A 68,419-nucleotide genomic window follows, 5' to 3' on the forward strand; every position below is an offset into this window, starting at 1 on the left:
GTAGAGCGTCAGCCTTGTGTGTGGAAGTCCCAGGTTCCATTCCTGGTTAGGGCATACAGGAGAAGTGCCCATCTCCTTCTCCACTCTTCCCCTTCTCCTTCCTCTCTGTCTCTCTCTTCCCCTCCTGCAGCCAAGGCTCCATTGGAGCAAAGTTAGCCCAGGTGCTGAGGGTGGCTCCACCGCCTCTGCTTCAAGGGCTAGAATGGCTCCTGTTGCAGGAGAGCAATGCCTCAGAAGAGCCAAACATCGCCCCCTGGTGGGCATGCTGGGTGGATCCCGGTTGGGTGCATGCAGGAGTCTGTCTGCCGCCCCCAACTTCTCACTTTGAAAAAATGAAAGAAAGAAAGAGAGAGAGAGAGAAAGAGAGAGAGAGAAAGAGAGAGAAAGGAAAGAAGGGAGAGAGGGAAGGAAGGAAGGAAGGAACTAACCGAGGGTAGAGAAGATGGGACCGTCACTTAAGTTAATATGTTAGGATTTCAAAATTATGGTCTTGAGTCCAATGTTTTTATTTTTACATATAAATTTATTTCAACTACAAAAGTTATACATGCTGCTATTATGAAAAGTACAGATGTTTAAATAAGACATGACAAAATAAATATGAAATAAATAAGCTTACTTGTTTTATTAATGGACAGTTGGTAATTCAGTTTCTCACTATTATAAAACAGGCTTTGAGGGACAAATTATATTACCCTCATAGATACATTGTTTGTACTTGCACGTCTGTCCCTTGTATATGTAATCTTGTGCACCTGTGTGAGTATATCTATAAGGTAAAATGCTAGGAGTGAAATTGCTATGTTAAAAGATACTCATCCTTAAATTTTGATAAATATTTTCCTCTAAAACATCAGTATCATTTTTTCTCCCATTGATAATGTATAAATACCTGTTTCCTCATGGCCTTAAGTTATGAACATGGGTAGAAGCAATAGTCATATTGAAGTGCTGCATGGCAAACAGCTTAAAATGGACTCAGACATCAATGTCCTTAAAATATACCTTGGTCAGTCTTACCTGATGCCAGCTAGGTGGCTTCTCTCCTATCTCTCCCTCCACGGTTAAGGTTTGGGTAAGTGGGAGGGAAGGGGAAGTATAAAAATATTTTGTCTACTGAACAGATTCCATGTGTCAGGCTTTGTTTTAGCTGAGTTGTATTTGTTTTGTCTTAATTTTCAATTTTCAAAATACCAACATACCACAGGCAATATTCTTAAAAAATGGATTTGATATAGGTGGCATTATTAGAGATTGAGAAGACATTTTATAATGATAACTATATAACAATCCTAAATTTGCATGCACCAGAAACAAAGCTTGAAACTATATAAAGCAAAAATTGATAGAACTAAAAAAATTAACATATTTACAATCATAATTGAAGATTTTAACACACTTCTCTCTGGAACTGAAAGGATAGATAAAAAATTGGTAAGAATAGAGAAGGTTTGAATCACCTGATTAACAAATTTGGCCTAATATGTATAAAATACTATACGCCCGCCCAGAATACACATTTTCCTCGTGGAACACTTTACCAAAATAAACCTAAGCTGAGGCAAAAAGCAAGTCTCAACAAATTTCAAAGGACTTAGATCTTAGAGTATGTTTGCTGACTATAGTGAAATTAATCTAGAAATCAATAATGGATTAACTAGAGAATCCCCAAATATCTTGAAATTAAGCAATACACTTCTATATAGCCCAAATACTAAAAAACAAACAATCAACTCAAAATTAAAGTTGAAAAATACTTGGAACTAAATAATTAAAATATGGCATATCAAAACTTACATGGTAACCTGACCAGGTGGTGGCACAGTGGATAGAGCGTCAGACTGGGATGCCAAGGACCCAGGTTCAAGACCCTGAGGTTGCCAGCTTGAGCACGGGCTCATCTGGTTTGAGCAAAAAAAAGCTCACCAGCTTGGACCCAAGGTTGCTGGCTCCAGCAAGGGGTTACTCGGTCTGCTGAAGGTCCGCAGTCAAGACACATATGAGAAAGCAATCAATGAACAGTTAAAGTGTCACAATGTGCAACGAAAAACTAATGATTGATGCTTCTCATCTCTCCGTTTCTGTCTGTCTGTCCCTGTCTATTCCTCTCTGTGACTCTCTCTCTGTCTCTAAAAAACAACAACAAAAAACTTACATGGTAAAGGTAAAGCAATAGTTAGAAAGAAACTTAAGGCAGAAGTAATACCAGTTTTAGACAAACTGTTCCAGGGAATAGAAAAAGAGAAACTACATCCCAATTCATTTTATGGGGCCAGATAACATTAATGCTAATAACTGGCAAGGACATTGTAAGACAGGAAAAGTAAGAGCAATCTCTCTCAAGAACACAGGTGCGAAAATCCTAAACAAAATATAAGTAAATTGCAAAAGATACTACATCATGATAAAGTAAGATTTATTCTAGAAATGAAAAGCTGATTTAGTAGTATAGCATCCTACATTACCAAGATAATGAAAAATCACACGATCATCTCTGTAAATACATAAGAGCATTTGATAAAATTCCATACCTATTCCTGATTATAAAAAATGAAACCTCTTAGAAAACTAGGAATAGAAGTTTTTTTGGGGTTTTTTTTGACAGAGACAGAGAAAGGAACTGATGGACAGGAAGGGAGAGAGATGAGAAGCATCAATTCTTCATTGTACCACCTTAGATGTTCATTGATTGCTTTCTCATATGTGCCTTGACATGGGGGCTCCCTCAGAATGAGTGACCCCTTGCTCAAGCCAGCAATCTTGGGCTCAAGTCAGTAACCTTGGTCTTCAAGCCAGCGACCTTTGGGCTCATACGAGAGACCATGGAGTCATGTCTATGATCCCACGCTCAAGCCAGAGATTCTGCACTCAAGCTGGTGAGCCTGCACTCAAGCCGGCAACCTCCAGTTTCGAACCTGGGTCCCCTGCACACCAGTCAGATACTCTATCCACTGCACCACTGCCTGGTCAGGAAGAAGACTTTCTTAATCTGATAAAAGTAGCCACAAAATATCTCTAGATAATAGCATATTTAATGGTAAAATAGAGAATGCTTTTTCACCTGAGATTGAAAACCCAGAAAAAAGATATGTTCTCTACCTGTATGTAGCATTTACAGGAAGGAGGTCATAGCTAACTTAATAAAGGAAGGGGAAAAAATAAAAAATATGAGATTAGAAAGAAAGAAGTAAACAAGTTATTATTCATAAATTACATAATTGTAAACAAAATCTAAGAGTCTCTACAGAATACATACTAGAAATAATAAGTACATCTAGCTGAATATAAGGTCAATATATAAAAATACATAAAAATCTATTATATTTCTGTATACCAGCCATAAACAATTAGAAAATGAAATTTTATAAAAATATCATTTACAATAGCACCAAAAACATCCTTAGAAATAGGTCTAATAAAAGATGAACAACACCTTTACCCTGAAATCTATAAAACACGGTTGAGATCACGTAAATAAAACTTAAAATGAAGAGATATGCTATGCCCATAGATTAAAAGACTCTATTATAGAGAGGTCAATTCAGTACAACCCTATGCAGATTGTATAGATGAAATTTTGGGGGGTAGAATTTATAAGCAGATTCTAAATTTTATATTAAAACAAAAATGATCTAAAATAGCCAAAATAATATTATATAAAAACAAATCTTGAGTGTTTATATTACCAGATATTAAGACTTTACAAAGCAGCAGTAACTAAGATAAGATGGTGCTGAGGTAAGGGTAGTCACACAGACTAATAGAACAAAGTAGGGAGTCAAGAAACAGACTTGAACATTTTTAGTCACATCATTCACAACAAAAACACTACTGCAATTTAGTGGGAGAAGGTATTGTCCTATCAGTACATATCTGGGCCCATTGCTGTCCATCATGAAAACAAAACAAAATTTTTGAATCTTACACAATACACACCCACAAAATAATTTGACATAGATCATGGACCTAAAAGTGAAAGGTAAAACAATAAACCTTCTAGTACAGAATATTATATCATGTTTTCATGAACTTGGGAAAACTATCCTAAATATGACTACAAAAAATTACATAAAAGACAAGATTAAATTGAACTATATTAAAATTAAGAACTTCTGAGCTCCATTTCCACACATGTTGCAGATGGCTTTTCCAGTCTACCTGAATCATTACCAGCTAGAAGCAGTGGTCATTGGGACTCGGACGTGAGCTGCAAAGTATAGATTTGTGACAATTCCAGTGCCATGCGGACTTTTCCTGGATATGGACTTGTCCTGGACTCCTGCTCCTAGTGACAGCTCCTAACAGACTGAACTGGGGTTGGGTTGCATTTTTCAGGGATTTGGCATGGTGTTGGGGCCAACTTGGACTTGGTGAACATGATAAGGACACTACTCTTTTATGGATTCTTGCTGTATTGGCCAAGAGTTTGCTTAAAGGCTTTAATCACTGTAAAAAAAAAAAAAAAATAGAAGACTGGATAAAATTAAGAACTTCTGTTCATTCAAGGGCACCATTAAGACAAACCACAAACTTCAAAAAGATATTTGTAATACATATACTCAATAAAAGACTTAATGCTCAGAATGTATAAAGAACTACTATAAATAAGATAAAGAAAACCCGATTAAAAATTGGAGCAAAAGACCTGAACAGGCACTTACCAACAGAAGATATCAAAATGAAAATAAGTATATGAAAAGGTGTTTAACATCAATCATAAGGGAAAATGCAAATTAAAATCACAGTACAAAATAATCACACTCCCACCAGAATAGATAAAGTGATAAAGACTGGCAATACCACGTACTGGTAGAAATGTGGAGCAACAAATACAACCACTTAGAAAAGTGTTTGGCAGATCAACTGAAGCTAAACATATATATTGCTTCTGACCCACAATTCTACTCTTGGTAGAATTCAGCTGAAATCAATGCTTGCATCTACAGCAGTTTAATTTATTATAACTTGAACAAGAAATAATACACATGTTATAAACAGGAGTAAATTGTGGTATATATTCACAATGAAATACAATGAAAAAAAAAACTTATTACTGCTACATGAAACAACATGGCTGAATTTCATGTAGAAAATTTTATGTGAAAGTAGCAAGACACAAGAGGACATAATGTATGCTTCTGTTTATAAAATTAAGCTATGTGGCAATGGAGGTTGGAATAGTGGTTGCCATTTGAAGATTTTCACAAGAAAGGAACATAGAGAGACCTGGAATGTTGGGAATATGCTATGTCTTCAGCGAAAGTTTGTCTATCAAGGCATACAGCTCCCTGTTCTTCAAGTTTGTGTCACCTGGCCCCTCTGAGTTGTCTCTGACAAAATCAGATCCCAGGAGCCATGGCAATGCTTTATGTGGGCCAAAGCCTCTGTGAACCTGTTTAGACTGGACTTGGGCACCAGACTGTGCTGCTGCCACCGCAGCCTGCTGGACCAGACTCTCTCCCTGGGGAAACAGAGACAAGCCCGTGGTATTAAGAGATGAGGCAACTGTGGCAGTAGCAAGGACTCTCCAGTGAGCAAGCAGCAAAGGCCCAGCCAGCAGCAAAGGGCAAGCAAAGCTGGGGAGGGACGCAACTGGGTCTGCCACACCAGCTGACCCCTACCCTGAGCGACGGCAGCAGCTACAACCCAACAAGCTTCAGAGCCCTCAGAAACTAAGGTTGGGCTATAGTAACAGGCAAACAAACAACACGGATAAACCAACATCCTGGCTAAAAGAGGGAAACTGATGATGAAGGAAGAAGGTAACAAATATCTACAATGGCCTTGAGATGTGCTGTAGCAGCAGGCACCACAATTCATTTCAATAACTCTTACTTTAGGTATTGCAGGAGCCTGTAGTTGGCCATCACTTAAAAGGAGATTCTATGAAGGGTTGGATCTGTACTTTCAGGAAGAAAGTGAGATAGCTTGTGCTCTCTCTGTCTCACACACACAAATGCAAACTCTACATTATAACACTGGAGCTCGATATGATGAAAGGGCATGAGTGGATCTGAGCAGTTCAAGCAATGAGTTGTATTGCGCTCATCTCACTGAACCTTCCTAGGCTTGGCTTCCTCTGAACTACTGGACCCACAGTCACTTGCTGCACCTCAGTCACTATACACTCCTTACAGGCTTGGGTAGTTCTGCTGCAGGAGATCAACCACTCACCAAATGGAATTCTTGGCTTTTCATATACCACAGGGAATGGGATTTCTCTTCATAAGAGCTGTTTAAAGGGGTTGGATGACACGGCCAGGAACTTCAGGGATGCCGATTACCTGTAGGAGATGAGAAAGAGCAAACCCTTTCCCTATCTTTCTCCAGTGGAGTACCCCAGTCATGGTGTCTTTGTATAGCTTGTCAGGAGACCTCCCAGATGGCAGGGCAGGTGCACCAGCAGGGTGACCTGCTGGGACTTTTCACTGTACCACACGGTAGCCAGCTTAGTAACACTGCATCTTTCATTGCCTCCCTGCCTGCCCTGACTCAGTTCCCCTTTCCCTCATTCTCACTGCTCTGGAATTAAACTCTCACATCATTAGCACGTAAGCTGCTGTATGTTCTCCAGGGAACCCAGGAAAGATACATATGGTTGGGAGTTGAGATGCTTTAGAATCTAAACATTTAATGTAATATGTTTAATAAATACATACATTTAAGCCTGACCTGTTGTGACACAGTGGATAAAGCATCGACTTGGAATGCTGAGGTCATTAATTAGAAACCCCAGGCTTGCCTGGTCAAGGCATATATGAGAAGCAGCTACTATGAGTTGATGCTTTCTGCTTCTTCTCCCCCAACCCCTTCTCTGTTTCTCTCTCTCTTTCTTTTCTGTCTAAAATAAATGAATAAAGTTAAATGTATGCATTTATTCAATGAGCATTGACTCAATTATTTTTATATTACACATCACATTTGGATTATCTGGGCAACCACTTTAAAATTAAGTATATCTACTCTATAAAATGCTTCACTTTTGATTGCTTAACTATGTAATAGTTAAGAAATAAATATTAATTATATCAGTAGGTGCTATTTTAATTTTTATGAGCCACTGTTAAAAAGGACAGAGAAGTTGAAATTGATGCTTAGTATCATGAGAAGATCAAATAAAGTCAGGAGATGAAGGGATATTTCAAGTAATTTGAATACTACAGAAAAGTAATAAGCCAATTTCAATTTTCATTCGAGGTTTGGCAAACCTAAAAGAATCTATACAGCAGCTGGCAGCCTACATTTAATTGCAGTAAAATAATATAATGTTGTTAATTTGAATTTTATTGAGCAATAGAGGTCTGATGAGGAAATTTGAAAAAAAGTTTGCTTTGCACAGTAAGACATAAATTATTATCTATTCTCTCCAATAAAACATATTCAATAATATCTATGTTGCTTGCTATTGTTCTTGGTGCAAGTGGGTTGTCTAAGGGAGCACCAAGAAGTGCTGAGGTTACATTAAGATTGATAAGGATAGAAATAATGACTGCCTTGAGGGATCATTGGACATATGATTTACACTTAATAAATACAGGGAACAGCCAGGCCTCCACTGGGCAGGCAGGGGTTGCAGTGTGGTTTGTGTGGGCCAGTATCCCTGGTTGGGCAATCATTTGTAAGAAGTAAACATCTTTCAATAGCCAAACGCTTGACACCTGTAAGTCCTTCCAGAAAACCGGATGTGGGCTTCCCACCCTCTTTCCCAGCATCTGGCAAAGGTGAAGTCAAGGCTAATCATCCTTTCAAATAAAACATTTAAAGTACACAGAATTTTAAGTTATATAATTTAAGGTATAGTTATTGTTCCACATATTGGAGACAAATACAAAGTGAAACAATTTTGTGTCAAGGGGTTAAAGTCCTATAATAAACCACCTCTGATAACTTGGAAAACTGTGTGTCTCTATGGTCATATAAATAGGGGTAAGGAAAGGTACTTCTAAAAGCAATATTTTCTGAAGGGAATAATCAAAAGGAGATGTGCAGTAATGGCGTCATCTAAGGATTTTGTTTTCATCTTGGTCCTTCACCTTCTGAAAGGGGTCCTGAGCGATTCACTCATTCAGCTTAATAATAATGGCTATGAGGGTGTTGTCATTGCGATCGACCCTAATGTGCTAGAGGATGAAACACTCATTCAAGGAATAAAGGTAAGTTCAAAGTGGTAATTAGTGATACTTTAAAAAAAATTAAGCATAATGTTGTGATAGGGCAAACATGCGTTCTCTAACTACAGCTGTGTGGCATTGGCAAGTTATTTTTGTCTGAGTCTGTTTCTTCAGATGTAAAATGGAAATAACAGTTAACCATTAGAATTCTTCTGGGGATAAGATAGTAAAAACAATGCACATAAGTAAGAGTTTCATGCACTATTTCATACACTAATAAATAATGTCTACATTTATTGATGTGGATAATTTCATTAAAAATTACTCAGTTCTGCACTAAGGTAGAGCCAGCTATATTTGATAGATACTGTGAGGTGCTCAGAGAATATTGTAATTCCTTTGGCTGTTTACCAATGGCTCATATCAGACTCTCCTTTTATTCTTCTAATTGTAACCTCCTTCTCTGTGATCCTGATAGAGAAGCCCAGGATACACATCTCTAACTTAAGAACCCTGACCCTTTCAATGGGAGAAAACCCTGCATTTTACCAGTCCCAATACAAGGGATCCTTTCTGGTTGCCGAGCGACCACACCTTACTTGTTTCTTCTTCTGTGGGGGAAGGAAAAACTAGGGAGGAAGATGCTTCTTGTTCTAGGCAGAAGTGTCTACCTGTCGTCAGATGGAAAGGTCATGTAGAACAGCAAACAGCTAAGAATAAGAATAAGAGAAATGCCTTATAAGTACATGATTGCTTAAGAAAAAAAAAAAGAAGGAAAGAAAGAAAAACCAATTCCAGATGGTCACCTGGAATCCGGCTGTAGCACATCCAGATGTGCAGTAAAAACTACCTTCCTCATAGGAGTTTGTGAGGATTAAATTTAACAATGCATGCACATACGAGAAGCTTGGTAAAGGGTATATTAAAAATCTGTATAATTTTTGCATGTTTTATTATCTAAAATTATCTTGAAATATTTTTAAAGAACTTTAAAAAATGCATACATGCAATAGTATCTAGCACACAGCAAGAGCTCAATTAATGGTAAACATAACCATCAGTCATCAGTCCCCCCTTTTAATCCTTCTGGTTGGAAAGGGTTCATTGTTTTTAACCAAGCCAAAAGTACTCTGAGGCTTGTTTCTAAAGCAAAGTTCCTAAGTGTGAGCTCAAAAGTTAATAGTGCAAGAGGCCCAATGATTGCCCTCAAATGTTCCGTCCTCTATGCAGAAACAAACCTGCAAAGATGAGGTCTGGAGAGAGAACCATCTCTGCCACCAAGAGAGATTTGGGGCTGGAGAACTGTGTAGTGGAGGAGGGAGTGGAAACTTACCTGTCTAACCCGAAGACTATTAGATATTACTGCCATTGGCGAAAAGGAAATTCATACCTTTTGAAATCTCTTAATAATCCAACACCTTGGATAAGTTTTTTTTTAATTGAATTTATTGTAGTAACATTGGTACACAAATCCATACAGATTTCAACTGTACGACTCAATAAAACATCATCTGCACACTGCGTCATGCACCCATCACCCCAAGCAAAGTATCTTTCTGTCTTCATTTATTCTCCTCTTTCCCTCTGGCTATGTGATATGCATATCACATAGAACACAGACAACAATGTGTATATATATCTTCATGTTCTTTTATCCAGTCCTCTAACCCCCCTTTCTTGACAGCTGTCTGTCTGTTCCATGCATCTACCTCTGTTTCTGTTTTGTTCTTCAGTTTATTATGTTCATTAATGCCACATATAGGTGAGATCATATGATATTTGTTTTTGTCTGATTAATTTCACTTAGCATAATTCTGTCCAGGTTCATCCATGCTGTCACAAAAGGTAAAATGTCCTTCTTTTTTCATGGCTGAGTAGTATTCCATTGAGTAAATGTACCACAGGTTTTTTCACTTATCTTTTTTGATGGGCACTAGGGCTGTTTCCAGATCTTGGCCATTGTAAATAATGCTGCAATGAACATAAGGGTACATATATTCTTTCAAATTAGTGTTTTGGGTTTCTGAGGATATATTGTCAGAAGTAGGATCTCTGAATCAAGGTTTTTGATCATTTCTAAACTTAGAAATGGCATTAGCAAAAATGAAAGTGTCACTGGAGTAAAGAGAAGAAAAGTATGGGAGAAAAATGTAGCCAACATGTATTTCTGGCTAGATAGTCAGGAATGGGCCAGAAGAACATATGTGCCTTGTCTCTAATGAAAATGCTAATTTCGGCTCTGGCTGCTTGGCTCAGTGGTAGAGCATCGGCCTGGCATGCGGGAGTCCCGGGTTCAATTCCCAGCCAGGGCACACAGGAGAAATGCCCATCTGCTTCTCCACCCCTCCCCCTCTCCTTCCTCTCTGTCTCTCTCTTACCCTCCTGCAGCCAAGGCTCCATTGGAGCAAAGTTGGCCAGGGCGCTGAGGATGGCTCTGTGGCCTCTGCCTCAGGCACTAGAGTGGCTCTGGGTGAAGCGGAGTGACACCTTGGATGGGCAGAGCATCGCCCTCTGGTGGGCATGCCAGGTGGATCCCGGTTGGGTGCGTGCAGGAGTCTGTCTGACTGCCTCCCTGTTTCCAACTTCAGAAAAATACAAAAAAAAAAAAAAAAAAAAAAAAAAAAAAGAAAATGCTAATTTCTTACTTATGTGAGCTTTTGGAGTGCTTTCACCTCAGTCTTTGGAGGTTTTCTCCTGAGAAATATACTTCTTACTACAATTATTAAATTGGCTTTCTGCTAAGAGTCCAAAATTAGTTAGGTGTGAGATAAGTTGGCTTCTACACATTGTAAAGTTTGTGATGGCCTAACTGCTAGCTGTACATCTGAAACTATTACAAAATAATATTGAATGTAAACTATAATTTAAAAAGAAAATGATATATTATACGAAGTGAAATAAGTAAATCAGAAAAAACCAGAAACTGCATTATTCTATATGTAGGTGGGACATAAAAGTGAAACTAAGAGACATTGATAAGAGTGTGGTGGTTACGGGGGGAGGGGGAGAGGGAGAGGGAAAGGGGGAGGGGGAGGGGCACAAAGAAAACTAGATAGAAGGTGACAGAGGACAATCTGACTTTGGGTGATGGGTATGCAACATAATTGAACGACAGGATAACCTGGACTTGTTATCTTTGAATATATGTATCCTGATTTATTGATGTCGCCCCATTAAAAAAATAAAATTATTAAAAAAAAAAAAGAAAATGAGATAAAAGAGTTAAGGGCAACAGTGTGTGCAGAGTGTCTAACTGAGAAGTTAATAAAAGTGAGTTCTTCCCCATTGAAGTTCCAGATCTGCAGAATTAAGGGCCTTAATTATGGGCTTTTCTCCTGTCCTGGCCATTCTGCACTCTGTTTTCAGAGGGGAGACCCTCCCCCTGGAGGCCTTGTGAGGATAGAAGCCTTTAAGTCAGCTCTTTTTTTTTTTCTATAGCTGGAAACGGGGAGGCAGTCAGACAGACTCCCGCATGCGCCCGACCAGGATCCACCCGGCACGCCCACCAGGGGGCGATGCTCTGCCCATCCCGGGCTTTGCTCTGTTGCGACCAGAGCCACTCTAGCACCTGAGGCAGAGGCCATGGAGCCATCCCCAGCACCCGGGCCATCTTTGCTCCAATGGAGCCTTGGTTGCGGGAGGGGAAGAGAGAGACAGAGAGGAAGGAGAGGGGGAGGGGTGGAGAAGCAGATGGGCGCTTCTCCTGTGTGCCCTTAGCTGGGAATTGAACCCGGGACTTCTGCACGCCAGGCCGACGCTCTACCACTGAGCCAACCGGCCAGGGCCAAGTCAGCTCTTAAATATTTGTTTCTGTTCAGGGTATTATATTAAGAGAAATAAGCCAGTCAGATAAAGACAAATAGCAGATAATTTTACATATATATATGGAATCTAATGAACAAAATAAACAAACTAGAACAGACTCATAGATATAGAGAACAGACTGACAGCTGTCAGAGGGGAGAGGGGCTGGGGGCTGGGTGAAGTAGGTGAAAGGATTAAGCCAAAAACAAAAATAACTCATGGACACAGACAACAGTATAATGATTGCACACAAAAAATACACAATGGAAGTAGTGTATACTGGAGCTCTCCTCAATGCATGTGAGCCCAGGAACCTACTATTTGGGCACTCCTGTACAGTCTGCCATTCATCACAACCATTTCATTCATTCATTCATTCATTCATTCACCCATTGGTTAATTCATCCAACAAATATTTACAGAGCATCTACAGTATGTCAGGTACCTTAAGTCCAGAGATGAACAAATATCAATCCTATTATTAAGGAATGTCCCACTGATTCTACGAGTTGTCACTCTCGAGCTATCCAAGCCCCAAAAGTATAAATATCTATTTGGATTTGAGGTTGCCATCTCAAAATCAGAAACAGATGTCTAAGGAAATATTCTTTATTAATATTTTTGTTATAACATGAAAGACAAGAGCATTTCATGCTGCTTATTCTTCTACCTGGGAAACACTGAAAATTCACATTTCCCTAGTCAAACTGTAAGATAATATTCTATAGAATATTATATTCCATAGATACTCTATAGAAAATTCTATACCTACTTTTTAACTTTTTGGTGATCTTGACTTGCAACTCCACTGCTCTGTTCCTAGAAGGACTTTCCTCCTGCAATGATACTTCTTTTTCCTGGTGCATTATCAGGTTTCTTTTGATTGGCGTATGTTATAACAGTTCACATTTAAAAAATGAAAAACACAAAGAACAAAATTCTCTTGCCCTGAAGTTCTCCTTCAGCTACGTCATCATTTTGCCATTCCGCTTTAATTTACAGAAAAACTTCTTGAGCCGTTGTCTATACTCACTACCTCCACTTCCTCACCTCTTGCATTCACTCACAGGGAACTGTCGGTTCCATTCCTCTAAAACATCTCATCCAAGTTGCCAAATACTTTGGTCAGTTCTTTCTCTCTCTTTTTTTTTTTTTTTTTTTTTTTCATTTTTTCTGAAGCTGGAAACAGGGAGAGACAGACAGACTCCCGCATGCACCCGACCGGGATCCACCCGGCACGCCCACCATGGGGCGACGCTCTGCCCACCAGGGGGCGATGCTCTGCCCATCCTGGGCGTCGCCATGTTGCGACCAGAGCCACTCTAGCGCCTGAGGCAGAGGCCACAGAGCCATCCCCAGCGCCCGGGCCATCTTTGCTCCAATGGAGCCTTGGCTGCGGGAGGGGAAGAGAGAGACAGAGAGGTAAGCGCGGCGGAGGGGTGGAGAAGCAAATGGGCGCTTCTCCTGTGTGCCCTGGCCGGGAATCGAACCCGGGTCCTCCGCACGCTAGGCCGACGCTCTACCGCTGTCTCTCTTTTTTTAAAATTTAAATTTATTGTGGTCACATTGGTTATTAAGATTGCAAGTGTACATTTCTATGATACATAATATTGCATTGTGTGCCCACTTCCCAAAGTCAAATCACCTTCTGTCACCATATATTTGACCCCCTTCACTCTTTACTATCCCGCATGCCCCTCCCTCTGGTGACCACCATACTATTGTCTGTGGGTATGAGTTTTTGTTTCTTTGTTTTTTATTTCATGATTGCTTTTGACACTGATAGCAGCATTTGACACTGATGGCCACTCTCTTCTTACTGAAACGCCTTCACCCCATCCATGCCTTCCAATTTCCTCCCTGAGCTCCTTCTCTGTCTCCTTGGCTGATTGCCCCTCTTCCTACCTCTAAGTGCTGGTGGCTCCCAGGGCCCAGTCTTTGGCATTCCCCTTTCCTTGGTCTACAGTACACTCACTTTTGAGTGCAATGGTTTTTCAGTCCAAATTGACCCAAGATTTTTTTCAATAATAAATCTCTTGAAATACCCTTTCTACTATATTCATAATGCATCTCAAGGGCATTTATAATTTATCACTACAGCTCTTCCATTTTAAAGAAGTAAAGGAAGGTGTAATTTGAGAATAAATTATATAATTGTGCTATTTGCTTATGCCTGTCACTTAGTACTATACTCAAAATAAATACTCTTATAATATTTAGCTAGTCCCATAATTACTGCAAGAGCCTGCTGGTGAAGTCATATTTATTTTAATTTGAGTTTCTCTCCAAATATGGCTGGTGTGAGACCTTGAGAATTATACTTTCTAATTCTCAGTTTCTCCCTTAAAGGTTTATTGATCCTCAAAGGATCAGATGAGATGACACTAATACGTAATGTTTCATAAGCATTTGTGCTAAGTAAACATGATTCTAAGTGCTTTCTTGACTTTATTTGATCCCCAAAGCATTTCATGAGTTAGTAATCATAATCTTTTTCATTTATAAATGGGGTAACTGAGGCTCAGGAAAGCTCCAGGAAATTGTTAAATGACCCACAAGAAGTGTTGAAGCCAGGATTAGTGCCAGCCACTGAGGTCTGCATTGTCAATCATAACACTGTGACACAAGCATGTGATAAGTGCTCAAAAAAAATGTTAACTAATATTATTAATAAAAAGTATTTCTATATCTACCCTTCCCATCTTGATAAATAACTAGTTTTTGCTAATGTGAATACAGAAATAAGTGGAATGACTGGTAACTTAGTCTATGGTTATAACTGTGCCTGCTACGTATGTTTTCTTCTCCCCAGGACATGGTGACTCAGGCATCTCCGTATCTGTTTGAAGCTACAGAAAAAAGATTCTATTTCAAAAGTGTCACTATTTTGATTCCTGAAAAATGGAAGATAAAACCTGAGTATGTGAGACCAAAACTCGAGACCTACAAAAATGTGAGAATATCAAGTTCTTTTATACAAATTCAATTTCTTCCCGTGATTTAAATTTTTTTCATCATAATAGTCTACAACCAAATGAAATTGTTTCAAAATACTCCAGCGTCAATAAGGTCAATTCATTAGCTAAAACTTGGTAATGATTAAAAAAAAATTTTTTTAAATTTCAGGCTGATGTTCTAATAGCTGAACCTAACCCTCTGGGTAACGATGAACCCTATACTGAGCAGATGGGGAATTGCGGAGAAAAGGGGGAAAGGATTCACTTCACTCCTGACTTCATAGTAGGAAAAAAGTTGCCACAATATGGACCGCAAGGTATGGGTAGAAATGAAACATTCTGCCACTTCTCATAATTTAGTAATTTTGTATTCAGAGTAGGTCAAAATAGCATTATCTTTCTGAGTCAGCAAATATAAGCCAAATGAACTTATAGCATGTGTTTTCACTTAAAACAAGTGTTCAGAACAGTGCATTTCTCAGTTAAAAATTTAATTTCTTCATAGTCCTCATAAATGTGTAAATATAGTGTTTATAATTTTTTTTAATTATTAGTATTAGAAAGTACCTGCGCCTGACCTGTGGTGGCGCAGTGGATAAAGCGTCGACCTGGAAATGCTGAGGTCGCTGGTTCGAAACCCTGGACTTGCCTGGTCAAGGCACATATGGGAGTTGATGCTTCTAGCTCTTCCTCCCCTTCTCTCTCTGTCTCTCCTTTCTCTCTATCTGTCTCTCCCTCTCCTCTCTGAAAAAATGAATAAATAAAAAAAATGTTTTAAAAAAATAAGCTTTTGGCCTGACCTGTGGTGGCGCAGTGGATAAAGTGTCGACCTGGAAATGCTGAGATCGCCGGTTCAAAACCCTGGGCTTGCCTGGTCAAGGCACATATGGGAGTTGATGCTTCCAGCTCTTCCCCCCCTTCTCTCTCTCTGTCTCTCCCTCTCCTCTCTAAAATGAATAAATAAAAATAAATAAATAAAAAAAAAGAAATTAGAACCATCTTTAAAAAAAAAAAGAAAGAAAGAAAGTACCTGCAAAATCGTTTATTAAAGTACTGCTAGGTTTCTATGAATCTGTTAAGGAGACTGCTGAACAAATCAAACCTCCTGTCTTCAATTCACGGAGTAGCCACCAGATGGCGGAGGATTACAGTGCTTTTAGATTTTTACGCGCAAATTGTAAACGGGGATTGTTAACAACCAGATTCTGATTCAGTAGGTGTGGGGTGGGACTCAAGAGTCTGCTTTTTTAACAGGCTCCCAGGTGATGCTGATACTGCTTGACTGTGGACCACACTTTTATTAGCACAGAAAAAAACACAGAAAATGTCCTTGCTGTTCAGCTCTCAAAAAACTGTAACTAAAAAATAAAATCCAATTTTCCTTCACAAAATAAACTATCATTCCCATGAGCTATATAAAACAATCTCCAGAGAAAATATTAAAAGAAACAAGCAATGGAGTATATATAATATGTACTTTCCAAGTATAATCAAATATGACTAGTATTAGCTAATTAGGTTAATTAATAACTAGTATTAGGTATTTTTATTATCTTGAGAATATTAGAACCAGCTTGATTTTTTTTATTTAAACAAAAGAGTCCTGGCACTTCTATGCTCCACCCCACTTCACTACAGCACTAACAGACTTTCGCAGAAAGAAGTGTCAAACATACCTCTTCATACTTCTACAACACTCTATTTCACCTCCATAACAAGAACAGAAAATTCCAAATGTATGGTTCAATAAATGTGTGTTAAATGGATTTGCCTCACTGTCTCATCTCACTCTTGAGTCCACCCAGCCATTACAGTCACCATATGTAATGTCTTCCCTTTATAATCTCTCTCTTCTTGTTCTTAGACTCCACTTCTGCTCCCTCACAATCTTCCTTCATCTTTAAGGGACCACCTGTTGTTTCCCAGCACCTACAGAATAAAAATCTGAATCCTCAGTGTGAGATACTTGAGTTTCCTCTGTTGTACCCCCTCACTCAAAGTCAGCCTATCCAAGAATTTAAATCCCAGAAAAACTGAGCTGTACATAACTCACTAATTTGTCTAAATTTAATACTCACTGAGTACCTATGAAGTTCTAGATACTATGTCCCCAGATATGACAATGAAGAAGTCATGGTGCCTGTCCTCATGGAGACAAGTGTTTAGTGTGAGAGACTGACAAGTAAGAAGCCACTATAATATAACATAAGTGCCATAATGGAATATAATGAAATTGTAAAGGAGGGTCACCTAACCTAGTTTGGGGATGTCAGGGAAGACTTCTAGGTGGATGTGAACTTAATTTTAAAAGAAGAGAAGCAATTATCCAGACAGAGCTAGGGAAAGAGCATCCCAAGCAGAGGAAAAATACATATAAAGGACCAGAGATGAGAAAGAGCCTGGTGTGGCTCTAGAAGGTAAAGGAAGTTCAGGAATTCATTGTGATTATAGAATTTTGGAAGCAGGTGGAGAACAGTGAGAAACATGGCTGCAGAGAGGAGTAGGGCCCGAGTCATCATGGACCTTGTTCACATATCAAGGAGCTGGACTTAATTAACCCTGATACCATAGGGGAGCCATAAGGCTGGAAAAATGGAGGGCAGTGGGGTGGCTACTGCAGGAATTCAGGAGTAAGTCACAATAAGACTGGAAAGATGGGAACAGAGCAAAGATGGAGCAGTCAGGCCTTGAGGTTTTGATCAGCTATGAGCCGTTGGGGATGCTGCCCTGTCAATGCCTCCAGCTCCCACAGTAGCATGTCAACCTCCATCGCTACACTTGCACCACTAAGGATTTTAGTTATCTGATTGTGTGTGTCATCCAGGGGTAGTCAAACTTTTTATAAAAACCACCCGCTTTTGCAGTGCTGGTCAACCTGGTCCCTACCGCCCACTAGTGGGAGTTTCAGTTTTCATGGTGGGCGGTAGCAGAGCAACCAAATGGCGCCGTGATTGGCCCACCATGAAAGCTGAAACACCCACTAGTGGGCGGTAGGGACCAGGTTGACCAGCACTGCAAAAGTGCGTGGTTTTATAAAAAGTTTGACTACCCCTGCCAGTTGTTTCATCTTTGTATAAACAACTTCCTGGCACTTACTATGTGCTTAATAAGCATTTGGTGAGCCAAAAAAAAGTAGTTATATTTTTCTGAAATATGCAGTTGTCATATTAGATTTTTCTTTCTAAGAAAATCAAAACTTTAAAAAATTAACATAGCAAATCATAATAAAAGTTCAGAAGAATCATTTTCTTCCAGTGTGAAAAGGTCATTTTACCATTCTTATTATAATCAAGTATTTAAAATATTTTCTCACAGGAAGGGTATTTGTCCATGAATGGGCTCATCTACGATGGGGAATATTTGATGAGTACAATAACGACCAGAAATTTTACTTATCTAAGGGAAGAAGACAAGCAGTAAGGTATAGATATTTTGACTTAACTTTTTTCCAAACTATTTTTAATCACAACCAATTTTTCTTGATTACTTCAAAAATGTCAGTCTTTTGCCTTGTTTTCTACCTCTCATTTTCTCTTAGTGTTTCCTATTTCAAATTTCCACAAAACTGCCACTTTGCCCACGCACTTCAGTTAGTTGAATTCTCTACTCTGCAACTACAATCATTTGCCTGTGTATGTGTGTTTGTGTGTACAACTATAAGAAACCCACAGGTGCTATGTTCAGTGACTCTATCTTCCTATATCACAATGAGAGATATGAATAAAGCTAATGGGGCTTTTTAATGATTTGACTGCAGAATGTTATCTGTGTGGACTTTGTATGAACGGACCTGGGAGGGATTGTGTCTGAAAGACAATCCAAATATTAAAACAAAACAAAAAACATTTCCCAATTTGAATGAATTATGTGATGTCAGCAGAAGGCACTGAACACTTGGAAAGTACTCTTGGCTGCCAAGATGTTATGCATGAGTTCTTGTAATCAGCAGCTGCAGTGAGTATAAATAGTTTTAGTACAGACATAAAAGACAGGGAATTTCCCAGTTTATTTTAAAGAGCTAGCACAATTCAGATACTAAAACCTGAAAGGTGGCATGAAAAAGAATTCTGTAGATACAGCTTTCTTTTAGAAAGGTTTTAAGTAAAAGAACAGTAGTTGCATCTGGCAGAATTAAGAGATTAACAAACACATTAAGGCCAAATAAGATGCTTTTCAGAGATCCAAAAGTGCTGTGATATTAGGTAAGTAATTAATATAGAATATTGAATCCAGAATAAAAATAATTATTCCATTATCCTCTTAAAAGAAATTTGAAAATCTTACACACTTATGCCTGAGTTAGAAAACAACAACCTCTTTTTTAAAGACTTGAAGTTGGTACATGCCTCTTCACTTTTACTTCCAGTTCTGTTTGCCTGATGACTCCTTAAGGGGATGGGCTCAATTTTGGTTTAGTTATTCTCTATTTGGTCCTCATTTCCAAGGGGAGCTGCACTGTGCGGGAGCTCAGCCTTGGCTTCCCATTTCTCCCACAGGGACATTCCTAGTCTCTACCTTTCCCCTTCTTCATTATATTCACTCAGTCAACTTGGTTCATTTCCATTGTATTTTCTTTCATTGTTATATTAATTCAGGCATAGACACTAAGTTCTTCCTAGAGCCATAATTAGTGTACCAGATTCCTTTAGCTGTTCCCTCTGCTCTATATAAACTACAACCCCCCACCCCCGCCACTTCCTCGATGTGAACATATGATGGGTTGACCTCTCAAATCTCAGCCAATGGATGCCATTCTGCATGTGACATTTAGCTTTCCTACTTCTTTTTTCTAAGCTTCCATACAGTTAGATACTATTTCCTCAAGAGAAAAGCTGACTAATACTTACTCCTTTCTAGAAGTGTTCCAGAAATACCTACATATACAGCATGTTTTTCCTTCTACAAAAACATTAGCAAATCTGGCTAATTACTGTGTCCTCTTAAAAATAAATTTCATTACCACATATTAATAATTTATTGCTTATTATATTCCAGCTTTAAACATTATTTTCAGGCCTAGAAACAATCACAAAATGACAGTACTGCCCTCAACAGAAGGTTATTTCCTTAACAAGATACAGAACGTTAATTAAAAGCTGACAGCCTACATCATATTTAATAGCAAAATCCTAGAGACATTACCAGGAATTAAATGAGGCCACTATTACCACAGTTATCCAACCTTGTTTAGATAGTTGTAGGCAATGCAATAACACATGAAACAAAAGAAGAGAGAAAATTGCTTTTACATAGATGAAATGTGGTCCACTTGGGAAACTCAAGGGAACAAATGGAAATTAAAATTTACAGGGGAAGTCAATAAGGTGACCAGATAAAAAATGAATATTCAAATTGCCTTTCCAACATTAAATAACCAGTTCAAAATTATAATAGAAAGAACATAACATTAAAGATAGGTATAACAAAATATAAAACCCTAAGAAAAGTGGATGTCATATTTGAAGAGAACTCTAAAATTCCTCTAAAGCAGTGGTCCCCAACCTTTTTTGGGCCACAGACCAGTTTAATGTCAGAAAATATTTAACGGACTGGCCTTTAGGGTGGGATGGATGAATGTATTATGTGACAGAAACAAGCTTCAAGAGTGAGCCTTAGACGGATGTAACAGAGGGAATCTGGTCATTTTTTAAAAAATAAAACATTGTTCAGACTTAAATATAAATAAAACGGAAATAATGTAAGTTATTCTTTCTCTGCGAACCAGTACCAAATGGCCCATGGACCGGTACTGGTCCATGACCGGGGGTTGGGACCAGTTCTAAAGTATTTTTTTTAAAAAGCAAGGTAAGTTAAGAGATTTTTCAATTGTTGAAAGATTTAAATTCAACTCAAATTAATATATGGGTTTTACAAAACTCTAGCAAAAAGTGTATGCATTTTTAATTCATTTTTAAAATCTTAGAGTTCATTCAATGAATAGTAGCTAAGAACATTTTTGAAAAACAATAGTAATAAAGGGAACTTTTAATTACTGAATTTTAAATATACACAATAAACCTATATTAATTAAAACAATATGAATTGACAGACACATATATAATAATTTATTATTTATAGAATAATTTACTATTTAATACAGCTAGGATTATAGATCTATGAGAAAATATAAAAACCAAAATTATAATCATAATGGCAACTAGAAGAATGAATAAAAATTGCTCTTCTATATGGTGAAGGTCTTTCTATGAATTCAAGAATTATAGAATGTTTATTACTTATAAAAGAATAATATGTCCATATATTTTTTTATAAATTTTTATTAATGTTAATGGGGTTACATCAATAAATCAGGGTACATATATTCAAAGAAAACATGTCCAGATTATCTTGTCATTCAATTATGTTGCATACCCATCACCCAAAGTCAGATTGTCCTCCGTCACCTTTTATCTAGTTTTCTCTGTGCCATTCCCCCTCCCCTTCCCCCTCTCCTCCTTCCCTCCTGCACCCCCCCTCCACCCCACCCTCAGTAACCACCACACTCTTGTCCATGTCTCTTAGTCTCGTTTTTATGTCCCACCAATGGAATTATGTAGTTCTTGTTTTTTTCTGATTTACTAATTTCACTCCGTATAATGTTATCAGGATCCGACCATTTTGTTGTAAATGATCCAATGTCATCATTTCTTATGGCTGAGTAGTATTCCATAGTGTATATGTGCCACATCTTCTTTATCCAGTCTTCTATTGAAGGGCTTTTTGGTTGTTTCCATGTCTTGGCCACTGTGAACAATGCTGCAATGAACACAAGGCTACATATGTCTTTATGTATCAATGTTTCTGAGTTTTTCGGGTATATACCCAGTAGAGGGATTGCTGGGTCATAAGGTAGTTCTATTTTCAGTTTTTTGAGGAACCACCATACTTTCTTCCATAATGGTTGCACTACTTTACAGTCCCACCAACAGTGAATGAGGGTTCCTTTTTCTCCACAGCCTCTCCAACATTTGCTATTACCTGTCTTGTTGATAATAGCTAATCTAACAGGTGTGAGGTGGTATCACAGTTTTGATTTGCATTTCTCTAATAACTAATGAAGATGAGCATCTCTTCATATATCTGTTGGCCATTTGTATTTCTTCCTAGGAGAAGTGTCTATTCATGTCCTCTTCCCATTTTTTTATTGGATTGTTTGTTTGTTTGTTGTTGAGTTTTATGAGTTCTTTGTATATTTTGGATATTAGGCCCTTATCTGAGCTGTTGTTTGAAAATATCATTTCCCATTTAGTTGGCTGTTTATTTTGTTGTCAGTTTCTCTTGCTGAGCAAAAACTTTTTAGTCTGATGTAGTCCCATTCATTTATCTTTGCCTTCATTTCTCTTGCCTTTGGAGTCAAATTCATAAAATGCTCTTTAAAACCCAGGTCCATGAGTTGAGTACCTATGTCTTCTTCTATGTACTTTATTGTTTCAGGTCTTATATTTAGGTCTTTGATCCATTTTGTATTAATTTTCATACAAGGGGACAAGCTGTAGTCGAGTTTCATTCTTTTGCATGTGGCTTTCCAGTTTTCCCAGCACCATTTGTTGAAGAGGCTTTCTTTTCTCCATTGTGTGTTGTTGGCCCCTTTATCAAAAATTATTTGACCATATATATGTGGTTTTATTTCTGGACTTTCTATTCTGTTCCATTGGTCTGAGTGTCTATTTTTCTGCCAGTACCATGCTGTTTTATTGTCGTGGCCCTATAATATAGTTTGAAGTCAGTTATTGTAATGCCCCCAGCTTCATTCTTTTTCCTTAGGATTGCTTTGGCTAATCGGGATTTTTTATAGTTCCATATAAATCTAATGATTTTTTTTGTTCCATTTTTTTAAAGAATGTCATAGGAATTTTGATGGGAATTGCATTAAATTTATATATTACTTTGGGTAATATGGCCATTTTGATTCCACGAACAAGGAATATTTTTTCATCTCATTGTATCTTTTTCGATTTCCCTTAACAATGCTTTGTAGTTTTCATTATATAGGTCCTTTACATTCTTTGTTATGTTTATTCCTAGGTATTTTTGTTGTTGTTGTTGCAATCGTGAAGGGGATTATTTTTTTGAGTTCATTTTTTAATATTTCATTGTTGGCATATAGAAAGGCTATGGACCTTTGTATGTTAATTTTGTATCCTGTGACCTTATTGTATTGGTTTATTGTTCTAGCAATCTTTTTGTGGAGTCTTTGGGGTTTTCGATGTATAGGATCATATCATACCGATCTAGAGACTTCAGCGGTGTATTGAGGTCTCCAAGTGTGATTGTATTTTTGTCAGTTTTTGTTTTTAGGTCAATAAGTAGCTGTCTTATATATTTTGGTGCTCCTTGGTTTGGTGCATATATATTAAGGATTGTTATGTCTTCTTGATTCAGCATCCCCTTAGTCATTATGAAATGACCATTTTTGTCTCTGAGTACTTTTGCTGTCTTGTAGTCAGCATTATTAGATATGAGTATTGCTACGCCTGCTTTTTTTTGGATGTTATTTGCTTGGAGTATTGTTTTCCAGCCTTTCACTTTGAATTTGTTTTTATCCTTGTTGCTTAGATGTGTTTCTTGTAGGCAGCATACAGTTGGATTTTCTGTTTAATCCATTCTGCTACTCTGTGTCTTTTTATTGGTGAGTTTAATCCATTTACATTTAGTGTAATTATTGACACTTGTGGATTCCTTATTGCCATTTTATAAGTTGCTTTCTGTTAGTTTTGTATCTTGTTTGATTCTTCTCTTTGTTTTTCTATCATTTGTTTTTGTTTGTTTGTATTCCATACTTCTTTCCTCTGTTGCTACCTTTTTTTATCTCATGTGCTTCTGTGGTGGTTTTTTCAAGGGTGGTTACCATTAAGTAATAAAAAGGTACCTACCATATTCATTGTAGTACCCTATCTTGTGAGTGTTTCTGCTCTTCATCATCTTTTGCTACTGTTAATCTCTGTCCTCTCCCCCCCCATTTTTTTTTGCTTTTGTTGTCACATTTTAAATTTGGTTTTATTGTGTTCTTGGTGGAGCTTTTACTTGTGGTTTTGTTTTGTTTTGTTCTTTGGATCTTGTTGGAAAACCCCCTTTAGTATTTCCTGGAGTGAGGGTTTTCTGATGATAAATTCCGTCATCTTTTCTGTATTTGTGAATGTTTTTATTTCTCCTTCATACTTGAAGGATAACTTTGATGGATATAGTATTCTTGGTGGAAAGTTCCTCTCTTTCAGGACTTTAAATATTGAGGTCCACTCTCTTCTAGCTTGTAGAGTTTTTGCTGAAAAATCTGATGATAATCTAATAGGCCTTCCTTTATATGTTGTATTCTTCTTTTCCCTGGCTGCCTTGAGAATTTTTTCTTTGTCATTGGTTTGTGCCATTTTCATTATGATGTGCCTTGGAGTAGGTTTGTTGTGGTTAAGGAAATTCGGTGTTCTGTTTGCTTCTTCAATTTGAGGCTTTAGTTCTTTCCACAGGCTTGGGATGTTCTCGTCTGTTAATAGTTTGAATATATTCTCCATTCCATTTTCTCTCTCTTCTTCCTCTGATATACCTATTATTCTTATGTTATTCTTTTTGATGGTGTCAGACAATTCCTGTAGTGCTTTTTAATTTTTTTAAATTTTTGAGTCTCTCTCTTCTTCTCTCTGTTGTGCCTCAAGTTGCCTGTCTTCTATGTCACTAACTCTACCTTCTATCTGGCCTGTTCTATTAGTTAAGCTTGTTAACTCATTTTTCAGTTCATGAATTGAGTTTTTCATCACTGTTTGATTTGTTTTTATAGTTTCAATTTCCTTGGTAATATATTCTTTGTGTTCATTGAGTTGTTTTCTGAGCTCCCTAAATTGCCTTTCTGTGTTTTCTTGTATATCTCTGAGTATTTTTAGGATTTCTATCTTAAATTCTCTGTCATTTAGCTCCAAGGTTTCTAATATATTAAATTTTTTCTCCATAGATTTTTCCACATCTATCTGTGTTACTTCTTTCTTTTGTATCCATGATATTTGATTTTCTTTTTCTTAATGGCATCTGAGGGTGGTTTTGTTGATAGCACTTCATCTTCAGGGTGTGAAATTCTTGGATGCTCCAAGGATAGATTTTTCTGTCTCTGGATGTTGAACTTGTTGAAATTTTGGGGAGATTTTTTGGTCCATGTCCTCACGGCGCCATTTCTATGATGTCACCTCCCTGTCCATATATTAATTAAAATTTTTTTTGCATGCAATTCAAATATAAACTAAATAAAAATGTAAAAAATAAAAAGCTATTTGCAAAATTAAAAAAAAAAAGATTTTTTAAAGCTTAGTATTTGTAAGGCAAGAAGAACTTTTGAAAACCTGTAGGAAAACAGTAACATAATAGAGAAGTAGACACTGGAGAAGAATAAATAATATACAAAAGAAGAAATAAAAATGGCCAATAAACATATAAAAATTTCCAGACTTAATAGTGATCACGTGGTGCAAATTTCACAAAGTTAAGAATCATTTATTTTTCTTTTCTCACCCATTGATGATAACTTTGTCTATGGGTGAGAACTGCCACAGATGATTATGAGAGGCATGAATTGTCACAACTCTGGAAACAATTTGGTCACACATCTCAAATCTCTAAAAATATTTTCTATTTTTTGATCCAGTATTTCATGTTTAAAAATTCATTTTAAGAGAAATAATAGAATAAGTTGTATCAGTAATTTATAAAATATCAAACTTTTGGATCTAATCATTTAGTCTGGGAATCAATCATGTAGCAAACTTGGAAATAGAGTCAAAATATTATGTGAAACTTTATTTATTCATTGAAGTTTTGTTTTTAGTTCTGACAAGTTGGGAGGGGTCAAATTAATTAAATTAAACTTTATTTTATAGTATAAAAACAGGCAATTATTAAAACCAACTTTTGGAAAACTATTTTAAATTATAATAATGTATTTAAAATTTTAATTATACTAACATACTAAGTTTTTAAAAGCATGAAACAAAGCTATATGTGTGTGCCATGTTATGCTGATATATAGAGAAAGAATGACTTCAACATATTAACAGTGGTTTATTTCTGATTGTAGGACATGATTTTTTTTCTTCTTTATACTTTTTTGCAATTTTTCAAATTTTCTATAGTGTTTGTGCATTGTATATGAAAAAAAAAGATGTCAGGGAAAAGCATTCCATCTAAATAGCAACAAGACTCATAAGCATATATGATAATATAAAGAAAAATATAAAATATACTTATGAACATACAAGAACTATGTAAAAACTGTATGACATAAACTAATTAGGAAAAAATGAAACCAGGAAATGTTGGCGGCAAGGCTTCTGAGGGAAACAGAAAAGGCCTCCTGCTGTGCAGGAGTGAGGAGACTAGAGGAGGGGGAGCCTCAGGACTCGGATCCGCATTAGTTCAGACAGCAGCCGTGAACCTGACTTAGCTTTTCTGCTGCATAGAAACAAATTCCGATACCAGTTTGTGGACCCTTCCGATACTTTCTGGCAAAGGAAAATGACTCTAATGAGAATTAAATGTTTTATTTAAGGATGTAGGTACTTGTTTCTTGAATTAATGAGAGGAAATCAGAGACAAGGTTATCTGCAGAACTTGACCACAGACTCTATCCCTTTGAAATGATTACATCACTTAAACTTCTAACCTTAATATATTTTCAGATGTTCGGCAACTATTACTGGTCGAAATGTGGTAAGACAGTGTCAAGGAGGCAGCTGTGTCGATAAAAAATGCAAAATTGACAGAGTGACAGGGCTGTATGAAAAAGCATGTGAGTTCATACCTGATGGTGGGCTGACTGAGAAGGCTTCCATAATGTTTTCACAAAGTATTAATTCTGTAAGTATCATTTTTCCTCAACACTTGTAAATTTAATGAGGTTGTTATCCCAGATGCTGCAAGAGAGGAGAAAATTTTAGGGCATCATCACTGAGCAGCTGATTCCCTGTGGGACAGAATCAAGGCTAAAGGCCGTCTTTCCCTTCTGCATCTTTAAGTCTGTTCTCTCTTCTCCATCATATCCTCCCATTGGCTTTTAGTTTGTGTGCTTAGAATTACTTCAAGTATCCTTAAAGGCAAACAAGCACAAAATTGCTTAGTTAAATAAGAAATTTACCCAGTGGGATCAGGCGCTTCTTTTAATTAGTTAATAAGGACATGATCAATAGCCTTTAATTTAATTTTCAGAGATCTCTTTTCAGCCAACATATTTGCTTTTGGTTGTTAAATGAAATTCTCTCTCTCTCTCTCTCTTTTTTTTTTTTTTTGTATTTTTCTGAAGCTAGAAACAGGGAGAGACAGTCAGACAGACTCCCGCATGCGCCCGACCGGGATCCACCCGGCACGCCCACCCAACAGAGCGAGGCTCTGTTGCGACCAGAGCCACTCTAGTGCCTGGGGCAGAGGCCAAGAAGCCATCCCCAGTGCCCGAGCCATCTTTGCTCCAATGGAGCCTCGGCTGTGAGAGGGGAAGAGAGAGACAGAGTGGAAGGAGAGGGAGAGGGGTGGAGAAGCAGATGGGTGCTTCTCCTGTGTGCCCTGGCCGGGAATCAAACCCGGGACTTCTGCATGCCAGGCCGACGCTCTACCACTGAGCCAACCGGCCAGGGCTGAAATTCTCTTTTTAAGAGTGTCGGTGCCCTTAGGGAGTTTGTACATAGTTTTGATAGTTTTAAAATATTTCTTAACATTTTTTTCCTGGCTAACCGGCCACAAGGTAAATTTGACAAATTATCCTTATTAACGCTAACTAGATACATCAGTGAATTTGCACAAACTAAGAGTAAATGCATCAGTTAATTGACTTTAGTAGGGGATCCATCTTATCTTCCAATATCTTATACAAAATTGCATTTTACTTTTGGAGCAGAGGATGAAGTGACTTGCAAGAGTCTATCAATAACAATGAGTCATAAATTCTAAAACTGCGATGCCCCATGGTTCCCAGGCCTGTCCTTCAGTCTGGTTTCACAGGTCACTTGCAGACTTATCTCAGATTTCGAAGAGGCTCCTAGATTATATGTTTTAAATTAGCCGCAGAGTTCAGTTTGATGCTCAGTGAGGTTTGTGAACCTATTCCTGGGGTTTTAGATAAAAGTTTTTCAGAATCCCTTGCTAAAAAGTGACATACTGAAAATATGGAAACATTACCAAAGCAATCTGAAAAATGCAAAGAGAAAGGTGTTTGTGTTTTATAGCTAGTGATTATTTTCTAAATTATAGAATCCTAGCTATTTAAGATTTTTTAATTGAATGATAATATTGTAAAATCACTCAGAGGAGTACTGAGGTTATACCTACTTTGTATACTATGCCTCTTTTTTTTAATTTTCCAAATGCTAGGGATATGAATGTTTAAGGAAGGGACAAAAAGCTATCATTTATTGGCTGTATTAGTATTAACCTTGTTGTAAATGTTCTTATGTAATTCTTGCACAGTAACTATTGCCATTTTGTAGATTTAAAAAATAATGTGCAGATTAGTTGAGGTTACTTAAAACAAACAAACAAACAAACATATTGAGTTTTTATTGTGTGTCAGACACTGGACTAGGTTTTGAAAAAGCAAAGTTTAATTAGACAGGTTTCTGCTATAGATAGATTCACAGCCCAATAAGTGTACTACAAGATTAAAGGGGCCTTACTACAGTTTCTATAGGGCACTGTGAGGCCAAAGGGTTGAGTAAAAATTCTTTGGGGGAAAGGCAGAAAATTAGAAAATACTTTGAAAATGAACTTTTGGGTGAAACATGAAGGTAAAGTTTGCAATACAGAAGATAGAAAAAGAGGAACTCCTTTACAAAATGGGAATGATGAGTAAAGTCCCGGGGGTATAAAACAGCCTGGCAAGACTACAGTAGGGATACCAAAGACCTGGAATGCCCACCAGAGTGAGGATGAAGAGTGAAGCAAAAATGCATCTTGCAGTAATTGTTATGTGCTATGGGAAGTAGTCCAGATTGTCTCATGAAATCAATTGAGAGCCACCAAAGAGTCTTGACTACAGCAGTAAGAAGGAAGATGCCTTTGGAAGCTAGCTGTGGAATGGACCAATTGGAGGAGGAACAAGATGGAGAAATCCAATAGGAGGCTGCAGCAGTCTGAGGAGGGAACGTGAGGGCTTGAATGATGAATAGTCCATTGGAGAAGGAGAAAAGATGATGACCCAGAGACAATTCCATGTATTCATCTTGGTTATTTTGTAGAGGAATGAAGAAGGTAGTAAAACTCCCAGGTTCCTGAGTCAGGGTACTAGGAAGATAGTGGTGACATCACACTAGGTAGGAAATACATGAGAAGGAGGAGCAGAGTTGGAGGAAAGGTGATGAGTTCATTTATGAACACGTGCAGTTGAGCCTGTGGGACACCCAAGTGGATTTTGGAAAGAGCTGAAATGTTGGGTGTGGAAAGGTGGAATGAAAAGTGTTGTAATGTGATTGGGCAGTAAGGAAGTAAGTGGAAAGTTAAAGGATAGAGAGATAAGACGATACTAAAAGAGAAACGTTGAGACACAGGTGTCTGGAAGATAGTGGTGATAGCTCAAAATGGCAAATTTGAGGAGTAGGAAGGAACTCAAATGTAGGTGAATGACTGCTATGGAGCCCTCAGGTTTCAGCAAGGCTGTCTCTATGTTTTGAGATCGGAGTTCTGAATTATGACTGTGAATTTTCTCCAGCAGTGCTATGTAGTTATGATGGGGCTGAGCCAAGATTATAGGTTAGCAAGGGACACTGGGGAAGAGGGCAAGGGAGCAACATATTTTAAATGATTCAAATTATTAAATATTTTAGCCAGTTGTTTATCTATGTCATTGTATTGACAATTTCAGGTGGTTGAATTCTGTACAGACAAAAACCACAATAAAGAAGCCCCGAATCTGCAAAACCAAAAATGCAATCTCCAAAGCACATGGGAAGTGATTCGTGATTCTGAGGATTTTAAGAAAACCACTCCTATGACAACACAGCCACCCAAACCCACCTTCTCCCTGCTGCAGATTGGACAAAGAATTGTGTGCTTAGTCCTTGATAAATCTGGAAGCATGATGGTATGTACAGTGAGTTTGAATCTTCTGAATGCACACCTCATATTTGTATACAATATAATAGACCACAACTTGGAATTCCTGGGAATAAACACAACCCTGAAAGTCAGATGTTACAATACTAACACTGCAATCAAAAATGCCTACCGTCACTTTATTTGACAAACATTAAGCATCAAGTGTCTCATTTGCCAAATCAAAGTAGCTTTCAATGTATGAGTAAAGGTCCAATGAATTACACAGCCTTACCTTTGTGTTTCACTGACAGCATGTAGGTCTATAGACCTATTACTAAAACACTGAACTAATGACTAAACTAAAACCTAATCTGGCTTTATCTTTTAGGGCCATGTTTATAAAGGCTCTAAAATTCTACTCCAAAATGCTACTAAATATAAAGGAAAAAAATTCTCCCATTAGAAGGATATGTCCCAAGTAAGCTTGTTGCCATTTCCCCTAAGTTGAGACAACTTCCAAACTCCCTTGAACTTGTTCTATCATTAGTCTGCCCAAACAAACTCAACCTGACTGCTGTCCTTCTGCTTCTCTGTTCAGACTGGTGACCGCCTTAAACGACTGAATCAAGCGGGCAAACTTTTCCTGCTGCAGACGGTTGAGCAAGGCTCCTGGGTTGGGATGGTGATGTTTGACAGTGCTGCCTATGTGCAAAATGAACTCCTGCAGATAAACAGTGGAGCAGAAAGGGACGCACTCATCAGAAAGTTACCCACAGTGGCTGCAGGAGGAACGTCCATCTGCACTGGACTTCGATCGGCATTTACTGTGAGACAAGTTCCCCTACTGTAGTTTGCCAGTTTCTAATGTTTAAGCAATTCTCCCTTTCCAAGGTTTCCATAAATGCTGAGTGTCTCATTGAATTAGAAAACCAAGGACAGAGCAGTGGTTCAAATGATACAAAGACATGGGCCCCCATAGCTATTGTTACCCAACTCATTGATGCTTTTGTGTTTACTATACCCCTGCATTCATGCTTTTTCACATATGCCTGCATTCAATATAGTCATGTGTGTCTTCTACATGTGAGGCACTGTGTTTGGGCATTAAGAATACCACGAGGGCCAAAGAGACACCACACCTCCTGTCACAGAGCTTATAATCTTATTGGGGAGATGCATTAACCACATAGTCACACATCTAAGTGTATATTCAGAAATTATAGTGAGTGCAATGAAGAAAGGTACAAAGGAATATCTTCTATGAGAAAAAAAAAATTATCTCTGAGTTATGGTTAAACTTAGTGGTGCTTAATACTTCAAACTTTTGGATATAAAAGGACCTTCTTTTGGGCAAGCAAATGGTTTTTATATTGAAGCAGGAGGCCTTAGGAACTGTAAGTATAATTGTATTGGGAGTATATCTAGTGATCCCATCTGACTAATCTAATAACATCATCCCTCTACTTAGATATCAGTGTCTCATCATTGTCATTAAAATTAAGTAAAACTTTCTCCATAGAATATTTGAGACCTTTATAATATAGCCCCTGCCTACCTTTCCAGGCTTAAGTACCAGCGACTCTCTTCTAGGTATCTATTTTTAAGTGAGTGAGATCACCTGTCCTTCAGAGTGTCTACACCTTTTCCAGGCTAGCTCCCCACTTGGAGTACTTTCTCCTCCCTCTTGTGTACCTCAAATTACTCTTATTTGTCAAAAAACCACCACAGACACCACCTACTTTTTGACATCTTTTCTGATCCCTCTAACTGTATACAATCTCTTTCTGAATTCTATGACTTTTATTTTAAATATATCTTATGACTTTTAGGCTCTTCTCTCTTATTTTCTAATCATGTGCTTCACTCAAGCAAAACTTCTTTAAGAGTAAGACTTGTCTTTTTAGTTTCCAGGCTGTGGGCAAAATATCTTTTATACAGAAGGTTCTTAATAAACAAAACTGAATTGAGGTATTTCATTGCAACTGATGCTTAATTGTTCTAAATACAGAATACAATATTCTATATTTATTTAGAGCAGTGGTAGTCAACCTGGTCCCTACCGCCCACTAATGGGCGTTCCAGCTTTCATGGTGGACGGTAGCGGAGCAACCAAAGTATAAATAAAAAGATAGATTTAACTATAGTAAGTTGTTTTATAAAGATTTATTCTGCCAAACTTAGTGAAAATCCAACATAAAGTACTTGGTAAGTAATTATTATTATATGCTTAAACTTGCTGTAACTCTGCTTTATAAATTTTATAAAGTAAAGTTACTTCCCTACTTTATAAATCACCATTACTGTGGAACCGGTGGGTGGTTAGAAAATTTTACTACGAACAGAGATACAAAAGTGGATGGTAGGTATAAAAAGGTTGACTACCCCTGACTTAGAGGCTCTTTAGCCCCATTAAACAAAGAATAGGAGGCTAGAAGAGGCTGGCAAGGTCTAAGGTGTCAGACATCAGCAATGTCTTGGGCAGGACTGCCGTGTGCCTGCTGTGGGCATGACACAGCAATGGAACTGTTCCAGATTGCCAAGTGGCAGCAGAAACATTGAGTTTCATGCGGAGAATGGACTCAAACATTCCCTCAAATGCAATTGAACCTCTGGCCTTTTTATTCTACCTTGAAGGCCAGTTCCCTGAAAGTGGTTTCTATTGTGTCCACTGTGAGCTGGAAAACGCTTTGCCAGATGCCTGTGTGCATGTGTGCATGTGGGTTCTCCTGCCTCAGCCACTCATTCAAGCTCTCATTAAAGAAGCAAATGAGGGACGGAAACTGGTAGAGAAATCACTGATATGTTCTAAACCCCCGCTGTGTAAAACCATAAGGGGAATGACTAATGCCAGATGGCCTGGTGATGAGGAGATAATGTCTGGTTCTGCATTTTCCACTCAGATGGCAGAGAGAGTATGAGGGATACAGCTGGAACTCAAATGCTCCTTTTACCCAATGGAATCTGGGGGTGGGGGGGGTTAGGAGGAGCTTGTTGGCGACTTCAGGGTGATGAGATAAAGGGCCTTGGATATCACACTGTCCTCAAGATCCCGACTGGTCCTGCTAAAAGACCGTGGTCAGAACTGTCGTGGGCTCTGCTACTGATGTCTGCTGGGGTGTGGCCACTGTACTTTGCTTGTTCTCTTGACTTGTAAGAGCCCAGTGGTCCTCCCCAGCTAACCAGTCCCAGCCTGGCTCTCTGTGTGGGAGCTGAGCCCTGAGCACATGTCCTGCATCCAGCTGCAAGGAAGGCTCGACACCCTCAGCCTCTATGGCAAGATGACCGGTCTCTTGCCTGCCAACTCTCAAGTCAGCTGTCTTCTTTCTCCTCAGTGGTGTTTGTGGGAATGTCTGCATGTTTTTCATGACACATACAAGTGATGGGGAGTGGTGACAAAGGAATCCAAATTAAGTCCTTTCTCTGGTCTCTAAGACCTGCAGCTCTGTCAGACCAAGGCCACAGCCATGGCTGATAGTCTCCTGGATTCTAGGATCCTCCACACTGCAACAGTCAGAGATCTGCTCCCCTCCCCTGCAGGTCCACCGCCTCTCAGAGTGCAGAGTGGGGTGAAAGTCTTTTCTGCTTTCAGTTTTCCTTTCAACCTGCTTAAAAGATGCCTTCCCTTTCTGAGAGTTTGGTTCAGAGAAGGGAGGTTACTTAGCTTCATCGCTTGTTTCCCCTGCTTCTGGGTCTTACTTCCAATCTTTTAGGGGAAGAGTGGACTCTTGCCTTCCTTTTCTTAAATGAATAACACTATTCTTTTATCTAATTTTTCTTCCATCATAATCTTCTTCAACATTGTCCTCTCTACATGATATAAAAACTGTGGTCTGTCTAGCAGTAATAGTTAAAAACGTAGATTTTGTAGGACAAATAGGAACTGGGATTAATAGGAAAAAATGTTTTGCTTAAATCACAAGGGATATTAAAATTCTTAACAACTAATATGGTCTAGGTATTGAGCAATCAGAACCAATGCCAGCCATAAACAGTTGGTATGGTCACACTAGTGAATATCATATAAGCTAAAATCTGCCCTAGGACTAATATTCCCCATTATACTTCCATTCAGTGAGGATGGTTTCTGATGGCTTCTGGGAACCCCTGAAAGCCTCTCAAGGGGAGAATATGTAAAGAAAGCCTCCTTTCCTGCCCCCCAGTGCTGCTCACCCCAGGACGGCCCTGTGTCCCACTTTATAAAGCCCTCTCAGTGGCAGCGTAGCCAAAAGAGAAGACCACACCAAGTTCCATGAATGCGTCTGATTTAAAACTGTATTATTTCCAGAGAGATATTTGACCATTCTTAGACACTTCTGTTCATTCTCTCTGGAATTTCTCTTCTTTTTTCTTCGATAAATGCAGTTTTTACAAATACTTTGGCCACCCTGAGTCTGATAACTCATGCTCTGAATCATGTCCTTAGGTGATTAGGAAGAAATATCCAACAGATGGATCTGAAATCGTGCTACTGACTGATGGGGAGGACAGTTCTATAAGCACATGCTTTAACGAGGTGAAACAGAGTGGAGCCATCATCCACACAATTGCCCTGGGGCCCAGTGCAGCAAAAGAACTAGAGGAACTATCTAAAATGACAGGTGAGGAACAATCTGCTGGGGCCCCCTGTATTGTCGCTTCCACTGGATGGTGAGCTCCAGGAAACTGGAGAATAGGGCACGGGTGGGACTGCCTTACCCCCAAACAGACTTTACAACTTACTCACCCATTTATTTTAAGGCCTTAAGATGGGACCAGCATGGCACCCTACTGAGGACCGAGACTCTCTTCCCAGGAATTTTGTAAGGATTGGAAGGGATCTAATACATTAGCCGAGAACCACTCACTTCCACTTGGCAGCTGACCAAGAGACTCAAGCAAGAGAGATGATAAGCTACTAACTACACAATGCCATGACACAAGCTCTGTGTTGGCAACAGAACGTACAATGAGGCACAGAGAAGGGAAGGCAAAGGGTCCAGAAAGATGACATCTGAGTTGTGACTTTTAACAAGGGGTGGCATGGAGAGAGAAAAGTGTCTGCTAAACCACATGGAAGGCCACTCTGAAAATGTAGACTACAACAGACTTTCTCTGTAGAACATGAATATATTATATTCCTAGCTCCCATATACAACAGGTGGTTAAAATATGTCTCTGGCTTCTTAAGCATAATAGATGAGTACAATTTATTTTTATTTACTTTTTTTTACTTAGGACCAGCATTATGGATATCAATTATTATGATGAGTTGCCTTCTGAGGAAGCTAAAATGACAGGACAGATTGCTCCTAATACTGGCTGTCTTCGGCTGGGTTTCCTAGAAGCAGAGATTGAGACAGGGCTTTGGGTTCATGTGATTTAGAGGGAGAGAACTCTCCGAAGAAAGGGAGGGAGAAAAGTAGGGCAGGGGAGGCAAAGGAGCTCAGCAGGGATCTGACTGAACTTAGAGTCTAGCTGAAGCCTGGCCCCACAGGGGACTCCGGGCCTGGAACTGCATCACAGACTTGGTCCAACTTTAGCAAGAAGGCTGGCCTTTTCTATCATTATGTCCATCAGTCAGAGGCTGTGGACTGTCAGGGCAGGGCAGAGATGAGGGGTCATGTTATTTCTCTAGCTTGGTGTCCCCTCTTGGTAAGGCAGTCCTCTGGAAATGAGGCAGCTAAATGCCATTAACAGCCCCCAGACCCCCAGAGAAAAGATGAACTCCTTAGATAAGGGGATCCGAGTAGAGCACCAACAGTATTATCAAAGTACTGACCTTGGACTTTGGAGAGCATTAATAGTTTAAAAGTACTTTCAGGCCAACTATCTTAATTACACCTGTTCTAAATAGCCCAAGGCTTGCCAGGCTTGATATGTAGTATCATTTTTATTACATATTGTACTTTTCTCTAAGTTTTTCTTATCAGCTGTTATTTCTTGCTTGTGTCACTTGCATATCTTTTCTGATTTAGTAAAAACTCAAAAGTCAACCTTGTTAAGATTATGTCTAAAATAAGAATAAGTCAATAGGCATAGAGTAAGGCTTCGTGGATTATCTCATATGATAGCACCTTGCTTTTAAAAGATGAATTTTATGATATCAGTTAGGGTCTGTCAGAGATTCATGGCTGCTTTGCAGAGTTGACAGAGCCACACGACTGAGATGTTGTTAAAGCTAGAATTTAGTAGGATTAAAAAATTAGTATCAACTTCTGAGTTAATCTGGATACCTATTTGATGTTGATCTATAAATACTTTAATAACACAGTTCAGTATTTATTTTGTGTATTCTGCTATCTCAAGAATAGCAAAAATGGTGCAAATACTTGCTTTCTACAAGATAACTTCTGATAATGCAATTGTTTCTTAGGAGGTTTACAGACATATGCTTCAGATCAGGCCCAGAACAACGGCCTCATTGATGCTTTCGGGGCCCTCTCGTCAGGAAATGGAGCTGTCTCCCAGCGCTCCATCCAGGTCAGACTTCCTCCGTTTTGATTCTTCATGTTACAAATAATCCTAGCCAAGATGAAGAGGTTAATGGTTAAAAGTTTTAAATTCTATATTCTTCTGGTAGTGATTTAAAATTAAAATAAGAGTTTTAGGCTGATATTAAACATTATTCCTAAAATACAACACTACTCATTTGAACAGGCAATAGTGCTTACTTCTTTGGAAATAGTACTAAGTGACTTCCTCATAAAAACCAATAACATAAAGTATAATGGGCTCAAGAACTCTTAACATCTGTTAAGAAACACCCGTAGCAATATAATTGTCTCAGAATTTCTTCAAAGTAGATCATCTCAATACAAATTTTCTGGGACAAGTGTTCAGGGATTACTTGCTCTATTTTTCCATTACTTCACATCTCCGATATTGGCCAACATTTTCATATAATGAATGGAAAGTGCTTTGTACTATGAAAAGCCCATTCTGTCAGTCCAGCCACCTGGATCCTTGCCCTCGGTCTATCATTAACTCTGTGACCTTGCGCAAAGTATTCACTCCTATGGGCCTCAGTTTCTCAGTCAGATGTGAACCAGAAACTTCTGATTCTAAAATTAAAATTTTTTTTTCTTTCAAAAGTCATGGTACTATTAAAAATATAAGACATACATATTTTTAAATGTTCTTCTCTAATAGTTGCAATAATTACTCACATGATTCCTTAAACTAGTGAGAGTAAACAATCAGTACTCACACTTGTGTGAATTGTAGATTTAATTGTGAAAATTTGGATAAAAATAAAGGACTACATGATGTCAAAGCCAAATAATGGTAGGTTTCAAAACAACAGGCTTTCTGGTCTACCAATATAGCATTTAGTACCAAAGAGGAAAGGAATTATACTCATTTCGCTATCTTAGCTCAAATTTTAGAAAATCAAACTCAAAAGCCTGGTTTGGATATGGGAGGAATATGTCGCAGAGGCGGATTTAACAGCGGGCATGCCGGGCGTGCCCTGGGCCCCGACTTCTGAAGGGCCCCGCCAAACCCCAACTTTGCACTTTTTTCTAATGACACCAAGTTTGGTTTCATATGTGCAATTTTAACATTAATAGCACATAATATTTTTTATGTATTTAAAAATATGGTTAACTTGTATTTTTATTTTTCCTGTCTCTCCCTTTTTTTAAGAGGCCCAATATTTGTCTCTGTGCCCGGGGCCTCAACCAACCTTAATCCACCTCTGGTCTTAGAAAATTAATTAAATTGATAAAAGAGCAAGTTCACAATCAGGCAGTTTCTGCTAGTTAGTTTTGTATTTAAGAAACCTAACAGGAAGGGAGGTGGAGAAATTTATACACCTGCCATAGAACTCAGATCTAAGAGCCCTTCACTTTCCTCATACCCAAACTCATAATCTTTCTATGGAACTGGAAAGTCTAGCTCCATGACCTGGCCACCATAGCTTCTAATAGCTTTCAATTTAGGAACAATAAATAATTATCTAGGCCATAATCCTCAAAATCCCACTTTCTTCAAAAGCCTTACTAGCCCTTCCCCACCTCTCCTGTTCTTCTGCTCCTTTATTATACTCCAAACAACAAACTAAACTTGGCCGATGACTCGTGTCATTTATTTTCACTGGGGCTACCGTAATACCCAGCCTAACAGTTATTTGCAATTAAAACAATCCACATATGAGTAAAAATAAGTCTCAGTCAGTACCCTTAAGGGTTTGCAGTCTAGTAAATAAGATAAAATGAGCTCTGTATACCAGTAGATATAAAGCAAAATACAATGTGAAAATGTCAAAGGGCTGATAGAAACAAGATTCCATGGGAGCTCATAGGAGGGAGAGATTACTCTCAGCTGACAGGGGAGATAGACATCAGAGAAAGCCTCACAGAGAAAGTGATTTTTGAGATGAATTTTAAAGGACAGGCAAGGCTTAGACAAGTGGAGAAGAGCATACAGACTTCTAAGAAAAGTGAAAGTGTGATAAAGCTGTAAGAGCCATAGGGGAAGCGGTCTGGTCTTCCCCGTCCAACATTGTGGAAACAAACACTGGAAACGTAATTTAGAATTAGATCGTAATAGGTGCTAATACCAAACCAAAGACTTAGCATCACTAAGGGCATTTTAATGGGGCAACTGAGAAGTGGTGGGGGAAAGGCAGAATGGAAGAGACTGTAATGGGAGCTGTGTTCTCCAGAAAGTAAAGAGTTGTTTTTTCTTAACAGCTTGAGAGTAGGGGGTTAACTCTCCAGAACACCCAGTGGATGAATGGCACAGTAATTGTGGACAGCACTGTGGGAAACGACACTTTGTTTCTCATCACCTGGACAACACAGGCTCCCCAAATCCTACTCTGGGATCCCAGCGGAAAGAGACAAGATGGCTTTTTAGTGGACACACATACCAAAATGGCTTACCTCCAGATCCTGGGCACTGCCAAGGTATGGAGTCAGTTGTTTTTTTCCTTTTCTCATGGCTTTTTAAATATGGGTAGTTGCTAAAAGGAAAGTCAGTATTGGATGAAAGAGAGAACAAGGAAAAATCTTCATCCAAAGGAAATTACTCAGGATGACACAAAAGAAAGGAAATTGGTATTATTTTCTCTGGGTACTAAAAGGATAACCTTCATATTACAGAGCAATCAAGATGCAACATGATCCTTGAAGTTTCAGAATCATGAAAACTATTTCATCTACCTCAGGAACCCATCAATTTGATCCTGCCCTTGGGAAACCAAGGCAATGATAAGAACAAAGATTTCAGACTTCATTTTCCCGCTTAGATTTTCTTGACAATAAGAACCATGCAGTTAGTTCAAACATACCAAAGTTTCCCTTAGCTGAGAGTATCAAAGACCATCTTAGACATGTTAGTCACATGCTTGTATCAGAAAGACTCCTCCTACAGCTGACAGTGAAGTCAGGTCTGTGTCACGTACATACTAACTGGAAATGTCTCCATTTGTTTTGGTCAGGTTGGTGTTTGGAATTATAGTCTGCAAGCAACTTCGCAAACCCTGACTTTGACTGTCACCTCCCGCGCATCAAGTGCTACCTTGCCGCCAGTTATAGTGACCTCTAAAATGAACAAAGACACAGGCAAATTCCCTAGCCCTATGGTAGTTTATGCAAAGATTCACCAAGGAGCCTTGCCGATTCTCAGGGCCAGCGTCACAGCCCTGATAGAATCAACAAATGGAAAAACAGTTACTTTGGAACTATTAGACAATGGAGCAGGTAACAACCCAAGAAAATGGAAAACACATCATTCTTGTCCAAGAAGCAAACAGGGAATAATAGGAGGGTATGGCTTGATGAGGACACTTAGAAGCAGGGAGGTCAGCGGTGGGGGTCTGGTTGGGAGAGCTCTTTGCTTCCCCCCAATTCCTATATTCCAAAATGTTGCAAAGCATGAAAAAGGGCCTCTCATTAGCTTCTGCAAAGCCCAAACATGTTGATGACTGAAACTCAGTAGGCTCAGAAAATTCTAGGGAGCTGTTCAAGGGTATTCCATAATCTCCCAAACATTAATATTTATCCTGTGTTAGGTTTTTGTATGAATTTATATATCCATTTTCATCTTCACCACATACTTTGAGATATTATTATCCCTACCTTACCAATGAAGAAACTAAGGCTTTCACATTAGGAAACAGCAGAAACAGAATCAAGTACAGTTTTATGTGACTTGTACATCTATATAGACACTATAGTATCTTGTTCCCGAAGTGTAAATCCAGCCCATTAGTTTTGTATTTAAGAACTTTAACAGGGAGAAAGAGAAAGAGAATTCTACATTTTTTGTTAGGAGGAACTTGATTGCTTACTGTAATGTAAGTAATCTTATTAGAACAAATTTTGTAGATGAATTTCCTTCCTATATCTACCCTGGGGAGAAGTCATGAAATTTTTGAAAAATAATCATATAATATTTTTTTTCTCCTCAGTAATATACAGCAATTCAATTCAGTTCAACAAATACTTATTGAGTAAACTGTGCTATGTTGGATATAACGGAGACACATAGCATGATCTCCGATTTCAAAAATAAAGACAGTAATTTAGGAAGATAAGGTGTACAAGTAAAACTATACACATACACATAACTCACACACACATACACACACACACACACACGTAAAAGAAGTAGACGTCATCCTTTCCATAGTCAAATTCTAAAGTCTCTTGGAGATAATGCTAGATTCTCTTTGCTTTAAAAATTTTAATCCACATATAATTTGGTAATATATAAATGCCCAGTTACCTTTTGGATATTTATTAATCTCTTCATTTTCCTGTCCAGGTGCTGATGCTACTAAGGATGATGGTGTCTATTCAAGGTATTTTACAGCTTATGATACAAATGGTAGATACAGTGTAAAAGTGCGGGCTCTGGGAGGAGTGAACGCAGCCAGACGGAGACTTGTACCCCAGCAGAAGGGAGCCATGTACATACCTGGCTGGATTGAGAATGGTAAGTACTCTGTAATAACACACCTGACTTGAGTAAAAGGCTTGGGATCAAGAGGAAACCATAAAGCCTGTGGGGAGAATGGTGCAGTATTAAATCAGGGTTTTTTAGCCTTGGCACTATTGATCTTTGGGCCACATAATTATTTGTTGTGGGATCATCCTGTGCTTTGTAGGATGTTTAGCAACATCCCTAGCCTCTACTCACTAGAAAACAAAAACAGCCCTCACAGTCATAGCAATAAAAAATGTCTCCAGACATCATCCACTGTCCTAGAGGCAAAACTGCCCCCAGTTGAAGACACTACTGCCTCTGTTCAAATTCCATCCCTCTATCAAGTAAATTATTATTATCTTTACTTTCTGAAGTTGTATAATAAGGATAATAATGGTTACTATCTCATAGAATGGTTATGAGGAATAAATAAGAAACTATACCTAATAAGTTATTGATGGTAAATAGTAAATTTACTTTTACAAACATTTACAAATAAAAATAAATTTTATAATTATTATTATTATTGTTATTGTTATTATTTTAGCAAGGGAGACTAAGAGAGACAGGAACAGACAGACAGAAAGGGAGAGAGATGAGAAGCATCAACTCATAGTTGCAGCACCTTAGTTGCTCATTGATTGCTTTCTCACATGTACCTTGACTAAGGGGCTCTAGCCCAGCCAGTGACCCCTTGCTCAAGCCAGCAACCTAGGGCTCACACCTGTGAACTTTAAGCTCAAGCCAACAACCATAAACTCATGTCCATGATCCCACGCTCCAGCTTGTAACCCCGCATTCAAGATGGTGAGCCCACACTCCAGCCAGCAACTCAGGGTTTTAAACCTGGGGCCTCAGCATTTCAGGCTGACACTCTATCCACTGTGCCACTGCCTGGTCAGGCTGTTTATTATTATTTTTAATAAATTTAAAAATATTTTGTAATGAAGCTCTTTGTACTAACAGGCAATTCCACAGGACCAAAAATAACAACTGTGGTCTTGTTATCAACACCAATATCACCATAACCCTACCATTTCAGTTTCTTCCTCTCTTCTCCTGCTCAGACCAGGGAGTGCAGTATATGAATCTAATACCAGCCAGCACACTGAGCCCACTTGTAAACAGGTGGAAAATTATGCTTCAAGAAACTGGGAGTTTCACACCACTCTTGATTATGAACACTTGCCCCAGATCAGAGCTGGAATTGGGACCAAGACTGAGTCCTGATGGGTTCCAGGACTTGTTTTTCATCAAGCCACTCAATTCTGGACAGGTCTCTGCCTAGCACTGGTGTGTAGTAAGAACAGCTCCTCCAAGAAGCTTCTCACTGATCTCTTTACATGGGTGCATGATTAGTAAAGGGAGAATTCTGAGACATGTGATGTCGCCTCATGCGAATGTGATTATAGGAAGAAAAGCTTTAAAAGACACACTTTTGTAAATATCTCTGTCAAATATTTTAGCTTATTTTATTCCCATTTGTCTTTTATGAGTTAGAGAAAGAGGGCAGGGGGGGACTGATTTAGTGGCTGTATCTGGCCTGTGTTCCATATTTTAATTCCATTATTACATTTTATTCTCCTAATTATCCCATTTCACATATAGAGAAACAGAGTCTAGAGAAGTTATTGGTTCATAAAACAAATAGTGATAGCACCTGGCTTGGCCTTGGGAAGCCCTGTTCTTCCCTCTATACCTTGATGAGCCTTAAAACCAAGAGAGATGGTCTCTATGGGTTAATCTAATACTAACCCTTAACCTGCCAATGCACCTACTTCGTGTTTGCCCAAGACCAGATTAGTGGGTATGAAGATCAGTATGTCTTTATAGGCAAAAATGTTAAGGACCAAAGAAGTAGAGTTTATGAGAAAGTAAATTTGCAACAAAAACTAGGTTTTCACACATTCATTTAGAAAACCAGAAGTCTTTCAAAAGCATAAAATTTAGAACCTCTAACATAGAACATTTTATGAGAAATTACAGTCTAATAAAAAGATTAAACACAAACATGGAGAAAGAGGAAAATGCACAGAATAAACAATCAAGACAATTCTTAAAGGTCCAGCTGATTAATTACCAAAGAAAAAGAAAAGATAATAGAACCCACAGTCTTGTTTAGGTGGAAGAGATTTCTTGAGGCAGTCTGAAGAGGTTTAAAACAGAATAGTATTTATATCGACCTTGTGGAAGGGTAGATCAGGATAAGCTAAAAGATGAAAAAGGAAACAATTCCAGGACAAATGTGTCAGGAAAATGAAATATGACAGTTATTCAACTAATATCTGTGAGATACAGAACTGATTCTCTCTGCTTTTTTCTCTCTGCTACAAACTGATTTGGTATTTTTACACCAAGTAGTTAATGAATGTTGTGTATGGTAGGAAAGAAGGGGAAGGGAGAAGGCAGAAGAGGGTAATCCAGTAACAGAACAGAGGGAGGTATAGCCATTCTGTGCAGCTTACCAAATACTGAGGAACATTTTCATGCAGGCGAAGTAAAATGGAATCCACCAAGACCTGAATTTAATAAGGATGATCTTCAAGGCAAGCAAGTGTGTTTCAGCAGAACATCTTCTGGAGGTTCGTTTGTGGCCTCCAATGTCCCAAATTCCATACCTGACCTCTTCCCACCTTGTAAAATCACTGACCTGAAGGCAAGACTCCAAGGGAATGAGCTTATTAATCTGACATGGACGGCTCCTGGGGACGATTTTGATCACGGAAGAGGTAAACTGCATGTGGTGTGGACCCTGTAAAGGAGTTCAGCAGCCAAGTGAAGGTCCAGAAGGGAGTGAGGCAGGCAGGCATTTTGTGATGTACGTGGAAGGCAGAAGACAGAAGGGATCTTGAATGTCTTCTGAAATGAAGGGGGCAGGGCAAGAAAAAAGTGGACAAAGGGGATCAGATATATATGATAACGAATGGAAAGTAGACTTTTGGTGGTGAGCATGCAATAGAGTGTACAGATGGAGAATTATAAAGCTGTACCCCTGGAATTTATGTAATGTTATTAACCAATGTTACCTCAATTAAAAAATTATTTTAAAAAAGATTTTAAAATGAGAGGTTTAGAATCTGAAAAATTGGCCTATTTTAGGTGTAAGATGTTTCAACCAGGAAAAGGTAATCCTTGTTTTTTTTCCTGAAATCTTGCCAAAGTGTCCTTTAATAAACCCCAGTTTTAGTAATGACCCCTGGAGAGGATCGAGAATATAACATGGATATCTATGGAGCAGATCTGTCCTTTGAAAGAAACCTCTCAAGAACTGTGCCCTGAGCATCACACAAATGCTCATTAGAGACTATAGAATGTGAGGCCCGCCAGACCTACAGAACCAGAACCTGCATTTTAAGAGCTCAGGGTCATCTGTGCACACATTAAAGTCTGAGAAGCAATAGCACCAAAAACTCCTCTATAAATAATTAAATAATAATTAAATAACCTCCTGTCTTCGCCAGACACTATGCCCAGAAATACTGACCACACCTGATCCAGTTTTATATTTATCAGTCTGTCAAGATACACAAACAACAATGTTAAAAAATACAAATGGTTTTAATAATGAAGCATCAATCACATATTTATTGGAACTTTATGGGATGTTGAGAGTGTCTAACAGCCTTCTAAAACTGAAGAATTGCAAGTCACGTCCTTTTTTTTTTTTCTTTTCCAGCTTACAAGTATATCATTGGAGTAAGCACAAATATTCTTGATCTCAGAGACAAGTTCAATGAATCATTTCAAGTGAACACTACTAACCTTATTCCAAAGGAGGCCAACTCTGAAGAAGTCTTTGTGTTTAAACCAGAAGGCATCACTTTTGAAAATGGCACAGATCTCTTCATTGCTGTTCAGGCCGTTGATAAGGTCAACCTGATGTCAGAAATCTCCAACATTGCACAAGTATCTTTGTTTATTCCCCCACAGGCTCCTCCAGAGACACCTAGTCCTTCTCTTCCTTGTCCTGACATAAATATCAACAGCACCATTCCTGGCATTCACATTTTAAAAATTATGTGGAAATGGCTAGGAGAATTGCAGCTGTCAGTAGCCTTGGGTTGAGTTTTCATTAGATAAATAAATCATCCATTCTTTTGATCATAAAATATTCAAAAATGTATTTTAGACTTCCTGCAGAGGGTAAGTTAATGAAATAAAATGCTAAACAACTGGATATGTATATATAAAAACTATCGATTCAAATCCAAAAGTTTAGTTATCATTTATTAATGATTTTGAATAATAGAAAGAAGGGGTACTTGTATCGATAAATGAAAGTAAATTTTCATTCATTTTAAGGAGCTTTGCTGGTTAAAAAGAACATGTACTTGCATATGAAAGATGCCAGAAATGCCCAACTAGATCAAACTATTTAAATATAAAAAGCACAGCTTGTTATAGAGAAAATTTGAACCATTATCACCAAGAAGCTGTATTGGGCAAGGATGATGCATTTAAAGAAGAAATGATATTGTATAAAGATCAGCATGATGAAGACTTCATGGGCATAAAAGTATATGTTATGCATGAAATTATGAGTCAATGAAGATTAAAGTCACAGTGGTGGAAGATGAGGTAGGAAAAGCAGGTTTATGGCAGGTGTGAAGGGAAAGAGATTGAGAAGTAAGCATTTTTTTGTGCCAAGTGCTCTACCAGTGTTTTCTATGCACTATGTTATGTAATGCAATTCAGTTTAGTCAACAAACATTCATCTGCTGCCTACTATAGTCCTGACCTATGCAAGGTCCTAAGTACAAAAAGAAGAATAAAATCTGGCCTTTTCCCCATAGGCAATAAAAACAATTTGAGCATTTTTTTAAAAATTAAGGGCAGATATAATCAGAACTACCCTTGAGAAAGAGGACTTTGAGGACCACATGAGGGACTGCATAAAGATGGGAGAGGCAAGGGGCATGACAGAAGAAAGAGGAGGGAGAAGAAAAGGAAAAAAGGATACAAACAGACTCTGCAGTACAGCAATCCCATCCAGAACTAATCACAGACATCAGAGCCTCCAACAGGAAGTATTCAGATGAAAGATGTCTCAGATTCTCCATTTCATTAGCATAATGAGTTCAAGCTGTGGGGGGCTCTCTGCCTGAAAACAAAATAGAAGATTGTTTTTACATAGATCCCAAATATATTTCTTTATATATCTTCCTTATTTCAGAACAGGATTTGAGGCACCTTAGAGATACATACAACAAACACAATAAAAACAAGAAAAAAAAAGGAGAGAGGTTAATATGCAATAAAAACTGAAGGAAGGTTAGGCACACCCAGAGCTTAACATAACGTTCTGTACAGTTGCTACAGCCTTGTCACACATTTCATTTTGAGCTTCTTGGCTGGCATAACAAAGGAGACAAAAAGAGTGACAAGGTTAACAGAGAATACAATGAAAACCCAGAGGTTCAGGAGGAGAAGGGCTTTTTCTAGTTGAGCCCCACATAAATTTTCATGTATAGATCCTTAATAAATTAGGGTACTGTGATGTTAATTAAGGACAGTACCTTGAGCTACTTCCATATAATAATCCAAGTTTAATATGGCATGCTGATTACAACATCCATCATTGTAGCCACAGTTCTCTGCACTGTTACAGTGGAGTGACTGACACCCCAGCACTGTTCAGGAAAGACAGTTATACAGATGCCCAAACAATACAAATCGAGCAAGTAGCTCTTGAGTTCGCTCCAAAGATAAAATTTGTAGTAAACAGATTCCATGTCCTTCAGGCCGTTTTCCGTAACTAGTTTTTCTTAGGTACAGATTTGTTATAAATAATCGAAGAGCAGAGAGTTCTGAGGGTCAGATTGAAATCTTTTTCCAAAAGTTATGAAACCAAACTAGAGCACACACCTGACTACAGAGCCATTCACCCGACCCATGTGGACAAATGAGTCTGAGACCCCAAACGCAGCCCTAGAGTATCGCTGCCATGGGTTTTGCCTTAAAAAATTTGTAAGTTGCTAATTGAGATTTTTAATTTCCCACTTGGGTAAACTCAATGGACTGTGCCTTGGTGTGGGGAAAACAGCTGTGTTAGATTTGCTTGCTGGTTTCCCGGCAGCAAGCTCTTTGCACGATTAAGCACTTGGCAGAAAGCCACGTGTGTGTCTCTGTGGAAAGCTCTGGGTGCTTTCCTCGGTGGCAATTCTCCCAGACTGCTCTCCTGCCACTGCTAAGTGCGGTTCCATGATTCCCTCAGCTGCCACCTTGAGGGGCAGTTTTCCTAATCCCTTGCCCTCCACTGCAAAAAGCAGGTTTTCTTTAGTTTATTTGCTTGCCTATCTCTGTGAGCCTTCAATAAAAGGGAATGGCCTGATGCTTTCTGGTTCCACAGTTCCTCTCTGCCCGAATCCATTACGAACCTGCCTGGCCTCAACTACCAGCATTACACTTGGCATATAGTCAGGAACTGCACAGGGATATATAATATTACTCTAGAGAAATGAGATAATTACCAGCATACAGATAGGACAAAAAGTAGGTAACATCAAAGGAAATATTCTTGGGTACATTGGGTTATAGGCCAGCTTCTTATAAAATGAATACAGATTGCCATATGTGATAAAAAATTAAAAAATAAGATTTTGCTTTATGCCATCATCAGCTCACAATGACCTTAGATTTTTTAAGTTTCTGATAAACCAATTAAGTGGATAAATCTGGTGAATAGATTCTAGGCAATGGTAACTTAAAATTTTCAAATAAAAGCCTCTCTCCTTCCTAGACTTTCTCTTCTGGAAACACAGCTTTGTCCTCCTTGCCTCCTCTACTTAACTGAGCCTGAAATTTTATTGGAAGATTTTCTTTCTCCTAGAGGAGGCTGCTGCTGCTCCCAGTACCCAATACCAGGGGTGAGGAGAAGCGTTCTCCAAGCTCCTCTTTGCAACTCTCAACCTAGACCATACCCCTATGCCTCAGGGCTTTGTTGGTGGTGCTTTTAAAGCTTCCATACTATGCCATTGATTTATGCTTTCTTTCATTCTCTCCCTTCACTGTCATCTACCAGACTCACCAGGGTATGCAGCTGAGCCACACACTCCTCTGCACTTAACCTCCAAAAATCACTCTGCCTGGTATCAGGACCTATATGAATGAGTTTATAATATCTTAGCCTCAAAATTCATACTGTTCACCCTATCTATACTAAACTTTAGTGAACTATTATAATGGATCATGTAAGTGCCTTTTATAAATAGAAATGGGAGAATATTCTCAATTCCACGTGGCTTGACTTAATACTTCCAACATTACAATCTAGACATAGTAATAACCTAAAATAGATCTAACAATGAAATCTTAAAATCCAGTATCTTGTACTGGCCACAACCTCCTCTGAGTTGTTCACTTATACCCCACTGAACTGGCTTTGCAATTTCATGATGGCTACTCATCATTTGATTGCCTCTTTTTACCCTGCCTATTATCTCTTCCTCTTAGAGCCCCTATATATCTTCGTATGTCATTTCACATCCCTTAAACTCCCTCATAAACTTGCCTTCTTATTATACCTGTTCAAAAATTCCTAGCTTTGTATGAAACATATTGTCTGTGTGCTTGAGGCATTCATTATCTACTCAGCAAAAATTTTAAGTACCCACATTGTATCGTAAGATCTGTGTTAGATGCCAAGGATACAGTGGGTAAACAAGCCAGGTGTGGGTTCTTCTCTCAAGGAGTTTATAGCCAGTTGACCTATAAACAAGCAAGCAGGCAATTAACAATACACAGTATGTCGGCATTATTTTAGGAGAAGCATTTATTTCAAGAGTCCATGGGTTGGTAGGCTCTTCTACACATAGTATCTGCCAGAGGAAGTGAGGCTTCCACTTTCATGATGTATGGCTGTAAGTATAAAATAAGCAGAGAAAACCAAGTGAAAGTAAAGAAAGAAAATGGCCCTAATCTGAACTCTACCTCTCCAAATATTACTACATCTTACATGTTAAACAAAATCTATTTCCAGAAGCACTAGATATAATTCTTTTCATTCCCTTGATGATAATCTGCTGATATCAACACTAGCAAAAGAACAAGAAAGAGAGAATATAAGCACTGTGTTCATTACTTCCACATACAGGTGAGATCATATGGTACTTGTCTCTCTCTGACTGTCTTATTTCTCTTAGCATAATACTTTCCAGATCCATCCAAGCTGTTGTGAAAGGTAGGATCACTTTTTTTATGGCTGAGTAGTAGTCCACTGCATAAATGTACCACAGCTTTTTTTATCCACTCATCTACTGATGGACACTGGGCTGCTTGCAAATCTTGACTATGGTAAATGATGCTGCAATGAATACAGGGGTGCATATATTCTTCTGAATTAGTGTTTCATGTGTCTTTGGATACGTTCTTAGAAGTGGAATTGCTAGTTCATAAAGCAATCCCATTTTTAATTTTTTTTGAGGCAACTACATACTGCTTTAAACAGTGGCTGTACCAATCTACATTTCCAACAGCACCAGTTTTAAAATTGTACTTTAAAAATCTACCTGACATATGGCCTCAATGAATTCTACCTGGCACCAATGTAAAAAGTGAAACATGATAAATGGTTTTTCATAGCCTATTTTTAACTGTTATAGAGAAAAATTTTGTTCTAACTTTCAAAAGTAGTTCCAAATTCATAAGGAAAAAAGCAAACAAACAAACATGTGAACAGCTGCAGAAAGGACAGCACAATTGAGAAGGCACAGGGCACACCAGGCTCCGGCATGACTCAGGAGGCACAGCACGGCTGCTGCCCTGCTCACAGGGTGTGGCTGTGGGACCCAGGGCAGTGCTTCAGGATCCAGGCAGTCTAGAGCAAGGCCCTAGTATCTGGGGATTGGAAAGCAGAAAACTACCACTACCATTATCACCCCACCACTGAAAGTGAGGAGGAGGTGTAGAGGGAGAGAGAGGTAGGTAGGGTTTCAGGGCCTTGGCCAAGAAGGGACTGGTGCTCCATTATTACCATCGTTATTTGTTATATTATCTGATATTGATAATAGTCAACATTTACTAGGTTTTTGTTAAGTGCTCTATGTACACACATCTAGGCCCTCTCCTAATATTTGAGGAGCCCTGGGGAAAAAGTACAAATGGAGATCTACATATCATGTGTCTAAATGTGATGGACAGTAAGACAGACAGACATGAGCAGAGCAAGGATGATGATCTAAGTACAGAAGGTCATCAAGGCAGAGATCTCTGGGTGCCTGGCAATGGGCAAAACTGGGAAAACAAGGACCTCACCTCCATGGTGACCTTTCCTCCCTTAGCTGGTCATGCAATTTAGACCCCTTTGACCTTACATATCATTGGTTGTGTGGTTTGGACTCTCTTACTCCTCCCCTGGCATATCACTAGTCGTGTGGTTTTAGACTCCCTTAGAAGAGAAACAAGAGGCAGGAGAATAGCCTCATATGACCCCATAGAAGCCCTTGCACAACCACTTCCTTAAGCATTAAGTCCTAGAAATAACATCTAGGCCTCAGTTTTGTTTCAGCTCCAAGCCCAGACATGCAGGAAAAGCAGATGAAGGGAAGCCACGACTGACCTCAGGACCAGCTGCATTAACTAATGACCCCCTGCCTCGGCACCAACCAACACTAGAGACCACAACCCTAAAGGACACACCTGGAAAGCTGATGAATATTCTGTTGAGATCCTCCTCTGGGGCCTCCCCTAAAATCGCCACCCGTAAAATTTCTTAAGATTGAGGACCTAGAGTGCTCTCCTTCCTGGAAGCACTCCCACGCCTTCCTCCTCCTCCTTCTCCTCTCCTTCTTGCCTCAGGCATGTTTTCCTTGTCCCTCTTTCTCTTAAGCTCTAAGGGACACTACAAGACTTGCAACCAGGGGAGCAGTGGGCAGCAGCAGCTCATCCCAAGCTAACCCCTGAATCTGTCTCCAAGGTCCCCTTTTCTCTGACTTTCCTCCTTCATGGCCAATAAATTCTTGTTTTACTTACTGCACTTTGTATCTTGACTGAATTCTTTCTTTCAAGAAGATAAGAATCAAGGTCTCGTTGTTTCGGTAACGTAAATATGCAAATATCATAAATGAGGCTAACAGCTATTAAAATGTGTTATACCTTCATAATGACTTGGAAGGCCAAGTTCAAATTTAAAATTCTTGAACCCCCCTCATATGATGCTAGAACATGGTGGCTGAGGAACAGATGAACCATGGAACACCCTCTTCTTCCTATCTTCTCCAAACTCAGTCCTCACCCACCCTCAACCTCATGAACCTCATGTACATGGGTGTGGCCCCTTCAGCCCACATACCAGATCAACAGTTGCCCTTTGTCCATCTCTCCAGCTTGGAAGTTGACACACCAATAGCAATCTGCCCTAGGCAGGACTGACCCTGGCATCCAAGTCAGTTACGGTTAATGCAAGCCACAGAAGGATCAATTACTTATCAAGCAATATCAAGGTTCAGATATTTGCAGCATGTTTCAGAAGGGGTGGGAAGTCACTCACTAGATGGGTACAACCCCTGGCCTTGTGGACTATACACCATATAGAAAGAGGATAGGACCAGATCATTAATTTAGTAGACCCAGTGCAAAATGAAAATGCAGAATAACCTTGTTTAAGCAAGAATAAAAATAATGTTATTAAAATATAAAGCTTTTTCCTTTCTCCCAAAGTTTCTCAGCTTATCATGGTTTTTTAATTTGTTAATTAAAATTGTTTTGCATAAAGAAAAATTAACTATTTTAAAGTATCCATCTAACTTTTGCCATTTATCTTTATATTGTACAATGCCAGTTCTATGTGAATATAAGACATTTTATTTGTACATGGTATACACAATTTGTATTTTTGTAGCTTCTTTATGCATTTATGTTTCATTATTGCCAAAAACAGTGAAAACACTGCACAAAACTGACTCAAGCACTTTTATTTCATATCTTGCTATGTGCTATCAACCTTAAGCTCACCAATAAGGAAGAAAGGAAGGGTTTTCTCTTTCCTTCTAGGTCATCATTTTTAACATAAGTCATTGGATACAAAGGGAAATAACATAAATAATAGAGGATACAAGTAGTTTTTAGGTCATTTGTGTTTCTTAGAATGTCACTGCCCTCTTTCTGCCTTCAAATAAATTTTTTTGTTTTTTGAGGTTTTTTTTTACAGAGACAGAGAGAGATTCAAAGAGAGGGATAGACAGGGACAGACAGACAGGAACAGGAGAGATGAGAAGCTGAGAAGCATCAATCATTAGTTTTTCGCTGAGACAACTTAGTTGTTTATTGAGTGCTTTCTCATATGTGCCTTGACCATGGGGCTACAGCAGACTGAGTAACCCCTTGCTCTAGCCAGCGACCTTGGGTCCCAACCTGGTGAGCTTTTGCTCAAACCAGATGAGCCTGCGCTCAAGCTGGTAACCTTGGAGTCTCGAACCTGGGTCCTCCGCATCCCAGTCCAACGCTCTATCCACTGTACCACTGCCTGGTCAGGAAATAAAGTTTTTGATCACACTGAAATCACAGCCTCTCTGGGCTGACAGAGAACAACTTAGTCATAAAGGTAACATGTTCACTTTGCACTCCCTTTGAGTCTTACTGAATTCCAACACACTGTGAGTCCAACTGAATTCTGTAGTCATGGGACATTGTGAATGCTATTATATGCTAATGGGGTAGACACGTATTGCATGCATCTCCCCTACTTACATGCATAATGCATTATCCTATTAGACTTCACCTACGAACACAAAACCAAAGACAAAATCATTAAGAATTTCAAGACAACTATAGCAGAGCATGAACCAAGCGCAGGACCTTTCTGAGTGCAGGGCCAGGTGTAACACAGGACTCACGCCCACGTCTGAGAGAGGCACAGCCAGCAAGGAGCCAAACCAGAATCCTCTAACGGGAAGTCATGTCATGTCCAAAGGCTATATAGAAGGGCAATTAATGCTCAGAGTGAAATAATTGGCCTGCAATCTGATATAAGTAGTATTTAAAACGTAGTTATTTGCAATCTTGAGACCAACCTCTTTAATAAGTTATCATACTCCCTCTTGAAACAGAAGCCCAGTTCATGAACTGAGTCAACATTGTACAAGCCTCAGATTTTCATATGTCCTTTTTACCCAAACCAAGAAGCAGTTCCAGAATGATTTATTGGCAGGCTGACTCCAGAAATATAGTTCTAGTTATACTAATGCTATTTGCAAAATATTAGCTTGATGAAGAGAGTGGAGGCAAGCAACTTTCCTTAGTAAAAGTAATTAGAATATGTAAAATAATAATATTAAGAACACTTATTATTTAGTACTAATAAGAAAAAAGGGTAATATTTACTTAGCACTTACTATGAGTCAGGTCCTGCTCTAAGAGCTTCTGCTATTCAGGCATCCCCAAACTATGGCCTGCGGGCCACATGTGGCCCCCTGAGGCCATTTATCTGGCTCCCCGCTGCACTTTCGGAAGGGGCACCTCTTTCATTGGTGGTCAATGAGAGGAGCACTGTATGTGGTGGCCCTCCAACAGTCTGAGGGACAGTGAACTGGCCCTCTGTGTAAAAAGTTTGGAGACCCCTGTTAAATTTTTCTCACAGAAACACTATGATTTTGGTAACATTGTTATCCACATTTTACAAATGAGGATGCTGAGGTAAAGACTGGTCCAACAAATTGAGTAAGATCATACAGCTAATTAGTGACAAAGTCAGCATTTCAGCATTTTTAACCCAGGCAGTTCTGCTACTTTGAACTATCTCTCCCTAAACATAAATTCATCCCTATATTATTAGCAACATCTTCTTGAAAGCAGGTGAAATGAAACCAAATGACCCAGACAAGATAGATGATCAGTAAATATTTCTAGACTAATAGTATAGGGAAATTTAATAGTATATTAGTTTATCTGACATAACTAAAACCTCACATTAACCAATTTTTTTGCATTTTGCTTTTCAAAAAAGAATTTTCAAATACTCTCATTATAGACCTAACTTTTAAATTGAACATAATTATACAGGTTTCAGGTGCCCAATTCTATAACACATCTCTGTATATTGCAGTGTGTGTTCACCCCCAAGTCAAGTCTTTGTCCATCACCATTTATGCTCCCATACCCTCCTCCACCTCTGAACCTAATTTTTTTATTATGTAACCAACATTCTATACACAGGAAACATTTTATATTTAATTCAATTTCCTTAGCTATATATACTTCCTTATTTACATTTATAATACAGCCAGTAACCAGGAAATAAAGGGGGAAACCAGGTGACCAAAAGAACTGTTACAAGGGACTGTTATCAATGCAGCTAATAACTTTAGAATCGAGTGCCAATCAATTTTGCTAACAATGTACAGAGTTCATTGTTTTTTTGTTTTAATGGTGGATAATGTGAGGATCAAATTTGTTAATATAATGTAATGTAGTTGTCCAGTTAGGCTGCTTTGCTGCCCTATGTTCCTACTGTATAAGACTGGATCTGTGTAGACACTCATGTAACAAATATGCATTCCTGGTAGTGAATCAGTGGTCATGAATAACAAGCAGTGACAAAGGTTACTAAGAATAACAATCAGAAGCTAGTAAGCACTAAAATGGATTGATTCATTAAATTTCCTCATCTGAAAATCTCCCATCCCTAATTCTCTGGGTCCTGTAAGCAATCCCACTGACTGGTAACAATAACAACAATAAATTTCATGTTACTAAATTTAAAATAAATATAGGACACATTTTTACTTTTCTAACTAATAAAGATATTAAATGTTAATACTTGTTAAGTACGATGAGATATATATTCTCATATGCTAGTTCATGGACTGTATAAATGGAAACTGTCTTTCCAGAAAGCAACTGGCAATGCCAAGGACCATAAACATCTTCACCCTTTAGTGTGTCATTTTATGTCCAGATATCTATCATGAGCAAATCCAACAATATCTGAAAGATACCCAAATTGAAAACAATTTCAATGTCTAACAATAAATTATGATGCATTCAATGCAATTAAATCCTACTCAGGCATTTAAAACAGGATTTATAAAATATTTACTGTCATAAAAAAGTGCTTTAAGAATATATATTTACTCACTAGTTATAAAACATTGAACAAGTTACTTATCTGGCTGTACTACAACTTCCTTATCTATAGGAGGGAATAAAGGCATCATACTATTAATAAGAAAATTAATTGAGTAAATATAAGCAGAGTAGTTAGAGTAGGGCCTGGCACAGAGGAATTACTGTCAATATTTGTTATCTCATGACCTCCATCGTCTTCATTCTCATTTCAAAAAAAGTCTTTCAGTAGAATGTTTATATGTATCTAGTTTTTAAATGTTTACAAAAATAAAAACACAGTAGCTTCTGGTCAAGAAGGCAGCATAGGTAAAAGTATACTCGCATCCTTTCACAACCCTATTAAAATTACAACTAAACTACAAAACAATCATAATGCAGAATCACCTGAAATCTAGCTGAACAGAAGTCCTATAACTAAGGATATAAAGAAACAGCAACATCAGGACTGTTAGAATGGGTGGAAACACGGAACAAGCTGGTCCCACGCCCACATGTGGTGGATAAAAATCAGAAGGAATATCACAGCTGTGGAGACGACCCCCCCCCCCAAGAGCAAGGGGTCTGAGCCCCACACCAGCTTTCCCAGCCCAGGATCCAGTGCCAGGAAGAAAAGTCCCCATAAATTCTGGCTGTAAAAACCAGCAGGGAATGTGGCTAAGTGAGATAGAGGGCTGCTAGAGTCCCGGGCATTCCTCTTACAGGCCTTGCACTAGAAATTAAACTCACTCTGAGCTCCAGTTCTGAGACAGCAGCTCAAAAGGCACCAGAGACATACAGGGAGGTCTCAGATCCAGTGGTCAGCAGCCCACCACGTCAGAGTACCACCCAACCACCATCACAAGCAACACACTCAAGGGGAAGACTCACTGAATACCAGAATCCTACTGAAACAGTCCTGCTGTCTAGATTTGACCCCTACCCAGAAGCTCTTCCCTAGTAGTCTCAGCCAATCCTGGCAACTCACTGACCTGGGGGGTAATTCCCTCACATTCACCCACTAACAGCAATCAAGGCTCAACTACAACAGAAGGGTGTAGTACACAGTCCACATGGGCGAGCATACCCGCCCAGCTTGGGTGACATCTACTACAAAAGGTTCTCTACTTAATAGATAGAAACAAACACGGAGGCAGGCAAAATGTCCCAAATGAAAGAACAGAAAAAGAGTTAAATAAAATGGAGACAATGAATCTACCAGAAGCAGGGTTCAAAACTCTGGTTATACAGGAGCTCAATAAACTTAGAGGACCTAGTGACAACTTCAACAAAGATATAGGAAACATAAACACAGAGATAAAAAATACAAAAGGAACAGTAAGAAATGAAAATATACTAAAGTGAAGAATACATTACAGGCTATGAAGAATAGGTAGATGAAGCAGAAGATAAAATTAGTGATTTCAAAGATAATAAAGCAGAAAACTCCCAATCAGAACAGCAAAAGGAAAAACAAAATAAAAGAAAAAATGAGGATAGTTTTAAGAAACCTTCAGGATAATTTAAAGCGTACTAATACTTGCGTCATGAAGGTGCTGAAAAGAGAAGAGAGAGCAAGGAATTGAAAAGCTGTTTGAAAAAAATAATGATGGAAAAGTTTCCTAACCTGGTGAAGAAAAAAGACATATAAGTCCAGGAAGAACAGAGAGGCCCAAACAAGATAAACCCAAAGAGTCCCACACCAAGACACATCATAATTAAAGTAATTGTCAATAGATATGTATTTATTACCATTTTATTTATTTTTAATCTCTTAAAAATCTTCTTCTTAAAGAAGATCCATTACCATTTCTTATAATACCACTGGTTTGATGGTGATAAATTCCTTGAGCTTTTTCTTCTCTAAGAAGCCTTTTATCTGTTCTTCTAGTCTAAATGATAGCTTTACTGGGTAGAGTAATCTCAATTGGAGATTCCTTCTCTTCATCACTTTGAATATTTTGTGACTATCCCTCTGGCCTGAAATGTTTCTTGTTAAAAAATCGACAGTCTTATGGGAGCTCCCTTGTAGGTAACTAACTGTCTTTTTCTTGCTGCTTTTAAGATTCTCTCTTTGTCTTTAAATGCTCTAATCAAAGACATATGATAGTTTGAATGGATAGTAAAACAAGACCCTTACATATGCTATCTAGAAGAAGTCCATTTCAGATTGAAAGACACACATAGACTGAAAGTAAAGGAATGGAAAAATATATTTTATGAAAATTGAGACAAAAAAATTGCTGAGTTAACAATACTTGTAACAGACAAAATGTACTTTAAAACAAACGCTATAACAAGAAACAAAGAAGGACACAGCAATTCCACTTCTGGGTATTTATCCAAAGAAACCTAAAACAGTAAATTAAAAAGACATATACATTTTTTTTTAATAAATAAATTTTTATTTTAATGGGGTGACATCAATAAATCAGTGTACATATATTCAAAGAAAACATGTCCAGGTTATCTTGGCATTCAATTCTGTTGCAGACCCATCACCAAAATAGAGATTGTCCTCCGTCACCTTCTATCTAGTTTACTTTGTAACCCTCCCCCTTCCCATCTCCCCCTTCCCTCCCCCCACCCTCCATAACCACCACATTCTTGTCCGTGTCTCTTAGTCTCGTTTTTATGTCCCACCAATGTATGGAATCCTGCAGTTCTTGGTTTTTTCTGATTTACTTATTTCACTCCATATAATGTTATCAAGATCCCATCATTTGTTGTAAGTGATCTGATGTCACCATTTCTTATGGCTGAATAGTATACCATGGTGTATATGCACCACATCTTCTTTATCTAGGCTTCTATTTTTTTTCTACAGTGATTAAAGCCTTTAAGCAAACTCTTGGCCAATACAGCAAGAATCCATAAAAGAGTAGTGTCCTTAACATGTTCACCAAGTCCAAGTTGGCCCCAACACCATGCCAAATCCCTGAAAAATGCAACCCAACCCTAGTTCAGTCTGTTAGGAGCTGCCACAAGGAGCAAGAGTCCAGGAAAAGTCCATATCCAGGAAAAGTCCACATGGCACTGGAATTGTTGTCACAATTCTATACTTTGCAGCTCATGTCCAAGTCCCAATGACCGCTGCTTCTAGCTGGTAATGATTCAGGTAGACTGGAAAAGCCATTTGCAGCATGCGTGGATATCGAGCTTCTGTTCTCTGCCTGGAGAGATGAGACCAGGTTGCTTTTCCCTGGAGCTCTGTGACTGTGGCTTGGTAAAGAGAACCTTGGGATACACTAAGCTGGGTGACAAAGGTAGATTCATAATAGAAGTTGGCAAAAGGGGGAAAGAGAGCTCTAAATTAGAAGTAGGTCCCAGCCTGAAATATGAGTGGGGCATTGAGGTAGGAGGAATAAAGGAAACACTATATATTAAACAAAGCAGCAGAAAATAGGAAAATCAACACCCACAACAGAGATCTTCGAGGGAAGAATAAAAAACCTGACTATTCAGGCAAGACATAGTTAAGTGGTCCTTGTGCAAATGAGATCAGTTTACCTGCTTCTTGGAAGAAATACCCTAGGCTCATCCACAGTGTCGTAGATGGGGCTGACGGCCCTGGGCACCTTCAGCCTTCAGTGGCAAACCCCAGCATTCTGGGCAAGGTTAGGTCATAGGTGGCTGGAGCAGGGCTGGAAGAGACTGAATCCTCCCTTAGAGGAGCGAGGGGGAAGCCTACCTTCCAGTGTCCCTGTTTCCTCACAGCAGAGGCATGTAAGTCTGGAAGGCTTTATTTAGCTCAATGACCTCCCTTTCCACTATTGAAGCAGGACCCAGATGGCATCCTATGAGACCCCTTTGGGGTGTTGGAGCCTTTAAGGATGTATCCTACAAGCTGGTAGTTCCCCTGATCTCTACTGGGCTTTTTCTACCTCTAGGAATCTTAAAAGCCATGCTCAGAAGATCTCGCTGATGGGTTTGAGGATTCCCATTCGCCTATATAAATCTTTTCCATATATCTGGAGCTATTTGGAAAAAGACAAAACAGTGTTATTAGCTGGATCAAATAAAGAAGGTAGTAGTTTGCAGGCAAAAAAGATTTGACATCTCCTGTTCATCAACATTCAAAAAAATTTTAAATTTTTTTTTAAGTAAAAAGCATGATATGGTAGACCCATAGGAGTTCCAGGATATGACTACCTTCTTTTAAATTTTTTTAAATTGACCTTAAAATATTTGCTGGGTACACTTTAATAATACCTTAACTTTAAAGATTGTAAGAATGACAAAATACAGTAAATGCTTTTGCTCCATATGCAGGAGCATTTTCAGTTTAACCAGTTTAGGAAATCCAATAATAGAACAATGCATACAGACAATGAGCTATAGCATGTTTAGCAGCCTCTCCTGTTCTGACAGAGGTTACTATAAATCCAGAATATGTATCCACTGTAATGTGGACATAGGACTGTTTGTCAAATGAAGATATATGAGTAACATCCATTTGCCAAAGTTGTCCTGGTATGGGTCCTTGAGGGTTAACTCCAAATGAAGGGGCTAGATTGTAGTATAGGACCCCTTGGACAGGATTTCCCAATCTGCCGTGCTGCTTCCCGAGAAAGTTGAAACTGTTTACACATGGCTGCAGTGTTCTGGTGATGAATAGAATGAGACTGAATTGCTCGAACTATCATGGTTGCTCCAAATAATTTTCTTTTGGGTAGCTTGATCAACAAGGGCATTCCTAGGCCCTGGCCAGTTGGCTCAGTGGTAGAGCATCGGCCTGGTGAGCAGGATTTCCGGGTTCAATACCCGGCCAGAGCACACAGAAGAAGCGCCCATCTGCCTCTCCACCCCTCCCCCTCTCCTTCCTCTCTGTCCCTCTCTTCCCCTCCTGTAGCCAAGGCTCCACCGGAGCAAAGCCATCCCAGGTGCTAAGGATGGCTCCATGGCCTCTGCCTCAAGTGCTAGAATGGCTCTGGTTGCAACAGAGCAACACCCCAGATGGGCAGAGCATTCCCCCCTGGTAGGCGTGTCGAGTGGATCCCGGTGGGGCGCATGCAGGAGTCTGTCTGACTGCCTCCCCATTTCCAACTTCAGAAAAATACAAAAAAATACAAAAAAAAAAAAAAAAAAAAAAAGAAAAGAAAAAAAAAAGGGGGCATTCCCTTGTGCTGAAGCTCCAGGGAGCAAGGAATGAGCTATGCTGACATACCAGTCTTTGAAGAAGGAGGAACTGCTGAAATAGTTCATCAGCATTTGTCCCTACAACAGCAGTCTTTATAGTGGAAACACCGTAAGTAAATATTTGCTGTCTGTATATAGATTAAAGGGGGAATATGGCAAATGCTAAAACACCATGATAATGGCATATAATTCTAGACTTTGAGCTGATTTTAAGTTGACTGTTTCAGTATAAAGTTGTCCATTGATTTGCAGGAGCGATTTGCCAATTAGTGGAAGTTTCCCAGAGCCATTGTTGTTGATCCTTTGAAAAAAGGGAACAATAATTTTGAGACTCAAAACCTATAAACTGTAAGGGTTGCCTATGCCCCCTGATAATCCAGGAGGCAACAAGATCAAAATATGGAAGTGTAGGCCCTGGCCGGTTGGCTCAGCGGTAGAGCGTCGGCCTGGCATGCGGGGGACCCGGGTTCGATTCCTGGCCAGGGCATATAGGAGAAGCGCCCATTTGCTTCTCACCTCCCCCTCCTTCCTCTCTGTCCCTCTCTTCCCCTCCCGCAGCCAAGGCTCCATTGGAGCAAAGATGGCCCAGGTGCTTGGGATGGCTCCTTGGCCTCTGCACCAGGCGCTAGAGTGGCTCTGGTCGCAACAGAGCGACGCCCCCTGGTGGGCAGAGCATCGCCCCTGGTGGGCGTGCTGGGTGGATCCCGGTCGGGCACATGCGGGAGTCTGTCTGACTGTCTCTCCCCGTTTCCAGCTTCAGAAAAATACAATATATATATATATATATATGGAATTGTATTTCATGGGCTATTAGATGGTTCAATGTGCCCAAGCTGTAGCTGCTCTTGTACCAATTGAGCAGCTGCCCTAAGTTTCTCCTGAGAAAGGGGCCATTGGTCTACCCATACAGGATTATCTGATTTCCAAGTAATTGGGTCTGCACAATGCATTATTGAGGTAGCAGGAGCTACCAAGGCCCCTATGCTAAATTTGGATATCCTAATCCACACCTTCTGGTATTGGGTGCCACTTCTATGGGGGTGAGAATTCCTCGCTGTTCTTTCCCTAGACCCTTGGTGGGCAAAAATGCCCGATCAAATATCTGAGTACTGACTAAACCATTAGGACTGACAAGCAACACTCCCATATTTTTCAAAACATCTCTACCTCACAAATTAATTGGCCATCCAGGGAGAACATATGGCTTAAAAAATCCAGAATGACCTTCTTAATCTTCCCAGTGTAGAAAACTAGAACTGTGTTGAGGGGATTTACTCTGCTCTATACCTTGTAATTCTGTGGCTGCTACATGAGTGGGCCAGGAAGGAGGCCAATGTAGCTTAGCAATAACAGATACATCAGCTCCAGTATCTAAAAGTCCTTTAAATTTATGCTCATGTATTGTTAGTTCCATTTCAGGGCGTTCCTGACCTATTTTTTTTAAATCCAGTTGGGAAAATCAGAGGAGCCAAACCACCAATTTGCTTGGGGCCCCTTTTGTAGGATGTGGCCTGAGAAGCAGAATTAGCATCCTTATATTATTCTTCTAACTGCCTGAATGAGCTGTGAGACACATTCTTTTTTTTTTTTTTTGATTAATTTTGATGAGGTGACATTGATAAAATTGTCTTCTGTCACCTTCTAACTGGTTTTCTTTGTACACCTCCCCTCAACCCTGTAACCCCAACACTGTTATCCATATCTCTGACTTTCATTTTTATGTCCCACCTATGTATGGAATCATATAGTTCTTAGTTCTTTCTGATTTACTTATTTTGCTCAGTATAATGTTATCAAGGCCCATCCATGTTGTTGTAAAAGATCCGATGTCATCATTTCTTATGGCTGAGTAGTATTCCATAGTATATATATACCAAAGCTTTTTAATCCACTCGTCCTCTGATGGACACTTGGGCTATTTCCAGATCTTTGCTATTGTGATCAATTCTGCCATAAACATGGGGGTGTATTTCTTCTTTTCAAACAGTGCTATGGTATTCTTGGGGTATATTCCTAACAGTGGTATAGCTGGGTCAAAAGGCAGTTCGATTTTTAATTTCTTGAGGAATCTCCATACTGTTTTCCACAGTGGCTGCACCAGTCTGCATTCCCACCAGCAGTGCAGGAGGGTTCCCTTTTCTCCACATCCTCGCCAGCACTTATTCTGTGTTGTTTTATTGATGAGCGCCATTCTGACTGGTGTGAGGTGATATCTCATTGTGGTTTTAATTTGCATTTCTCTAATCATTAGTGATGTTGAGCATTTTTTCATAAGCCTATTGGCCATCTGTGTGTCCTCTTTGGAGAAGTGTCTATTCATTTCTTTTGCCCATTTTTGGATTGGATTGTTTGTCTTCCTGGTATTAAGTTTTACAAGTTCTTTATAAATTTTGGTTATTAACCCCTTATCAGACGCATTGTCAAATATATTCTCCCATTGTGTAGTTTGTCTTTTTATTCTGTTCTTATTGTCTTTAGCTGTGCAGAAGCTTTTTAGTTTGATAAAGTCCCATTTGTTTATCCTGTCTTTTACTTCACTTGCCTGTGGAGACAAATCAGCAAATATATTGCTGCGAGAGATGTCAGAGAGCTTACTGCCCATGTTTTTCTTCTAAGATGCTTATGGTTTCACGGCTTACATTTAAGTCTTTTATCCATTTTGAGTTTATTTTTGTGAGTGGTGTAAGTTGGTGGTCTAGTTTCATTTTTTTGCAGGTAGCTGTCCAATTTGCCCAACACCATTTGTTGAAAAAGCTGTCTTTACTCCAATGTGTGCTCTTATCTCCTTTGTCAAATATCAGTTGTTGAGAAAAGTGTGGGTTTATTTCTGGGTTCTCAGTTCTGTTCCATTGATTTATATGCCTGTTCTTATGCCAGTACCATGCTGTTTTGAGTACAATGGCTTTATAATATAACTAGATATCCAGAAGTGTGATACCTCCCGCTTTATTCTTCCTTTTCAAGATTGCTGAGGCTATTCATGTTCTCTTTTGGTTCCATATAAATTTTTGCAATATGTGTTCTATATCTTTGAAGTAAGTCATTGGTATTTTAATCAGTATTGCATTGAATTTATAAATTGCTTTGGGTAATATAGACATTTTAATGATGTTTATTCTTCCTAACCATGAGCACGGTATATGCCTCCACTTGTTCGTATCTTCCCTGATTCCTTTTATCAATGTTTTATAATTTTCTGAGTACAAGTCTTTAATCTCCCTGGTTAAATTTATTCCTAGGTACTTTATTTTTTTGGTTGCAATGGTAAAGGGGATTGATTCCTTGATTTCTCTTTCTGACAGTTCATAGTTAGTGTATAAAAATGCCTCTGATTTCTGAGTATTAATTTTATATTCTGCCACCTTGCTGAATTCATTTACCAGGTCTAGTAGTTTTTTGACTGAGACTTTAGGGTTTTCTATATACAGTATCATATCATCTGCAAATAATGATAGTTTTACTTCTTTTTTTCCAATTTGGATGCCTTTTATTTCTTTTTCTTGTCTGATTGCTGTGGCTAGGACTTCCAGAACTATGTTGAATAAGAGTGGTGAAAGGGGGCACCCCTGCCTTGTTCCTGATCTTAAGGGGATTGCTTTTAATTTTTGCCCATTGAGTATTATATTGGCTGTGGGTTTGTCATAGATGGCCTTTATCATGTTGAGGTATGTTCCCTGTATTCCCACTTTGCTGAGAGTTTTGATCATGAATGGGTGCTGGATTTTATCAAATGCTTTTTCTGCATCTATTGAAATTATCATGTGTTTTTTCTCCATCCTTTTGTTTATGTGATGATCATATTGATTGATTTGCGAATAATGTATCAGCCTTGCCTCCCAAGAATAAATCCCACTTGATCATGGTGTATGATTTTTTATATATATTGCTGGATCTACTTGGCCAATATTTTGTTGAGGATTTTTGCATCTAAATTCATCAGGGATATTGGCCTATAATTTTCTTTTTTTGTGTTGTCTTTGCCTGGTTAGGAATCAGAATTATGCTTGCCTCAGAAAAGGAGCTTGGAAGTCTTCCTTCCTCTTGAATTTTTTGAGATAGCTTGAGAAGGATAGGAGTTAGTTCTTCTTTGAATATTTGGTAGAATTCACTTGAGAAGCCATCAGGCCCAGGACTTTTCTTTTTTGGGAGTTTTTTGATAGCAGTTTCAATCTCATTTGTTGTAACTGGTCTCTTTAGGTTTTCTGATTCTTCCAGATTGATTTTTGGAAGATTATATGTTTCAAGGAATTTGTTCATTTCATCTAGGTTGTCTAGTTTTTTGGCGTACAGTTCTTCATAGTATTTTCTTACAATATTTTGTATTTCTGTTGTATCAGTTGTTATTTCTCCACTCTCATTTCTAATTTTATTTATTTGAGTCCTCTCTCTTTTTTTCTTGGTGAGTCTGTTTATAGGTTCATTGATCGTGTTTACCTTTTCAAACAACCAGCTCCTGGTTTCATTGATACTCTGTATTGTTTCTTTAGCCTCTATGTCATTTATTTCTGCTTTGATCTTTATTATTTCCTTCCTTATACTAGCTCTGGGCTTTACTTGCTATACTTTTTCTAGTTCTTTTAGATGTAGGGTCAAGTTGTCTATTTGAGCTTTTTCTAGCTTCTTGAGGTATGCCTGTAATGCTATAAACTTCCCTCTCAGGACTGCTTTTGCTGTGTCCCATAAATTTTGAGTTGATGTATGCTTATTATCATTTGTTTCTAGAAATTTTTTAATTTCTTCTTTGATCTCATTGTTAACCCATTCATTATTTAATAACATGCTATTAGTTTCCAAGTGTTGGAATGTTTTTCAGTTTTTCTGTTGTGGTTGATTTCTAGTTTAATGCCGTTGTGATCAGAGAAAGTGCTCAATATGATTTCAATCTTCTTAAATTTGTTGAGACCACTTTTGTGCCCTAACATGTGGTCTATTCTAGAGAATGTACCATGATCGCTTGAAAAGAATGTATATTCTGCTGTTTTAGGGTGAAAGGTTCTGAAGATATCTATTAAATCCAGTTGATCTAATATGTCCTTTAAGTCTGATGTTTCTTTGTTAATTTTATTTCTTGAGGATATATCTAATGATGTTAATGGGGTATTGAAATCCCCTACTATTATAGTATTGCTGTTGATCTCACCCTTTAAGTCCATCAAAGTCTGCTTTATATATTTAGGTGCTCCTATATTAGGTGCATAGATATTTATAATGGTTTTATATCTTCCTTTTAGATTGCTCCCTTTATCATTATGCAGTGATCTTCTTTATCTCTAACTATGGTCTTTGTTTTAAAGTCCATTTTGTCTGATATAAGTATTGCTACCCCAGCTTTTTTTTTCATTTCCATTTGCGTGAAATATTTTTTTTCATCCTTTTATCTTCAGTCTGTGTGCATCTTTTGATTTAAGGTGTGTCTCTTGTAGACAGCATATGTATGGGTCCTGTTTTCTTATCCATGCAGCTACCCTATGTCTTTTGATAGGATCATTTAATCCATTTACATTTAAGGTTATTATTGATATGTAATTGTTTATTGCCATTTTATTCTTTAAAACTGTATTCCTCTTTTGCTATATTCTTTTTCTCCTTTGATCTGTTTACAACAGGTCCCTTAGCATTTCTTGCAGCTTTGGTTTGGTTGCAGTGAATTCCTTGAGTTTTTTTTTATCTGTAAAGCTTTTTATTTCTCTTTCAATTTTAAATGATAGCCTTGATGGATAAAGTAGTCTTGATTGTAGGCTCTTGTTCTGCATTACTTTGAATATTTCTTGCCATTCCCTTCTGGCCTCAAGTGTTTCTGTTGAGAAGTCAGAAGTCATCCTTATGGGGGCTCCTTTGTAGGTGATAGTCTTTTTTTCTCTAGCAGCTTTTAATATTTTCTCTTTATCACTTAGCTTTGGTATTTTAATTATGATGTGTCTTGGTGTTGATTTCTTTGGGTTTCTCCTTAATGGAGTTCTCTGTGCTTCCTGAACATGTGAGATGTTTTCCTGCCTTAATTGAGGGAAGTTTTCAGCTATGATATGTTTGAACAAAGTCTCTATCCCTTGTTCTTTCTCTTTTTCTTCTGGAACCCCTATGATTTGGATGTTATTTCTCTTCATTTTGTCACAGAGCTCTCTTAGAGTTTCCTCAGATTTTTTGAGTCTCTTTTCTTTTTTCTGCTCTGATTCTGTGCCTTTATTTATCGTGTCCTCTAACTCGCTGATTCAATTCTCTGCTTCATCCATTCTGCTTTTAATTCCTTCCATTGTATTTTTTATTTCAGATATTGTATTTGTCATTTCTGACTGATACTTTTTTATTATTTCAATGTCTTTTTTTATATTTGCTATCTCTTTATTTAAGTTTTTATAATGACCATCTATTTTTGTTCTAATATCTTTGAACATCCTAACAATCCTTATTTTAAACTCTGCATATGGTAATTTGGTTATATCTGATTCATTTAGGTCCTTTTCTGGGGATTTCTCTTGGCTTATTTGTGTTGTATTTCTCTGCCTCCGCATTTTCTCTTCACTGGAGTGGCTGTGATCACTTGCTCGGGTGCACAAGCCTTGGTGGCCTTGGCCTTTGCCCTGCCCCCGTGGATGACATTATGCTCAGTCCTGAGGGCACTGGCGAGCACCTTTGCTCAGCTGCAAGTCTACACCTGTTTCCAGGCTTTCGCCCTGCCCTTGCAGGAGGAGCCCACTTGTGGAATGGCTGCTAGCCTTGGCTCTATGGCCGGGCAGGACTGCGTGCCCACGCTCAGCTCAGTAGCGGATCTCTGCCTGTTCTGGGCTTTTGGCTCCACCCCTGCGGAAGGAGCCGGCTCCCAAGTCAGACCACAAGCCTAGGTTGCACGGGCGGGGCAAGGCTGTGCTTCTGCACCCTTGTTCAGGGGCTGGTCTCCACCATTTCTGGGGTTCCCGTCCTTCTTCCGCAGGCTGGATTACAGGCTGCCGGCAGCTGGGCTTGACTGCTTTTGCACACCCCCTCCTCCCCAGCCGGGCAAGACTGAGCTCACACGTGAGCCCAGTCGTGGTCACCCGGCTTCTGCCCCTGCCAACAGAACAGCACTTCCATCTCCCTTTGCCGCCCGCCCTCCGGCGAGCCCTCAGCCATGTGGGTGCGGGCACTGCAGCTCAGACCCTAACACTCACTACTGTAGACCCAAAAGCTCCCTCTTTCTAAGCAACTCTGCTCTGAGTGCCACGGGGGGAGCTTGTTTGGCTGCTCTCCTGCTTCCCTTTGCTGGTATTGCTGTTTCCGGGGGAAATATTCACTTCAGATTTGGGGAGTGACTTGTCCCAGGGGTTAGGCTGGCTATCTCCCAAATGTTTCTCGCTGTGCTTCCCAGATTACACTCCCTTCCTGCTACTCTGGCACTCTCCCTCTCCCCATCCCCCAGAGCCCTGGGTGAGTGGTTGTGAGAGAGGTGTTCTGCGCAGTCCCTTTAAGAAGAATCCCCGGTCTGAGAAATCAGACTCTTTCTCTCAAACAGTATCCTGACTTGTTTCCAGCTAAATACTGTCCTTACACCTCTTCTGGGCTCTGGGGCTGCAGGCTGGGGCTTTGTTCCTGGGGTTCACAACCCTCCCCTCTCTGCTAAACTCACTTCCCGCCATGCGAGTCTCTCCGGGCTGCCTTTCACTCCGGGGAGCTGGGCAGCCCTTTCCACATTTCCGCTTTTCCTACCAATCTCGGTGTGGCTTCTTCATGTTCCTTGGTTGAAGAGTCCTCTTAGTTTAGTCCAAAGTTCGTTTTTCCAGATGATAGTTCTTAAAATTAGTTTGTAATCCACTTTGGTTCTGGGAGGTAGATGTTGGTACATCCGCCTACTCCAGCGCCATCTTGTCTTCTCAAGACATATACATTCTTATGTTTATTGCAGTATTATTTATAATAGCCAAGATATGAAAGCCAAAAACCAAAAACTAACTAAATAAATAAATGGAATCTTACCATTTGCAACATAAATGAATTTTGAGGGTATTTTGCTGAGTGAAATATGTCATACAGAAACACAAATACCATAATTTTACTTATATGCAGCATCTAAAACACAAAAAAAATTAACAAGCAGACCAGAAATAGACTCATAGACACACAGAGAACATTTTGATGGTTGTTAGATGGGAGGGTGGTTTGAAAAAAGTAAGGATATTAAGAAGTACAAATTGTTAGTTACTGAATAGTCATGGGAAGCATAGAGAATACAGTCAATAATATTGTGATAACTATGTGTGGTGCCAGACAGGTACTAGATTTATCAGAGGAACACTTGGTAAGTTATACAAATGTCTGATCACTTGGTTGAACACCTGAAACAAATATTACACTGGTAAGAACAGATACTATACTTGATCTTAGCCAAAAGGCTGACAGGCAATACCTGAAACTAATATATTATATGTCAACTGTAATTGAAAAATTAAAATTATTTAAAAATAAATAAGTACACAGTATGGTCTTAATGATTCA

The 68,419-nt window shown here is 38.8% G+C and overlaps 1 protein-coding gene and 1 non-coding gene across 2 annotated transcripts; one reads left to right on the forward strand and one right to left on the reverse strand.

The window, feature by feature from the left end:
- The first annotated feature begins 7,925 nt into the window (after positions 1–7,925).
- CLCA1 (chloride channel accessory 1) lies at positions 7,926–45,583 on the forward strand. The gene is made up of 14 exons (XM_066376701.1): positions 7,926–8,153; positions 14,728–14,868; positions 15,042–15,189; positions 18,188–18,293; positions 26,527–26,704; positions 29,694–29,912; positions 30,465–30,692; positions 34,290–34,464; positions 36,219–36,325; positions 38,539–38,754; positions 39,288–39,549; positions 40,616–40,786; positions 43,270–43,506; positions 44,454–45,583. Exons 1-14 carry the CDS (start codon positions 7,992–7,994, stop codon positions 44,840–44,842), a joined length of 2,739 nt encoding a protein of 912 aa, XP_066232798.1. The 5' UTR covers positions 7,926–7,991; the 3' UTR covers positions 44,843–45,583.
- A 22,563-nt stretch (positions 45,584–68,146) lies between these two features.
- On the reverse strand, positions 68,147–68,328 carry LOC136401773 (U2 spliceosomal RNA). Its single transcript, XR_010750757.1, has one exon. It is a non-coding gene; the product is annotated as a U2 spliceosomal RNA (small nuclear RNA).
- Positions 68,329–68,419: the final 91 nt, after the last annotated feature.

The sequence above is a fragment of the Saccopteryx leptura genome, chromosome 3, assembly GCF_036850995.1.
Source record: "Saccopteryx leptura isolate mSacLep1 chromosome 3, mSacLep1_pri_phased_curated, whole genome shotgun sequence".
Lineage (NCBI taxonomy): Eukaryota > Metazoa > Chordata > Mammalia > Chiroptera > Emballonuridae > Saccopteryx > Saccopteryx leptura.

Excerpts from the sequence above, each read along its gene's own strand:
- CLCA1 (XM_066376701.1), top strand. The coding sequence starts at position 7,992 with ATGGCGTCATCTAAGGATTTTGTTTTCATCTTGGTCCTTCACCTTCTG. Across the intron at positions 14,869-15,041 it reads AACTCGAGACCTACAAAAAT|GCTGATGTTCTAATAGCTGA; the intron begins GTGAGAATATCA and ends TTTAAATTTCAG. Across the intron at positions 29,913-30,464 it reads ATAAATCTGGAAGCATGATG|ACTGGTGACCGCCTTAAACG; the intron begins GTATGTACAGTG and ends TTCTCTGTTCAG.